This window comes from Lonchura striata, chromosome Z (genome assembly GCF_046129695.1).
Source record: "Lonchura striata isolate bLonStr1 chromosome Z, bLonStr1.mat, whole genome shotgun sequence".
In the NCBI taxonomy this organism is placed as follows: domain Eukaryota; kingdom Metazoa; phylum Chordata; class Aves; order Passeriformes; family Estrildidae; genus Lonchura; species Lonchura striata.
This window is the reverse complement of record NC_134642.1, coordinates 81792502-81864590: the sequence shown is the minus strand read 5'-3', so window position 1 is coordinate 81864590 and position 72089 is coordinate 81792502. Positions and strand designations below refer to the sequence as shown.

General features: G+C 41.5%; 1 protein-coding gene across 1 annotated transcript; it reads right to left on the bottom strand.

Moving 5' to 3' along the window:
- Positions 1 to 25229: 25229 nt before the first annotated feature.
- Positions 25230 to 60875, bottom strand: RAD23B (RAD23 nucleotide excision repair protein B). Its single transcript, XM_021533994.2, has 10 exons — positions 60697 to 60875; positions 48261 to 48342; positions 45693 to 45772; positions 43230 to 43477; positions 40079 to 40134; positions 36146 to 36273; positions 31703 to 31826; positions 30644 to 30774; positions 30069 to 30245; positions 25230 to 28220 (listed from the first exon to the last, which is right to left on the bottom strand). Exons 1-10 carry the CDS (start codon positions 60760 to 60762, stop codon positions 28107 to 28109), a joined length of 1206 nt encoding a protein of 401 aa, XP_021389669.1. The 5' UTR covers positions 60763 to 60875; the 3' UTR covers positions 25230 to 28106.
- Positions 60876 to 72089: the final 11214 nt, after the last annotated feature.

The window sequence follows — 72089 nt, the reverse complement described above, 5'->3', positions numbered from 1 at the left end:
AGGCCCACCTTCAGCTGTGAAAGTGAGCACCTTCCTTTTTACTGAGTGTTTCAGCATGTTTCATCATGTTGTTTTGCATATGGGGAAGACACAACAAAACAAAACAGACCCACTGTTTTATCAGAGGTGTCTGAAATTTGTATCCAGGCTCTATGAACAAAAAAAAAAAAAAGAAAAAGAAAAAGCTGAGTGCTCCACAGCAAAATACAGCAGCTTTGGCTGCTGGTGCTGCCCTTATGGAAGGACTGGCAGGTGGGTGTTAGACCAGCACGAGCAGCAGAGCTGATGTGCTCTGAGGCTCAGCAATGCACAGTGTGTGAGTATGGATAAAAACACAAATAAAAACCTAGTGGTGAGGCAAAGAGCCCTGCTGGCTTGCTGTTCTTTGTCACTGTCCTGTTGTTATTCATATGCTGAATTTATGAATTTATTATATTATGAAATGCATCAAAATTATGCTCGCTGCTGTTAGTCTTCATAGTGGTGGCACGCCACACTTTGCTTCTGATGTTTCTTCTAAAATGTGTGTGGAAAGGGAGAAGGACCTGTTTCTTATTTGGTTTCTTTTTAAACTACCATTTATATTTATTTAGGATTAACTCCTGAGATTCTAAGGCCTGGAACACCCACCCCTCCAGCCTGTGGGCTGTAGAGGGAGCTCAGAGCACGCTCTGCACCAGGGTCATCCCCTCCATCCTCCTGGATGTCAGGACCATGCTGCCACAAGCCCTGAGGAAGGATGCTCAGCCAGCAGGGCTGAATATTTTCCTATTCCTCTCCTGGCCCAGCAGAGATTCATCACAGGGCCTGTAGTTTGTTTTTCCTCAAACTCACCTCTGCCAGGCATTTGGAGAACAACTGTGACCTAAAGCAGAGCTACTGTAAAGCCACTGGAAGACACAATTTCACACAGGAGCTTCATACAGAAACTGGACCCATCCAATAATTGGAAAGGGTGGAAAGTCTTCAAGAGGAAACAACCACCAAAATACTCTGTAGAGATGAGGAAAACCACGGGGAAAAAAAAAAAAAGAAACCAAAAAACAAAAAACAGCAAACCACAAAGAGACAGCAGGGCATGGACAAATAAATGCAACAGCCAGACAAGCCTAAGCTTTCCAAGGAGAAGTCCAGGCTGGGTTTTTTGCAGTGCAGGACACAAAGATGGAGAGACACTCTCATGGACAGCTCTCTCCTGGAAGGACAGACAGAAACCAGGCTCGTTCTCCAGGTGTCCAACACGAGCTCCGTGGTGCTGATGGAGCCACAGCAGCTCACATGAGGTGGCAGGCAGGGCCACACAAATCTGAGGAAAGCCAAGCCAGGTATTTCACGCTGTACAATGACCATTCAAAAAGAAGACAACAAAGCCCTTTAGGGTTCCTGCTGCTGGTATGGCAATCCATAGCGTTTTATGTTACATGTTTGGGAATATGGAGAAAAAGGGATGAAGGGTGACATCCTTCACTTGACACTCAAGGATGTCACTGAAAGGTCCCAGCAGTCCTGTGTTCTGAGACAAAACCACTGAGTCCAGTTCTACAGCCAGGATGCCAAGACAGAGAAAAGTACTAATTAATTGTGTTGTAAGACAGTGATTGGGAAAAAAACAGCCCAGCACACAAGAATAAATCAGCCCAAAAGCGCATGTCATTCCTCGTGTGCTTTCTTCCTCTGTGACCAACACCATCTGCTTCAAAACAAAAAGGCATATGCTGCTATATTGAGGCTTCTCTGAAACCCAAACTTGCTCATTTAGAATCTTTGGGTATCTGCACTAGAACACAATGCAGAAAGAATCCATTTTAAAGAGAAGGGTGTGCTGCAGTATCTAACATCTAGCAGAGCAGGGCTTAGGAGGAGCTAAGAGGAGCTGAAAACTGGAAGGGGACAGTTCCAAACTGGGACTGAGGGCTGCCTTTTAAAGGGATGGGCAGTGACCCCACCAACCTCAGAGGAAAGTACAGTCACCATCCCTGGAAAGAACAAGAGCACATTTTAACACTGGTTACTGACCCCAGCACAGCAGTAGCTGCAAAATAGGTGGTTGTGAAGATCAGAGCCAAAAGAGCTGCTGGTCCTTGCTCCAAATTCGGTGGAAGGGTGATCTGTATTCAAAGCACATGCTCTCTCTCCCGCCTTATTTTTTAAGTTTACCTTCCAGCTGGACCTCCACACACGCCGTGTAATGTGTTTTGTGTTGCAGATGTGCTCCAGGAGAGGGAGGCTGGCGTGCTTTTAGAGTGTCACACAGCCCTGGCTGGAGCTAGACATTGTCCCTTGAAGGAAGGCTCCCGAGGAGCTCTGCCCTCAGGATTGCTGCGTTCCTTTTCTACCAGGATTCTCACCCCAGACTTTTTATTTCCCATGTGTGCCAAGCATGAAGGGTGCTGAAAGGAACAGGCAGCCCAAGGTGATTCCCATGCCCGCCCCAGAGCTTCAGAGGCTGCACGTGGCAGCTCAGGCTGGCACACAGGGGAAAGCTGGAAGGTCCCAAGATGCTGATGGTGCTGTCACCTCACTGGTGAAGCAGTGAGAATTGCTCTCTGGTTTTGTGGCTCATCCTTTGATGGCACAGCTGAGCAAAGCACCACAGAGTCCAGCAGAGTGGAAAAAGCCTCTGAGGTCATCAAGCCCACAGCCTGTGACTGTCACCACCTTGTCACCAGGGCACTGAGTGCCACATCCAGGCAGCCCTTGGAGCCTCCAGGGCTGGGGGCTCCACCACCTCCCTGGCCAGCCCCTTCCAAGGTTTAGCAACCCTTTCTATGAAGAAATTCCTGCTGATGTCCGACCTGACCCTCCCTTGGCCCAGCCTGAGGCCGTTCCTCTGCTCCTGTCCCTGTTCCTGGAGCAGAGCCCGACCTCCCGGCTGTCCCCTCCTGTCAGGAGCTGTGCAGAGCTCAAGGTCCCCCCGAGCCTCCTTTGCTCCAGGTTCTCCACAGTGCCCACACCCTTTACAACCAGGTGTCCCCCTGAGCAGTCTGAGTCTGGGCATGCATACTTCAAATGATCCAAAATATGAAGTTTATCCAAAGTAGAATTGTTTTGGGGTTTTTTTTGGCATTGAAAAAAACAGAATGATTTCACCATTCTTTCTCTGGGAGGACTTCTGCCTGTCACACAGGCATGAAGGAAAGGGATTCAGGTCCCTCACAGCACAGTTGCCATCAGCACAAAGCTCCTGGGTTATGCTCCAGATGTTACAACCATGCAAGCACACAGCCTGCTGCCGTGTCATGAAATGACATTTTCATTTATTCACGTCTCACACAGGATATCAGTCCTTTGGATGAGGAGACCACTTGCAATGTTTGGGATTTCATCAAGGACACCTAGAAAGGCAGCCTCGCTGTTACCATTTATCACACATTCCACAGCCAAGGAAAAACATCATTTACAGGGTGCTCAAGCTGGCATGGGTGTGGAGGGACAGGATTTGTGAGAGCAGGTAGAAATGCAAGGTTGAGAAATGCTCTTTTAAGACACAATATGTCAGACAATGTTAATTTTATTGTATTTATTACAGCAAGACCCTCTGTGGGGATTACCACACACTTTACCAGCAAGCACATCAGAAGCCACATGAGTACCAGAACTCTTCAGGTCTCTTCTTCAGTTTCATCTTTTGGATATTCCAAGGGGAGGGAGGAAAGAAAAGTTAAATTTGTATTTTTACAGCTTTGGCCAAATTCTCACTTTCTATAACAAAGATATGGGATCAAGTGTATTCAGCTTAAAATATATCCTCTAACCACACATGTACTCAGTGAAACTTGAGAGCAGGAATTCACTGAAGGCAGCAGGACCTGGGAGAAGTCTGACCCATGCCATGCAGTCTCTCATGCTCCTCCCAGTGCAGACCATGCTCCAGTGTCACAGCATAAGTATCTACATCTGCTGTCACAATAAAAACTGATTTTGGCAACAAATTTTTTAAAGAGACCACTGACGTACAACCAAAACTTAAACTCACATAAAACACAAATACTCTTCTATGGGTCCCTCAGTGGACCCTCAAAAAAACCCAAAAATAACAATAGAACCACCTACAACAAACATGAAAATTAATCAAAAACTATTAAATGTAAATATAGATATATTTAATATATTTATACTAATTTTGCATATTTATATTTATTTTTATTTTATATTATTTATATATTTAGATTATGCTTATATTATATTTATATTATATATTATAACATATAAAAAATATAATTCCTTCTACTAACCTATAAAGCACCACAGTAAGTATCAATACAATAATGACCCTAATGAATGCACAACAACCCAAAATTCCTAATCCAACAATGATCCCTAAAAAGTGAAATTGTTAATTATTAACTTAAAATATTGGGGTTTTACAATTATATTACACCCTGATGATATAACTAATTTTACTTTTTTATGAGTGTCCACATCTGATTTTGTAGGAGAAGATGTAAAGGTCCCACAGACATCCCTTTATCCTTTTGGGCTGCTGTTTTATTTAGAATCTCCTCCCCACCGAGGGTGTTAAAGCCCCCACCAGCCTTGGACCACAGATTAGACCAGGCTGTGGGCTGTGCTGACCTTTATGATTCCTTCCCTGCCTCCTGCTCCCTTTTGCTGTGATGATGCCTTAGGATTTTAGCTTTTATATTTTTCATATGTATTTGTAATCCTGCAATTCTTTAGTGTATAGCTCTAAATTCCATACAGAGCGTTGGATTTGCTTTCCCATTTTGGTCAGACACAATTCCTCTCCAGGCCTGGGAATCAAGGACACCCCACTGCCTCAGACCCTGAGAGATGGAAACAAAAGTGATTTGGTGGGGGCCAAACTTGGGGTGAATGACTTAATGACCCTGGTGCCTTGTGAAGGCTGACCTAGAACAAAGGTGGAATAGAGTTAAAGAATAAAGTAGGGATTTATTAAAAGGCCTCAATGGATCCACCTTGGGCAGCACAAGAGCCCAGCCAGGGCCACACCCAAAATTAACCCAAAATGGTCCCAAAATGCATGAGTGCTCCCAGGGGCTCTCACTTTGATCAGTTCTGCTCTATTTATATATTGTAGTTCATTGTCCAATTCCAGCTTTAGCCCATGAATTCCCATCCTGCTTGTTTTTCTCTCTTCATTCCACAGTTGTTAATGCTTTTGGCCCTGAGATTTGGCTCATTTGTCCTTGGTCCCCAGCTGGAGAAAGAATTGTTTTGTCTCCCTACTTTGTGAAAAGAGCTCACCATCCCCTGATATGAAGCCCAGACCCACACATTAAAGCAGCTCAGAATCTGAAAAACATGAAAGCTAAAACCTGGGGCATTGTCCTGAAGCTGTAATTGGAAGATTAACACCCAATATGCAAATGGACCAAACTTATACAAGTATAAAAACCCGTGACTCATCATCCATTTTGGTTGCAGCCCCTGGGTAGGGGGGGAGGCTTTGTCAGCCCTAAATGTACCTGAAGTCCCTTTAATTCATATAACAAATTTTTATTCCCTTAACTTTGTCCGGCCTCTGTTTTTCGGTGGCACAAAAAGGCATCAGTGATACCACCCCCTTCTTCACACTCCCCCACCCCTGGGCTTGAGCAAACAGAAGCTGATTCGCACCAGGAGTGTTGATTCCCTTCCCAGTGGTTAAGGGACTGTTTCACCAGCCCTTCCACCTGGCTGTGTGAAAAGCCAGCTGCCCTGCAGAGCTCACAGGCTGCGGGGCTGTTTGCTGCTGGGTCACACGTGGGGAGCAAATGGATTCAGGAGTTATGCAGGGATGAGCCCTCAAGGACAGAGACGTGCAAAGAGGGACTGCCTGCTCCCTGATTTCCTTTGGGAACCAGTTTCAAAGCAGCTTAGCACCTAAATCAGGGCTTTGGTTTTCCAAGGAGCTGAGATCTTGGGAGAATCTGGCCCCAGGTGCTGCCAGATGCTGATCACAAAGAAGATTCTGAAGTCCTTGGGTATCACCACCTACCTTTGGCCTTAATTATGTGTTTTACATCACCTGCTCCTTGATGCAGGGTCATTATCAGTTAAAGGAAGTCTGCAAAAAGTGCTCATTTACGTTATGCAGACTTCTTTCTCTGTAGTTTGGCTAATTGATGTGTGTCAGGTGTAGATATCTCACAGGACTGCAAAAGAGGTTCACTTTAGCTATGAATCCCATTTCAGCTTTTTTTTTTTCCCTACAGTGGAACTGGAAAGAGAGAATTACACTTGCAGAAAACTGGAAAACAAAGCAGAACAAAAAAAGAAGCACAAGGCCTGCAGCAGAGGAGCCAAGAGTCTGTTAGCACTGTGAGTTTCCGGTGTGGCAGCACTGATGGAATTAAGCAGAGTTTAGCACCTCCTTTGACCCTGCACACACACACACCACACTGGGGAATGCCTCCAGAAGCCTGCCACTGGCAATCCCTCACATTCCACAGGGACAATTTGGGACTGGCAAGGCCCTTCTCACACAGGGACACTGCTGGCATGAGTGACTGCCATCCTAGGAGAGTGCTGGACACCCTGGCACGTCCTCCCCCAGTCATCTGTAGCTGATCCAGGGGCATTTGCAGCAGAAGGGAAGTGCCTGGTGTCAGGATATTTGTGCTTGAAAGGAGTTACAAATGTTGTCTAATTCTGCAAGAATCTGTAAAACTCCTTCCTGACATGCTTCAAAGTGGCGCCTCTTTCAGTGAGTGAAGTGTGTGGTGTCTGGGACACACTGGCAGGGCCTAAATTGATAAAATTAAAACCAGTCAGTACACCTTAATGAAACAAGCACTTTATTTCAATAAGGCTGCCGCTGTGCCTGGATGCACTCGAATTTTCCAGAGTGTTTTTACCCCAGTGCCTGTCGTAAGACCTCGCATGATGTAATTTTCAGAGGGGGAAGACATGAGGTGAGTAAACACTCTCCCCCGGGGGTGGCAGGTCTTCCAGGTTCTGCAGCTGTTAATGAGATCATGAGAAACGTGTGGGTCTGTTTTTGCCACCCTTGCTGCAATGTTGTTTGGTTTGACTGCCCGTTATCTAGACAAGGACATCAGAGCTCCACAGGCAAACTCAGGGCATGACTCACAGGCTGCAAGGGCAGGAGAACCTCAGGAGGATGGGTCATCTTTAGGGGATGAGCTGGAGAAACCAGTTAATGGTAACAGAAATGTGTCCTTGTAGAGCTGAAAAATGGGTACAATCCCTGGGCAGAGAGTGCAAGTCAGTGTGAGATGCTACTTTACAGCTAATCCACACCCCAATGAGCTCAAGAGATGAACAACTATGAGAAAAGAAGGCTTGGGAGTTATAGGAAAGCTGTGGGAAAAGGAGGCAGAGGGAGAACAGGAGCCAGCATGGCTGAGACAGCTCAGGACAGACACTGGCACATGAAGGAGGCATCAGATGCCATAAAACATCTCGTGCCTGCCAGCAGGGACAGCTGCAGAAGTGGCTAGCAAGCAAAACTGGGCACTCTGTATGATTTGCATGTTGTCATCTACAGGTAGAGGCCTATTTTACCCCTGAATTCTGAATAAACAACACAAATTCCTTCCCATTTATGCCTTCAAATTCTTTAACAAGCATTCAGTGTTTGGGTTCAGATAAGCACAGGTGAAATTAACACCAGCCAAGGACTTGGTGCTGCAAAGAAATATGCTGTCATTATGCTTTGAGAAGTCAAAAAACTCTAGAGACTACTTATACATATGAAGAGGAAGAAATTGCTCCCTGCAGCAGGTAAGTAAATGGGATGTTTGACTCCTGCAATAAATTACATGGATTGACTGCAAGGATGCCATGTCTCAAAAATCAAGTATCTGGGTCTTCATATATGGCATGTGCCATAACTTATCTTCTTGATAAGGGTGGTAACCTTTACTCAGCCTAAAATTCTTGGCAGGAGAGCAGAAAGTCTCTTGTAATGCTGATCAGTTTCTCTGATTTCCACTTCTGTGTGTTGCAGGACTTCTGTGTGGACATGGGGATTCTGAACAGCCCAGAAGCCCTAATCCTACATTTTCAAAAGTGATACATGACTTTCAGGAAGCTACATGCATGTGGCTTAAGATTTTTCCAGAAATATGTATCTGGTACCTCCTGGTAAAGGCCATCCAAACAATTTTTAAAATTTCTGCTCCATAGTGAAAATACTAAATTTCTAAATTTAATTAATTTAAATTCTTACTTACAGACTTCACCCTGTCATGCAAAATGCTGTCCACTTTCCCTTCATGTAACCCCAGCTACAAACTGCAAATTAATGCACTTAGGATGTCTCTTCTCTGGATTTTTTTTTTTTTTAAAGGCTTTCAGTCTTTTTTAAACTCAATTTTCCCAAAAAACCTCTCCCCAGCAAACAGGACACAGAAGTTTGGGGTCTGTAGAGAAATTTCATGATGCCATAAAGCCCAACCCCCTGTGCTGCACAAGGAATGCACAGGGAAAAAAAAAAAATCTAATATTTTACTGGCTCAGCTCTGGAAACACCTCACAGATTTCATTTTTTATTCAGCACCACCTGGCTTTGTAATTAATTGGAGACCTTAATGACCATTGGGCAGTAAGCACAGGACTGTTCATTCTTCTGAGGATTGTATCTCACCCACACAACAAAATTAAAACAGCACAGCTTTCCACTTAAAAGGATTTCACCCCGGGCTCAGAAACACAACAACATCAGTCCTTGTTATAGAAAGGCAAAAGGCTGACCCCAAAATACACAGGAAACGGGTGGTGAAGTTATGCACTGATATAATCCAGCTTCTGTGCCTGCAGTATTTGTGACTCATGGGATGGTTTGGGTTGGAAGAGACCTTGAAGATGATCCCATTCCACCCCTGCCATGGGCAGGGACACCTTCCACTGCCCCAGGCTGCTCCAAATCCCAGTGTCCAGCCTGGCCTTGGGCACTGCCAGGGATCCAGGGGCAGCCCCAGCTGCTCTGGGCACTGCCAGGGCTGCCCACCCTCACAGGGAAGAATTATCTCCTAATATCTGATCTAACCCTGCCCTCTCTCAGTTTAAAGACCCTTTTGTCTTGTCTCTCCAGGCCCTTGTAAAAAAATTCCATCTCTCCTGGAGCCTGTTTAAGCACTGGAAGGGGCTTAAAGGTCCTCCTGGTGCCCTCTTTTCTCCAGCTGAACAGCCCCACCTCTCTCAGCCTGTGTCCATAGCAGAGCTGCTCCAGCCTGGTGCATCTGTGGGGTGCTGCAGAAGCCACAGGAGACAGCAGCCAAGACCATGTTCATGTACATGCTTTGTTCCCTCTGCTTCCGAGTTCTCACAGGGGAAAACTGAAAAAGAACCTTTCTGGAGCAAAACCCTTTTGCCCTGAAAAGAGTGGATCCTCTAGCATTAAGACCCTGCTCTTCTTTCCCACTCCTCTGTTCCCCTGTCCATCAAAGTCAACAAACAAGGAGCACGTGGAAAGGAGATCACACCACAGCTGCTTGCCACAGGTCATTAAGCATCATTAATCATAAGCTCTGTATAACAACCTCATTGTCCCCATCTTGGAGGACTGACAAAGCAGTGAATTTGCCAGCTAGCAGAACTTGTAGGTGTCTTCCCAAAAGAAACACTTCCCAAAAGTTTTTCTTTTGGGAAGACTCAAAACTCCACTTTCTTTCCTGTGTCTGTGCCACACCAGTATCATTTGACAAAGGGCATAACACCTTCTGCAGATGGCTTTGTTAAAGGCTCAGCAATAATTAATTGTCTACTGTCAGCTGGAGAAGATCTTCGGGATAGCAGTGTTCCTATTTATATAAATATATATATTTATATATATAAATTATATATATATATATATATATATATATATATACACTGTGTTTGTTTCAAATGTCCTCTGGTTTATGAGCCACAAACTCTCGTTGAACAATGGCAGCTCCTGCATTGTTCTTTTAAATTTCAGCCTCTTCCCTAACACAGCAGTGTGTGGAGCCAAGCCTGATCATTGCCATACTGCAGAGATTATTTTAATGATCTCTTCCTACCTGTCAGCCAAGGTGGTAAGGATATAATTTTGTCAGCCTTTCAAGCAGTCATTCACAACACTTTAATACAAAGGGTATAATTAAATGACCAGCCCAGGGAGCACCAGTCCTGCTCTGTAATCTGAGTGACTCAGTCACTCTACCAAGTGCCATGAATGTGCACCAGAGTAACTAGGGAGGAAAAACAATAAAATCAGTCAAAGGGACACAATTTCTATCAAAATAATGATGTTTGTTACAAACCTGTGCAGTCAGAATCTTCAAACTTTTGTCCTGCTGCTTCTTGCACTCTCACCAACATGCTTCAGTCTGCCCTTCATGTGGTTGTGACATCCTAGGGAAGCATTTATGTGTTTACATATTATTACTGCTAGTCTTTCAACATTCAAAGACTTCAAAGATTCCAGGTGAACTGCTGGGTTCTGACATCTTAGGCCAGGTCTTAATGAAGGACTCCATTTTTTTGGAGGCAGAAGTAACTGCTGGCACAGCTAATTGCTGTAGTGTGCATATCTGAGCACCCCAGAGCAGCCAAAAAAGCAGAAAATTTTCTAGTTGAAATGGAGCTGTGTTGTGTCAACAAGGCAGTAGCTTGCAGATGTGTTGTGGTTTGGTTTGTTCTGTTTTGTTTGCCTCTGTCACATCCCTGTATCAAAGGAACAAGTCCCTGGGTTGCTCTTTGCCTCTGAAACCTTAAGTCAGAGTCACACAGTGGCCACCCTGTGATGTTTTGGGCCTTGGAAATATTACCCTGTTTATATCTCCTTATGGACCCTTAAATCGTGAACAATGGTAACTAAGAAAAGGCAGGGAAACCTTTGAAGGCTGAAATCAACCCACACCCACTGGCAGGTGCTTCAGGAGAGCAGCTTTTCCAGGTGGGAGCCTTCTCTGATGGCATTCTGCTTGTACAGCCACTACAGTGTGGTGAAGCCCAAGGGCTGGGAGGTGTCCAGGTTTTAGAGGAGAGAACATTCAGAGGCAGATTTGGAACTGGGGCTTCTCCAGGCCCCCTCTGCAGCAGATCTCCCCCTCTGTGACCTCTTCCAACCTATTTAATTCTGTCTTCTCAGGACAGTTATGGGGTTTAAAGGAACAGGAACAAAGTGGTGTTTTTTGAAGCTTCTAAATATCTTTGAAAAACCACAGCAGACTCTCATGCACATCTTGAAAACCTGTCCTTTCATCTTTGCCACTTAGCCTTGGTTAAAATGGGGACATGCAGAACACTCTAGACACTATTATTCCCCAAAAGAGAATAAGAGTACTAGAACAAGACAGAGCAATCCACTGCTGACTGAAGTGCTCAGAGATGATGGGGACAAAGGCCAGCACAAGAAGAACAAAAAGGGACCTCGACCAACCAGTCTCTGAGAAGGAAAGATGAAAGACTCTCTCCAGCTGCCATTGAAGTGAAAGACTCTCATTAACCTAAATGGGAGTCAGATGAAGGACTTATTTGCTGTGTACCTCTGCAAAGCAGGAGGCACGGATGCAAACCTGCAGGGAGGCCCGGGGAGCATCAGAACCAAACAGAAAGAGCAGCCCACTGCAGATGGAAGGGGCAAGAACAGCATTTCTAATCTGTTTTAGAAAGCAAAATGATGCTCAGCACACAAAGGCACACACAAAACTTCAGTGGGAAGCACTGGAAGGGACTCCCCTCTCACAACAGCTTCACTGGAATCTGCTGCTTTTGACATTCAGCGCTAATTGGGCTGGATCAGCCAAGCTGTAATGTGCATGGCTGGGTCACATGAACCTACCCTCAGAGCCGTGTTGGTCCTTCTGAATACAAAACACAAAACACAGCAGTGGCTAGAGCTGCACAAACAGCCCCAGCTCGGACAGGTTTGGTCAGCTGCCAGCCCAGGGCACAATTCCACGGATCCCTCCTCCCTCCAGACCCCAGCCCAGCCCCACAGAGCTGGGCTGGAGCATCAGTGAGAGGAGCCCAGCAGAGAGAGATGAGGTCCCTGCCCAGCCCTGCTGCAGGGAGACAGACTCTCCTGATGCCTCAGGTTTTGGCTTTTACATTTTTCAGATGTAAGTTTTACATTTTCAGATGCTGTGCTGCTTTAGTGTGTGATCTTCATATTTGGGAATTCCTTCTCCAGCTGCTTACAAGGACAAACAATCCAAATCTCAGTCCCAAGAGCAGAAACTGTGGGCTGAAGAGAGAAAAACAAGCAGGGTGGGAATTCATGGGCTGAAGCTGGAATTGGACAATGAACTCCAAGGTGCAAATGGAGCAGAATTTATAAAATGAGAGACCCCATGAGCACTCCTGCATTCTGTGACCATTTTGATTCATCTTGGGTGCAGCCCTGGCTGGGCTCTTGTGCTGCCCAAGGTGGATCCATTGAGGCTTTTTAATAAATCCCTACTTTATTCTTTAACTCTATTCAGCTTCTGTTCTAGGTCAGCCTTCACAGGGAGGGCATCAATCCCTTTCAACCTTTGATGTTTCCTGCCCAGGACCAGGAATGCCCCCTGCACCTGTTTGGGAATGACAATGCTTCCCTAATTAATTTTTTTCTCATTAACAGTTTAAATTAGTTTTTAATTAATTGTTGTTGCACTTAATCATAAGAAGTGTGTTTTATCCACAAGAGTTAAGCAGTGTAATTTTCCACTTTAGGCAGAAAGTAGCTTTTTTCTCAGATTGTTATTTTTAGAGTGAGGTTATGAGATCACCAAATCTCTTTAAGTTTTGTTAAACCCTGATAAGCTTCGGTGAAGAAAGCCTGGGAGAGCTAAACCCTGGACACCTGGAATGCAGAATTTATAGCCCTCCAAAGAGATGGTGGAGTGACCAGAAGATAAAGAAAAGACTATCAAAGGCAATTCAGTATATGCTGGAAACTCCCTGCCTGTGAAAGATAATGAAAAGACACAGAAAAATGTGGATAAGTTAGCATGAAAATGAGAAAACAATAACCAGCAGAAGAGAGAACACAAACTAACGAAGGGAATATGTAAATAAGAGGAAATGGATGGTAAATCTGTTTGCCTGAAGTGCATAAATAAGTGGGAAGTTTTGAAAACCATGTGCATCTAGGTGGAGCTATTCCCTCATGCTCCCCAGCCTGGGAAAAAGGAATGCTAGATCCCCAAAAAAATAGCGTTAGGGAGTTTCACTTACCCCCACGTTTTCGGTGACACACCTGTCACCTCTGTGACCTGATGCCCGACCAGGCTGTCTGCCACCTGGCCAGAAGTTAATTTCAGCCTTGCAGAACCACTCAGGGGGAAAAAAAATTAAAAAAAACAAAAACAAAAACAAAAACAAAAACAAAAACAAAAACAAACCAAAACAATAAAAAAAAATCAACAAAAAAACAAACAAACAAACAAACAAAAAAAAACCACAAAGAAATCTACTTTGTGGATGGAAGGAGGGAGGGGAATGGGAAGGTGGGGGGGGAAAAAAAAAAAAAAAAAACCAAGCTGTTTATTAGCAGGTAATTAGATGTAGTTAGATTACCCTAGGAATTTCCAGATGTCCTTGGTCTGGTTTTCAAAACGAAGCACCCCAAGTTGCACCAGGAGGAAACAACTCGGGAAAACAGAATTAGAACACATAAATTCTGCATTTCACATTGCTCATGTAAGGACCTTAGAACCCTTTGAACTCTGAGGTCCTGCTTATAAGAACACTTGAGCATTTGCAGGAGCAGGGCACTAGTTCGTGCTATTTTTAACTTTATTTCATCTGTAAAGCCAGTAATTACAAACAAAAAGCCTCAGATTTAAAAAGGCTACCTGACCATAAAAATCACACCACTAGAAACCCATTTCCAAACTAGCAACAAAGTAAAATCTTCTTCTATTTTTTTTTTTTTTTAATGTAGGCCTTTAATGCCCCAAGTATTGACCTAAGCATATTGCTTTTTTAATGTTGCTTTTTCATCTGCCTCCATGTTGATGGTGTAAATCATTAAACTATCTCCCAGGGACACATTCCCAGCTGGGTTAATGGGATATGAACTCCATGAGCAGTTAAAACTCTGGTAATTTACATCAGCAGATCCTCTGGCCCAGGCAATATCCTTTGTTTTTCTTCTGCAGAAGGAAAATTAGTGGCTCCTTTTGTCAGCCCTCAGCACACTGAACAGTGATTGAATCTTATTTACTCTCAGCCTTCCTCACAGCGCTCTGGCTTTGCAAAGAGGTGTCCAAGAGAAGTGGAATTTCCAAGGCTCACTGTCTTTGTTTCAGTGCCTCCTGAACCTGCTTTCCTTCTCCTTAACACCATTCCTTCCTCTGTCCCACCATGCCCTTGAGTAAAGTCGCTTTCCAGCCCTTTCTTTAAGGGAAACCTGGAAATTTTTTTTTTTTTTCATTACAAATCTTAAAAATTTGAAATGTAAATAGTCAAGTGGAAATCATTCCCTGCTTTGGCATGAAGGTCTGTATCTTTGAAACTTAAAAAATTATTAAGGCCTCTTAGGACAGGCCTACTTGGAAAGACACTTGGGAGAACTACAGCAGCTGAGATATCCATCAGCAAATAAAAGAATAGTTATGGCTATGAATCTGAATATTGGATGGGCTCAGGCATTCAGTGTGGAGGAAGATGTCCCAAATAACACACAGGAAACAGGAGCCACTGAGGACTTAGAGCTTAGTCCCAAGGGTTTGAGGTTTTCCATCAAGTTTTTGAAGAGAACCTCATTGCTTAAGTTGTATCAATGGCATTGATAAGTTGAGGTATGTTGTGGTCCCATAGATCTCTTCAGCCACCTTCACTCCCTCCCCAAACCTGTTCAAGAGATTGAACTGGGACAGAGGTGTAGCACCCCTACGAGGTTAAGCAGACAAAGACAGATTGGTCTTGGTGAAGAGAAGCAAACTGCCCTGCAAACTTCTCCATAAGCAGTTAGAAATCCAAAAAACTCACATGAGGCAGGGAGAAAAATCTTTTATGAGCATCTCAGCACAGGGAAAAGTTGTATGAGGGCTCAGTGTACACTAAGAGCCACAAACCCACATATAAACCAGGCTTTTATTATTTTTGTCACTCAAGGGACTACCTGGCAGATATTCAGTCAAGACTCCCATAAAGCCAATTCCTACATTTTTTTCTATATTTTGCCTTGCCATTAGCAACTAAAGCCACCGGTGCCGACCCAGTGACAAATCACCCAGCTGCCAAAAATTCTGTCTGAGCATCCCACTATCAAAAAACGTTTTCCAGAGAACTGAAAGCTTTCTGAAGAATCCAAACCCTCACCAAGATCCCCACAAAGACTCTGCTGCCATTTGGGCACAGAAAGCCCTCCAGCTTTGTATGAAACTTAATGCATTTAAGCTGAGGAGTCTCACAAAAAGCCCCACTTTGGCTGTGTCATGCAGGTGATGGTTCCTCTTTCAGGTGGAAGAACAGATTGTTCATCATGTGGACAAGATTTCCTTTATGATCACAGGAAACTTGCAGGGATGAGAGGAAGCCTAACGTTACAATGCCCTTTACACTGTCTTGGGCCAGCTGACGTGAATCATTCCCCCATTTTTACTTTCTCTTTCACAAGGCTAGACTGTGATGAAACAGAGAGGTGATCTGGGGGGCATCTGGGTTATTTTCAGCAGGGAGTTTGAGAAAAACATCCTTCTTGCCTCATTACATCACTTACACCTGCAAGTCACCATGGAGACTCCATTTATTATCAGAGTGACTGCTTCAAAAGTGATTTTCAACACTGGGTCTGGGACGGAAGAGAAGAAAGGAGATCCAAGGTTTTTAATTTGCTAATACAAATCAGAGAGCCGTGCAGAAAACAGGCACCATGGAAACAAGCCACTGCATTATAGTGTACAAGTCTAAAAAGCAGGCAAGTTAATTTTCGGCCTCTCAAGTTATTTTCAAGCATCGAAAGGATTGTTTTCAGTCTGCTCAGGCTCAGATTTGGACAGAGTGGGCAAGCAGGCACTCAAAATGCAAGCCTCCCTTGAGAAGCACAGCAAAGTGCCCTCTTGGCCAGAATATTCCTTTCCACACCCACTGCAGGATGCACCGTTCACTTTGGGTTTGTCAAGACCCTTTTAGCACTTTGAAATGAGCTCTGGGATGTGCAGGCTTGAGACAGCCCAGCCTGTGCCATTAGAAGGGAGGCAGGATTGGGAAGCACCTGCTCCTTTCTAGCCCTCAGTTTTCTCTCAGCTCAGAAGGGGCATTGGTAACTTCAGGGCTGATGGTGAGGGAGTCCTTTGAAGTGAAACAGAGTTTTGGGTACCTCACTTGGTGCTGTGGCCTGCCCTGTCACTCCAGAATGGGAATTCCTCCTCCCACCCCCAACCTGCTCTTAATAGCTCAGACATTACAAGGTGACAAATCCTCAGGGAAGCTTCCACGTGGACGATCCTTTTCGCCTTGTCATTTATCAGTGAACAAAGTGCTTCAGTGGCATGGAGACCAAAGCAGCTCTGCCTTGAAGGATCAGGGGGATGTAATTTTAGCAAGCATGTCCCAAGAAGCTAAATGCATTATTTTCATGGATGAAAGGCAGCTTTGACCTTCTGTCTCCTAAAAGTCTTGATAAACATGACTGCTTTACACCTTGTGGTGTGACTGACTGGCTCAGGATAACAAGATCCTCATTCTTCCTTTCAGACAGCTGGAATAAGGAAGTTATATAGCATAAAGTCCCAAGAAGATGCAACAGAAAGAGCCACTGCATATTTATTAGTGGTGAAAGACTAATTTTGTTGCAAAATTTTCAGTGCCAGCTGTTGAAAGTGGTGGGAGAGATTTCCACCTCTTGCTAACTTCCAGACAAAGACATAACAAAGAAAATGAGCTCTGTTTAGGAATGCCCTTAATCACCAATGTTAATAGCTGAACTTAAGTACCCCAACAGAGTAAGCAAAACCATCCTACAGATCCATCACAGCTGTCCCAGAGCGAAAGGAAATAGCAGAAAACCAACCCCAAGCAGAAGGCAGGAAGAGAAAGCAGTGCCTTATGCATCTGCTTTGTTCCACGCTCACCAGAATGGCTGGAAAGCCCAACACACTGTGGAAAAAAGAGATCTCCTTGCTTCTCCCAGCAGGATGAGTTCAGCACTTGATTTTTAGGTGCTCCCCTGTCACAGTCTGCAGGGAGTTCACTGTGGCATTTCTCTAGCACCTCACCCAAGGGACTCAACTGGTTTCCTCTTCAAGGTAAGCCTGGGAGTCCAGGCCACGGAAATCTGTTTGGTATTTATGATTTACTCTACTCACTTCTTCACAACCCTGGAAGGTTGAACAGGATCCCTGCGCTGTCTGGTTGACATGAAAAAATTAAACGCTTTCCAGTCACGTTTTCTATTCAGTCTGCACTTAAAAAAACTGGGAAATGTTTAAAAGAATAATAATAAAAAAAAAGCCGTGCAATTACAGGTTTTTTTGAGTGGGACTTTTGCCTCTTTAAGAATTTTCACAAGCACTAATAGATGCTTTTAGCTGGAGGGGTTGAGGTGGAGAAGTAAGCCCACTGTGGAAGCAATGGTTTTGAAACAAATAAATGGGCAGCTGCTTCCACAACAATAAAGGGCATGAGAAAATTTCACAGCAAATAATCCTTGGCATCTATTTTATATGCCAGCTCAGAAAATCCTTCTTCCCAATACATCATTTGATAGTCACCTAACTCTTTCTGATTCTGCAAATTCTTGTTTTTGTTTTTTTTTTGCCTATCAGATCCTAATAAATAAACTTAGGCCTAATTTAATTTGTCATGACACCACTGATGGATTTTTAAAGAACTAACAATGTCAGACAAGCTTGCTTTTTAAATTTCTATAGATCTGCTTAAAAATGAAGAGAAGGTGGCAGAATTCAGTATTAAAAGGTTGTTTAGGCAGCTTCAAAAAAAGAAAAAAAAATTAAAGAAAAGGCAGGATATGGAAATTGAGGCTAAGCTCTCATAGAAGATAAATCCCCACTGGAATGGTAAGGCTGCATGACAAAAATAATTAATTTTGAGGAGCTGAATCAGCCTGGGACCTCTGGACATCTTCAGTCATCCTGGGTGATCTACAGGATTATATCAGAGCACTCAGGCCTTCCACCAGGCTGGATTTGGAAACCTCCAAAGGTGGAAACAGCACAACCTGCTCCAATATGTGACTCAAATCTTATTTAATTCTGTTAATAACAATATCCTCTATTACTCAGGAAAGCTTAGACACCACTGAAATGTGAAAAAAATTCTGTGTGAACTGTGTATCCCCCTGCCAAGCTGCCCATATGAAAAACCTAATCAGATTCCACCCCTTTGTGGTTCACAGGTGATGGTGAAAGCCACACAGCCTTTCCACTCCATGTAAAGCAGCAGCTAATAACTATGAGAGGACATTGTCCTTCAAGCAGAAGAGAGACAAGATGACACAAACCCCATCAGGAGCCTTCACAGGCACTTGCTGACAGCAGAGGACACAATGCTCCAGATTCTGAGGATCTGTTTCCAGAGTTCAATGTGCCACAGCTTGGTGATTCATCCTCTGTGATCTGCACAGGCAGGACCACGAGATGGGACAAACAGTATTAGGGCATCTTAAAAAAAAAAAAAAATCAGCAAAAAGTGAGGAAAAAATGCAATTATTAACAATGGCGCCAATGGAGAGCTCGAGTTTTACAAACTTGCAAATGGAAGTTATTGAAGGAGCACAACAGAGTTTCAGCTGCCTTTGGTTTGACTCCAAGTGGCTCGAAAACTGCCTTTATAACCAAAGTCTGATTCAATGTGCTCTCTTCCTTTCCAGTGGTCCAAACTCCAAGCCTACAGACTCCACATGCTCTAAGCTGTCACAGGAGACAAGAACCACCAGTTTTTCATGTCTACAACAAACAGGTGTCCCATGTATGAACAGCAACACCTGGATATCCAGAACAGGTCAGATGAATGTTTGTGCACAAGACCAGAAGTATTAACTTGCTCCATGGAAGCTTTCAGATTTGCTGCCATGGGCACAGGGGATACAGCCAAGACTTTCAGACTTTCAGCATCACAGAAACTCTGCCTAGGCACTTAGCACTGGAAACCAAAGAGAAAAAACAAAATATCAACCCTCAGAATTTTTCATCTTCCTGGTCCCATGCATGAATATTGGGAAACATAGGAACCACATTCAATAGCATCTAGATACCTAGTGCCTCTGCTCAGTGAAAGAAAATCAAATTTGAAAAAGTAATGTATTCTCTTTGCCCCCAGTTCTATTTTCCAAAACAGTAAAATCAGTTATTATCTGAAACATTTAAAACAAAAAAATAATCAAACCCCCACTAAAAAAAACAAACAAACAAACAAAAAAACCTAACAAAACAAAACAACAAAAAAAACCACAACCAAAAAATAACCCCAAATACCCCCAAACCAAAACAAAGTCACAGGCAGACACCAAGCATGGAGAGCTTCCTTCCAATTCATTTAAAGCTGCAAACTTAGAAAGAACAGGTCAGGATGGAATACAGGATGTAAATAAGGTTGTGTTTAGTTCAACAAAATACCAGAATGGGGAATTTTTCCAAAACCTTCATCCTTCACAATCATGACATTTTCCAAGTGAAATTACTAGTCCTTGACACTGTTTAAACTGTTCCTATCTGATGAGCAGGTTAGTGATCAAGCACAGGACCAAACTCACATGACTGCCTTTCCCACCCCTACACCAGCTCTTGGAGGTGTCTCTTACCCTCAGATTTACGTATTCAGATTTGAGATGGCAGTCTCCATCGAGATTCTGGCACACTCAAAGTCTGCATAACTTAAGGAACACAGGTTTGAGTTTAAATTACTTAAGCCCAACCCTAGTATTGCCAGCTACACGTATTTTTGTATATCTATAAACCCCTCAGGGTTTCTTCAGGCATCCCCCTTCTCCAGACACCTCATGGGTGTGTTGCTAAGAGTCTCAAACCTGGGATTCATCACTACAGCCCCCACAGAACTCCCCAGACTGGCAAATATTTCCCCTTCTCTTTCCTCAAATGCAGAATTAAAAACTTTTCCCCCTTTTTTCCCCACCTTTTTTTTCCCAGTTACCTGGCCAGCCAACCATGCAAGATGCCTGGTCAGCTCTGTGTGACCTCTGCCTACGCTTCTTTAAATGCTAATTTAATTTGACAACTGAGCTGCTCATTCTCCATCAACCCAGCATGGATCAATTCCTGATTACAAAATCTGAGTGTTAAACAGGAGGACAACCAACACTGTGGCTGGGGTCAGAGGTGAAGGGAGAGTAGTGTTAAAACTTTCCAGAACACAGGGCTGTCCAAAAACACAGAGCTGGGTATTAACAGAATCCAGGAAAAGGTAAGTATCCAGAAAACTTAAATTTCTCTGAGTGTTCTAATTGGCTTGTCTTCTCCTCACTTCCAGAGTTCAGCTCCAGTCAGCAACTTGTCCTCACACAGCCCCTGGCTCACCCCCCTGAGCAGGGGAACGGGGGACAGAACCTGAAGGGTAAAAAGCTGCAAAATTCATGGGTTGGGATAAAGACAGGCCCATAGGGCCAGCAAATACTAGTCAAGGAATTCTTTCATCACCTCCCATGGGCAGGCAGTTGTTCAGCCATCCCCAGGAAAGCCAGGCTCCATCACTTGGGAAGACAAAAGCCTTGAATGTGTGTGTCCTTTGCCCTTCCTTTGTGTCCTCACCACTTCCTAAGCTGGCCATGACATCACACAGTCTGGAGTGCCCCTTGGGTCAGTTGGGATCAGCTCTCCTGGCCGTGTCCCTTCCCAAATCCTTGAGCACTCTCAGCCCCTCGCTGCCAGGGTGGTGAGAGGAGCAGAGAAAGGCCTCATTGTACAAACACTGCTCACCAATAAATAAAACATGCCTGTATTACTAACACAAATGATAATACAGCACAATCCAAACTGCAGCACAAAGCCAAACTCCATCCTCCTACTGTCATCTCTGTCCCAGACAAAACCAGCACACTCACCATAAAGCAAAACAGGGAGTAAAAAAGGGACAAAAATCCAGTCCCTTGCAAAATAACACTAATTGTTCCATGCAAGCTATGATGATGACGATGTGACAGCCACACAGAGCAGATTTTTCTCATCTGGAACAAGTAATTTGATGACAGGCTTGCAGCTTCTCCACCTACAAACCACAATCATGCAAATAACATCTTACCACTGAGACACCTATTTATGTAAGCACATGCTTAATCACTCACATCCAAGGCATTCAGAAGATATTATTAGGGCATGATAAGGCTTATTAGGGAACAACACAGCATTCTAAAGACACCACAACCTTCAGCTGTGTGGCAAGGAAACAAAACTGCACAATCAGTGGCCTCACTTTCAAAATCCAAATATAAAAACGGCAGAATTCTGCACCATAAGCAGCTCCATTAGGCAAACATATTTTAATTGCCACCCTAGCTTCCAGCAGGGTGTTTTGTCTCCTCTAAAAACACCAATTTGTATCTGCCACCTTCGAGCATGAGCACCATGTCAATCAATGCATGGCTTCAACTCCCTGCCTCATTTTGCATCAGAATAGTTAAATAACGATACTCTTCCCAAAAACTGTCTTACCCCTTTGTCAGGGATCCTCTCTGTTCTCCTCACCTCCTCTCAGCTCAAGCTACCCTCACCTTTAAGCAGGGCTGAACTCTCAAGTGACAAAGACCATCCAAACAGCCCTGGAGCAAAGGGAAATCTGAACTGGGATCACAAGGCTCCCTCTTGCCAAGAGCAGTGGATGAATTCACAAGCCTCTCCCACAGCAAGGGGTTAATTTCAGCAGTAACAGCTCTCCATCCCTGCTGTCCCTGCCTGGGAGCAAAATCACCCTTGTTCATGGCAAACTGGGGTTCAGTGCTCCAGGAATGACCATTTGCCACAGGCTTTGAAGGCAACATAGGCACCCTTCAACTGGATTTACAAAGTGGCTTTTTGTGTATTCTGCCTCCTTTGTGTACCAGAGAGCCACTTACTGCAAATTGTGTGAAATGTGAAAAATACGGCTATGTACACATTTAGCAACAATTTCTTACTGCAGCTGGAGAAAAATTACAGCTTTCTTGACTTACAGTTGTATTTAATATACTCCAGTAGCTTCTCATCTTAACCCTGTTGCTCTTCCAAGATTGAGTGTTCCCAGGTTTTCTCAGTTTTCCACAGGTCACAGCTCAGATTTTAGGACACTCATGGATCACGAATTACATTCATGCTCCAAAGGCACAATCCCATCAGGATGAATTGTCCAAAAGGACTCTGCAGCATTGCTCCGTGTCCTGCACAGTCCTGCCCTTTGCCAAGGGAAATTTGATATTTTAACACAGGAGACAGGAAAAGCAAGCTGCATGTTTGTTAATATTAAATGCATGCTTTTAGGCAGATCATTTCTCTTACTTCAAGCAACACAGAGACTTTCATAAATAAAATTTATATTACTTTATTTTCCTCTCCACCTTTAAGCAGGAGGACCTCAGTACAGTCAGACTACCCAAGAGTACTGTATCGCATCTGTGAGGTAAATGCCAAAGTACAAACTGGTTTGTTTCATTTTACTGCCCTCATTGTTTTGTAACTTCTTTATAATCTTCCCTCAGAACTGGTTTTAGAAAAAAAGCACTATACAAAAAGCTACTAGATAGGCTAAAATAATCAATTTCTTTGTCTTTAAAGTGTCCTTGTAGATAACTATTAGTTCTGTTCCCAAATATTCCATCTATCTCTCATTTATACATCCAGAGTCCCACCAATGGTTTGCTCATTCTGCTTCCCTATTTGTCTGTCACACCACTCCATTCCTTCCTCACACTTGTAACTCTCCCAGGCATTTCCTTTTACACACATTGTCAATTCCACGTCCAGAGTCCTCACCTCAACCTCCCTATGCAGGTCTGTATCCCAGATGTTCAGCACTTTTATTGTCCTGTTTCATATCCCACCCTGAAGACCATTTCCTACCCCTTTTCCTATTCTGAAATCCTGTTCTTCCATCCTCCAACAGAAGCTGGTAGTGCTCCCTTTGCAGCTGGCATGCTTTCTTCAATAATAAAAAGAAAGGGGAAAAGAAAGAAAGGGAAAAGAAAGGAAAGGAAAGGAAAGGAAAGGAAAGGAAAGGAAAGGAAAGGAAAGGAAAGGAAAGGAAAGGAAAGGAAAGGAAAGGAAAGGAAAGGAAAGGAAAGGAAAGGAAAGGAAAGGAAAGGAAAGGAAAGGAAAGGAAAGGAAAGGAAAGGAAAGGAAAGGAAAGGAAAGGAAAGGAAAGGAAAGGAAAGGAAAGGAAAGGAAAGGAAAGGAAAGGAAAGGAAAGGAAAGGAAAGGAAAGGAAAGGAAAGGAAAGGAAAGGAAAGGAAAGGAAAGGAAAGAAAAGAAAAGAAAAGAAAAGAAAAGAAAAGAAAAGAAAAGAAAAGAAAAGAAAAGAAAAGAAAAGAAAAGAAAAGAAAAGAAAAGAAAAGAAAAGAAAAGAAAAGAAAAGAAAAGAAAAGAAAAAAAGGAAAAGGGAAAAGGGAAAAGGGAAAAGGGAAAGGAAAGGAAAGGAAAGGAAAGGAAAGGAAAGGAAAGGAAAGGAAAGGAAAGGAAAGGAAAGGAAAGGAAAGGAAAGGAAAGGAAAGGAAAGGAAAGGAAAGGAAAGGAAAGGAAAGGAAAGGAAAGGAAAGGAAAGGAAAGGAAAGGAAAGGAAAGGAAAGGAAAGGAAAGGAAAGGAAAGGAAAGGAAAGGAAAGGAAAGGATTCAGAGTAAGGACAAGAGAGTGGGGGTGGGAAGAAACAAACTTAATTCAAAGATATAATTAAAAATACATGTCTGACTTTGACAAGACTTTGAACAATTCTACAGATACAGCCACACAGACCTGTGGGAGACATAGCCTTATTTTTTATCTTTGGCTGCTGCACTTTTAAAGTCAAATGCTTCACATTACAAGGACAGCAACCAACCCTTCCCCTTGGATGGCAAACAGCTGCCTGCTGGTGTATCTGGTTACTCCTGGTCTATCACATCTAAAATCTCTTATCTCAGGCAACAAGAATTTCAAGGATGTTGCTCCTTGCCCTCAGCACCACAGAGTAGCCACATTTATGTGTGGAGCTGTATAAAAATAGAGAGACACCTATTTTGAAAAACACTTTGCACTTCAGGTTTGTGAGACATAACTTCATGAAGCACCAAGGAAAATGCCAAAGCAAAGGGATGACGTGGAGAGGTCTTCAGACTCTACCACTATTAGTTAGTCCAGACTACTACCATTATTGAAGAGTACATATTTGTCTTTACTAGTTTCACTGCAGTTTGGACAGGAAATTCCAGAGATGCTGATGTCTTCATGAACATGTGCTTTGATTAGAACTGGAGTTAAATTGTGTGTGTTTAACATTTATTTCTCTTGCACAGAAGTAAAGAAGTTGAGAAACAGAAACCAAAACAGAAATTCTTTCTGTCAAGAAGTTTCTTGACAGAAACCAAGAAGTTTCACAAACTTTTTTTCTCCTCACAGGTTATATTCTGTGAAGAAATATATCAATACAGAACTGGTAGTTCACAATTAGAAGTCAACATCAGCTGCAGTCTGTAGATACAGGCATCTGCAACACTTATCAGTCATGTCTTCAGTGGTAACTGAATACTTAAATTTTTCCCACACATCACTTAATCACAGATGAAATAAACCTGCTTTTCTGGATGGTTTAATGAAGACACAAGATTTTGTAAATTTTGGCTTCATAACCACATAGTGGTGGATGTTGCCGTGCCAAAACAATGTTTTCAAATGATGTGTTGAACACTGTTGGCATCCCAAACAAGGCACAGAAGAATTAGAAAGGTTACTGACAAAGCTGTTCTCCCCAGTTCCACCTTATTGTTTCCATTGAACTACAGAGTATTTTCAAATGCAGAAATTGTAGGTCAGTTCTGTGCACAGAGCTGGATTTAAGAGAAATCGGAAAATAAGAAAGATGTGGCTGCCTCCAAAACTCAGAATAAATATCCAATGAAACCATGGATGACAATATGCATACATTATTTGAGGACTTGGCTTTGTGTCTCTGTTTGATTCATTCACGTACATTCTTGAAGTGAAGCTCAACACAGCACTCCAGAATCGGTCACAATCTGGCTTCAAGAGTGATTATCTCACATTCCTAAAAAGTTCTTTCAGTGTGGGGTAAGAACAGGACATTTAACCAGTAAAATTGCTTGGGTTTTAGCTGGATTAAACAGGCAGCTCTGGAGGAGGTAAATGAACCAAAGCATTAAAATGCAGCTGTAGAGAGGACTTAAAAACAGACAACTACAGAATTAATATGACTTCAGAGTAACTTTTTAATCCCAATTAAAAGTGCATCATAAATAGCTTTTGTCTAAGCAGATATTCAGAAGTTTTACAACAAAGGTAAAGACTACAGTACCAAAACTTAGGAAGAAATACTTTATTTTCTCAGCTACTGTTCAGAAAGCCCTGAGGAAACTGATCCCCAAATCCCTAAGAGATCTGCAGCAGAGAAGCTGAGAAGCACTCTGTGCAGACAACTCCCGGTAGTACTTGGTAGAAAACGAGGCACAACATACCTAGGCAGCTTGCTCAGGTCACACCTCCTCAACACCACATGAATTCCATGTATTCTTCCCTTTTGGCAGCTACTACAAAGAGAGACATGATTCTCCCTGGCAAGTATCCCGCTATTGGACAGGTAACAGTTTTTGCTAGCATGTAAGGTCAGACACCTGTTGTTCATCAGAAGTCACAAAAACACTGTTTCACTGCTGGAAAAAACGGGAACAGCATGACTAGTAAGGCTTCAAACACAGCAGCCATAAATCCCTCAGTCACTCAGCATACAAAGTTACAAATGAACAAAGCTACTAGTTTTTTTTCCTCTTTTTCTCCTTTTTTTTTTTTTTCCTTTTTTTACAAAGAACAAGCTCAACAGACTTTAATTCAAATACATTTATAATAAGTAAACATTTCAAAATCAAAAATGGAGGGAGTGGACTGAAACACTCAGACATTCTTGCTTTACTCTCCACCCTCCTAGAGAAGGAATGGTTATTTCTCATAGCAGTTTGATCAGTACAGAAGACTCCCACAAACTAAAAGCTTTTGTCTTGGTTAGGTATTAGCTATGTAGTAAAAGTACATTCAAGAAGTCCTTGTATCAATTTGGTGTTTTTCAAGTACCTGACAGCTGGTCCTTTTACAGATAACAAACAGCCCCTTTTGGCATGCAGTGCTAAATCAAAATCCATCTCTCTCAGTTCACAGATAAACTGAGAATCCTATTTAGATGAAGTTTACTAGCTGACTCAGGTATTAATGTCTCTAAAATGAAAACATTATTAAAGACTTTTTTCCTATTTAGCAGTATCACATCTCCTATTGATAGATTTGGGTTGTGCTACTGATCACTTAGATGACATTCATCTAAGAAATTTTAAAAGAATAAAATCTGAATAATTAAAATACACATTATCTGAAAAAATATCACAGATGTATAAGAATAGAAAAAAAAGTAAAAGGCTTTAATACATTTCATTGTTTTGAGCAGATATTTTTACAGACTATGGCCAATCAATGAAGAAATGAAATACAAATGTTTCAGTCTTTTTAGTTCGTTTTTCAAGACACTTGACTTGTACTCTGAGCTTAAGTAGTAGCTAAGTAGTTAATCCACTGATAAACTCAGCAAAAAATAATTTTTTAGTTGTACCACTAAATCACTAAAATCATTAACATCATTAGTAGTACAGGAATTCAGTGCTGTACCACTAATAATACTTTTTCCTGGTTACTGTAGAGATAAATTTGTAATCCAGGTAATTGGACTACAACAGTAGAAAAATCAAACTATCCCCATGTTGTGTTCAGGTAACGTTGCACAGAACAGCTTTAGATTAAATTTACATTTGTTTTTATTCATAGTATTGCAATGATGGGCAAAATTACCTCTAAAAGTAAACATGTATTAAAAAAAAAAAAGATTGTTAACATTTTATGATGACTAAACAAAATAAATGATAAGTAGGTATGAACAAGTAAGATTCAAAACTCTGTAACCAGAGTTTATTTTCAATAGAAAGTTTCGAGTGTCAATTTTTTTTACATTGGAATAAATTGACAGTTTGCTTGATATCTCAAGTTTTGAACTTCTCATCCTTATAAAGTGAATAAATCCCCAAAAATCCTTACTTAACAGAAATATCTTGAACACTACAATCTACTCAAGAGCAACAGAACACTTACAGCTCTACTATAAAAGCTGGTTCAATGAAGTTGGGAAGGTGAAATTTGATTTGATAAAGTCTCATTGCAGCGGACAAAAATTAAGCTTGCAGTTTGTTTGCTGGCAGAAAAAGAATACTCAACTCACTAGAGTGCATATAACAAAACCAAACATGCAATCTATTGCTTTTGAAACTTTTACTGCAAGATAACATTAGAAGAACAGTAATTACTTATCTATTTTTTTTTCCCAAAGAGAAAATATGTAAACAGGATAATAATTTTTCTTCTGTATGTATACAATTTCTCAGATAATTTCAGGGGACAAAGGAGGGGGTGGTGTTTCTCAATAATCAGGACAATTTTAACTGTAATAGGTTTTCGTTGGAAAAAAGAAAAAAGCCAACACTGTTCTAATTCTGTGGTTTTTTCACTACTTTAACACAGCTGAAGAAAAAAACCCAAATACGCCTATTTGGGCATTCAGGATTGCATTTGCTCAGATCTTTTAGATTTCACAAAGCTGCTATCCAGTGTTGCCATGAAATACAGACTGCAAAATCTACGTAGTACGGGCTACTTCCAATGTCAATACTAAGTGGAAAAGAACATGAAGCAGTGCATTACACTACATTTCTGGAACTAGTACAGTAAGAGTGAAAACCTAGAAAAAGTTAACCTACAGTTTACAGAAGGAACTAATTATCTGCAGAAGCTGATTTTTTGGTTGTATATATATATTTTTTTCTTTACACTGTGCGATTTTCTGCATCTGCTGATTTAAAACAGACATTTGAAACTTGTTGCTTCCTTTGCTTTGTTGCCTATGTTCTCCCTTCCACCCACCCCCTATATTCCATACACCAAGCGTTATGAATATAAGCCCAAATATCCTAGACAATCCAGTGAACAGAGTTAGTGTAATGCACTGGTGTGAGGTGTGAAATAGAAAAAAAATTCTCTCAATCTTCATCGAAGTTCTGCTGTAGAAGAAAGTTGGCAGCCAGGTTCTCGTTCTTCTCGCAAGCGAAATATGCCTGTATCACAAGTCCTTCAGGAAATCCTAATGCCTTTAACTGAAGAAAAGAGACATATTTAGCAAGTGCATTTTGCATGTTAGGCTTCTTTCTATGTCTAGTGCCTTGAGATGTCACTTAAGCAATTACTGCCTTCTTGAAAATAATGCTGCTGCCTAGCTCAATGCAGACTTTAGTGAGTTAAAAATAAGGTGCTGCCTCTGCCTGTAGTAAAGAGGATCCTCACTTGAAAAAGTGACTGGATTAAGTCTAATGAAGCACCATAAAAACTTGCCACTTCTTTAGTGACATAGTAAGTCTAAAACAGACCTGGGTCACAGTACTGCCATGAAGTAATGGCACATTGCACTGGTGCAGGGAAAAAAACCCAACTTCAAACAATGCTTATTTTAAACAATTACACAAAGCTTCAAAGCACTTTTAAGAAAAAATTGGCTGGAAGAAAACCTCTCAGCCTGTGATCTTTAGTAGGCTGTCCAGCACATCACATTAAGACATATTTTTAACTGTTTATCTTAAAAAATTAACTACACATTGCAGCCAAGACAAGTAAGCTGAGAGCAATCTGATTTTCAGAAGTCAAGGAATTAATTAATGTCTGGAACACAGTGGCAACTGGGCATGAGAACATCAGAGAAGAACTTACTAATTTGCCAATGGTTCAGCCAGCACTTTGGGCACTCAGCAAATGAATTCTTGTTTTACCAAAGGCAAGTACAGTCTACTATTTGGAGATTTTCTTAAAATCCTCACAGTACCTGCAAGGCATTTCATGTATGGGACAGACCAAAGAACTATGAGAAAAACTGTGTCCTATTATCTCACACCAGCCATTCTTAGATTTTATTTTGAGACCACAGACAGCATGAAGGCATCAGCTGCAATACTAAGACACTTAAATTTTGAGGTTTGTCTTTCATGGAAAGAAAAAGAAGCATATGTATCTCTGCTGGGTTTCCAAACAGGCAGTAGAGGTGTAAGAGCTCTACTGCATAAAATAGCTTAAAAAGGAAATGCAACAGACTAGAGAAGATGAGAACTTGTGAAGAAGCACATGGACAAATAATTTTATTAGACTAATTTTATTAATTTTATTAAACTAATTTTATCAATTGCTAATTTCCTCAAGATCTAGAGAACTGACACCTGTATTCAAATTCATATCTTCTAATAATCCTTACTTGAACTTTGGTTTTGCCAGATGAAGAAACACTGTCTTTCGGGTACCAAACCACTACCACAGTGTGCCAAAGTCTTGCAATTTGTCCTGAGAAAAATCTCAGGGGCACTGCCATCTATGCAAAACCATATTTAGTCAGTCACACAGAATTTATGTATGCAATATACCACCTCAGAGTATATTTTCATGCTTACCAATACTTTTAGAAAACTGTAATTAACAAATTGGCATGAACAGATAAATAACTGAGTAAAGTTTTGACTTCAGTTAATGTACTTAACTATGAGTGCTCTTACTTTCCAAGTACTTTGCAAACAGTACTCAAGCAGCCAGATCTTTGTACCTGGAGACCTGTCATGGCACAATCTAGAGCAGTACTGGCTGAGGCTTCTGCAAGAGGAATTACTTCCTAAATAATTCCTGAGGGAAACCCATTCCATCATCAATTATCACAGGATGATGTCTGATCACTTAAAATGCTCTGCCTCTTCTCAGTAAGACAGATTTAAGGTGTTTTAGACTCAACTGCTATAAAGCAAGAAGATACATGATTTGAAACAAGGCTACAACAGCTATGAAATGCCAAGTATGAAAATACCAAATATGATGCAAGAACTACTGACCTAAACAAAGTTTAAGTTAGGTATATCTTAAGCATGCACCAGAGTCAACACCCCACAGCAACAAGAATTTCAAAAAAGGCTCACCCTTTCTATAGCTTCTTTTTCCTGAGGTGTTACTTGAATGTAGTTCATATGAGCATTCCCAGCATCTCCTATTCCTCCAGTGCTCGCACCATCATCACTGCCACTTAAACCTTGGCGGGACTCAAGAACTGGCTCATTCAACATATGAATAAAGTGTTCCTGGTGCTGGCTTATTTGCTATGATGCACAGAACAGGAAAAGAAAAACATATATTTAAGAAACTGAAGTTTAAGAATGCCAACAGACAAGTAAAAATATTTATTTTCAGAGAATTAACAAGCCAAAGGGACATGCAAAAAGTGCACAGAGAAAAATCATTATATCTAACTAGAACAAATGCAATTTTTATGCTTCAATCCTTCCCACTTCCTCACCCCCTCTGCACCCCTTATGAAGCCTCAAATTTGTGTCCAATGTCACAGAAAATACATTCTGTACAGCAGCAACTGCTGAAAAGCAAGCAATAGAATGTTATAATTCTTAGTAATATGTTATCCCAGACAACATCAACATATGACTCTCTTGCAAAGCTAGGTCAGAATTAGTAAGCATTATTTTCTTCTTTTAAGACCCACCTGCAGTAGTTGGGGGTTTTCCCGTCCAATTTGCTGTAGCAATGCCGGCAACAGAGAAGGATTTTGCTGTATAATTTGTCTCATCTGCTGGAATTGAGGCTGATTTCGTAAAAACTCAAGTGGATGATGTCCTGAAAAAAAGATCAGTGAAATAACATGTTTTTTAAGAAGTTACTTAGAATCTTAATAAAATGCATAAGTACACTGCAATTTTAGATAGAAACAGGATATTAAAGTGGAGGATACACCACTCACTGAAGGATAAAAGAATTTGCTTCCTCACTCTAGCTTTAAGCAAAATTTCTTTATTCTAAAATTAAACAATACATTTTCCTTTTCACTCAGTCTTCTCTTAAGATCCGAGAGCCTTGTCCTCATCTCCAACACTTCCCTCTGGGTGTCTCAGCTCTGGTTAATCTCAATCAGACACATCTACCCAATCCACTGTCTTGTCTCTTGTATCTTGAGCACCATTTCTAGACAGACCTTTCCTACCCCTTAATTAGGCTCCTTTCATGTATTCATCTATCCCCCTTTAAGAGGGAGATAAATACATGATAAATACCCTTCTCTTCAGCAGGCACCAGCCACAGTCAAAGTGCTGCACTGCTGAGTGAGGAGTCCTAGGTCATTTATAGGTCCCTCCAGTGCTATACTTCATGGCTTAATTTCAGGTTTCTCCCTTGATATCCTAGCTTCTGTGTGGTAAATATATTAATATAGTCACACTGGACAGTGCCCAGTCAGTCAGAGTAGAAAAACAGAGTTTAAGTGAGAAAAAACACAACCCACCCCACATCCATGGTTTTACACTTAAGAATCCAGAACACTGAATTAAAGTAATTGTGCAAGTTCACTGCATTTTTTGAAAACTTTGCACATGATATACAATTAAGCACTTGTCCCTGGAAAGTACCACACTGGGAATTTCCACGTTAACAACTCTTACCCAATTCCCTCTGAATGGCTCACAAGCACCTGGAACGTAAAACTGACTGAAAAATAGACTGATTAAGGGCACATTGTTTATCATATTTTCTCCAACCCAGCCTTTCTTACCTCCTAGTGAACTAGTAGTCGTGGGTATAGTTGCTACTGCTGCTGCCACTGCTGAAGACTGAGATGCACCAGTGCTTGGTGGTTGAGGCGGGTCAGCCACAGCCTGATTATCTCCAGGTATACCCTAAAGCCACAGTTCACATCATTACCCACAGGTTGCTAAAAGACATGTTTCAACTGCATGCAGTGTTTGGATTTCAGAAAAAAGGGGAAAAATTAAAAAAAAAATCATGATTTCTCTGCAAATACAAGGCAAGATCCTGTAAGTTATTAATTTATAACTGACAGAGAACACCATGAAAAGATTAATTTTATTTTTTGGCAGGAAAAATGTGTGGTTTGTATAAAAAGGCGGTAAAGCATGCCCTGCATCAACTTTGCCCAGTAAAATAAAAAGTGCTTTGAATCCTGTTTAAAGATATTTGATATGAATGAAAAAGTTAACCTAGATATACTGTTACACTGTTATACTGTTGTGCAAAAGTGATATTACAGCAACAAACTGCAGTATAAAATGCTAGCTAAGATTAACAGCTCCATACAACTCGCAAGGAACTGAGAAGAGATACCAGAACATAGCTCTTGGGACATTTTTCCTCCATGAAAAGCTGTCATTCATTATATCTTTAAAGTGAAAAGGTCTGTATGTCACCCAGCTTTAGGAAGTTTAAAAAAAAATAGTTAACTTTTGCTTTTTGTTTATTTTTTATGTGCAAGCAACTTTATATATGAACTGACTGCTCAGAGGGCTGAAGTAGACCAAGCTAAAACATAATATTATGATAAACTAGAATGCTGGATCTAGAACAATGATACTTCACTCTATTGCTTTTCTCCTGCATGGAAATCCTTCAGGCTTCCTACCCTAAACCTCACTGCTTTCCTCACTGTCACTGAATTCCTGCACCAAGTCTGTCCTTTTAATCTACTTTTCTGAAGCCCGGAGACTTACTCATGCGAGAGAGACAAAGAATATTACCACAAACCCTGTTGGAACAGCCCAGAGAAGTTACCCAAACAAGGGCCACCCTTGTTTTGGGGAACCACAAAATGTAAGGAACTGGGGGGAGGAAAGGGGGGGGTGTGAAAATATTACAGAACTACAGGGTAACCAGACAATTAAGAGGTTTGCCAAGCCTACCACAAAAATCACTGATTGGTAATGCAGATTAAAAGTCCTGCTGTAACATGATCTTCACATGGTATGTTCATCATTACACCTGAACAAAAAGGACGAATATACAGCTAATATAGAGGACACATCTAGAAAGGGAGAACTGGACAGTGCTCCAAGCAATATTCTTTGCCTTACTTGTTGACTAAGAAGCACATCAAGGTATAAATAACCTGATCATCAAGTGCACATTTAAGCCACCCAGGGGAATAAATGCAAGATTTTCCTGTCACATACTTCATTACCTTCACATGGCTCAGTAAGCTTGCTACACATCCCTCCCTCCACTGAGGGGGAGGAGGATTCCATTCATGGTATAATTCTGATGTAACTCTCCCTTATCAGTGGCTTACAGAGCACTGATTAAATACCTTTTCCATCAAATCAGTAATTTCTGGCAGTCCAAGCATAATGTAACAATTTGGGTTAGTCTTATGAAATTACTAGTTGATTTCACCTATTCACAGGCATACGTCATCACTGCAATCTGTGTCCAAATCAAACACCTTGTGCTTGTTTAAGCTTCTAAGTTTGCTCTTGAATGGAAGGACTGTGCAAACTAGTTCAAACAAATTTACTTAGAAATTATTTGTCATCTTGAACATCATCTTAACTCTTGAATACAAGCTTAAAGTATCACTCTCCAAATAACAGAGACCGTGTAGAGCTGTAATCAGACAATGCCAGTGAGGCGTATGGACCTTGCTCGCACAGGCACACAACAGAATAAAGCATGGTATTAAACCACACACAAGCCACTCTGAATGCAAACGCTGCTGGGACAGCAAAAAAGGCCACTGTTGCCTTATGGTGGATGAAACAATTGTTTACTGTTTTACAGAGCAGTACAGTGGTTTTTAGCTGACATTGCTCTCTGCAGGGCAATAATCACATCAGGTCCAGCTTCTGCACACAACAGAGAACAAAACAGCTCCAACTCAGGGGTACTTAGAATGGTCATCTAGTTCCACTGACTGACCAGTTCATGTTTGACCAAAAGTTAAAGCCTGTAAAGGGCATTGTCCAAATGCCTCTGAAACACTGACAGGCACAGGACTTTGACCACATCTCTAGAAATTATGTTCAGTATTTGACTACAGTCACACTAAAGAAATGTTCCCTAAAAATATCCAAACTAAGAGGTTGGTTGCTGAACAGACAACAAAACTCCTCCTTAACTACAGGTTAGGAAATCCTTGGCTGAAAGAGAGATCTGAATGTAAATGCCTCCGAAGATGAGTGTGGGGCATAGAAAAATAAAGATCATCTTTTGCAACTCCTTCTACAGCCACAGGGCACAGAGACAGGATTACACCTATAATCCTCAATGCTCATGCCATGAAAACTGAAGAACTTGCCATCTGAAACATGGACAACAAGTAGAATCTTCAGGGCTCATCTGAGGAGCAGCTGTGCTTTAATTACAGTTTAAGTCCTTTGCAACACCTTTAGCTTGCTGTACCCAGGTTCTTTAAACCTGGCCAGTGTTGTTATAGTTACAGATCTCAATGTCTTAATCCTAATCTGCTGATTATATAAAAGATAGTGCTGATGATAATTTTGACGTGAGTAATGTAGAGAGAGGGTCAAAGAACAGTATCATCAACAGATCAGATCAACAGGAACTAAAAATAACCTTTCTGTGATGCAGCAGGAGAGGAAGGAACATCTTCAGACCCCAGCAGATCCAGAAGAGTTATAAAGACCATCTAGAGCAAAAGGATTCTTCTAGAAGGACAGCAAAAAGTCTTCCATCTAATATGGTCTCCAAGAACAAGACCATTCCTCCCTACTCCCTTTTCCAGGAGGAAGAAGAGGAAGAAAAAAGAAAAGGTATTTTCCAGTGAAGGATAACACAAAATATAAAGGGACATCTTATATAACAGAAGGACCAACTGAAGGACTAGAAATAAACTGTTCATTGCAGTCAATGCATTTGGCAGATGTGTCATGCAGCTCCATCACAGAGATACTCTATCTCTGATCTGGAGTTCCTGACCTGAAATAAGCTAGAGGAGAGAAATGACAGAAACTGACTGCATAAGAAATGCACACTGTATAGGACTGCCACACACACAGCAGGCCAAACACTCAGGGGAAGCACTGAATTCATGGTGTATTTACAGACTAGATGAACAGTAAACCAAACATTTTTACAACATGAAAAACAAATGTTTGAACTTGTGGACTTATGACAGAGAATTGGGACCTACTGCATTCACCCTTGCTTGGCTTAATGCTAGTTGGGAGTTAAAACTCTTCATATTCTTGTACTCAAAACATTTGTTGTCAGTTTAAAATCTGAAGATCACAGTCTTGGGAACATCAATGTAACTAAGAAGCATGCCAGGGTCTTGAAGTTTTAACTACTGAAGGAAAACTTCATTAACAAAATTGAAGTTTTATAACTGGAGGGTAAAGATGCCAGATTTCTTATCAATCAATCAGAAATTCAATCCACATGTCTTTTGCAAGGATTAGGTCAAGATATCTGGTTGCCAGATTCTAATAAAGTTCAGATATGCTAGGAGGAAAAACCTCATTGGGGAAAAATGGTATGCCAGAGCAAAAATTAAATGTACTGGAAATACTGATTAAGCAACAAAATCAGACAGCTTCTACATGGCTACCGTTCACCTGTCAGATTAAGGTATACAACAAGAAACAATCCAAAAAGCCCAGGGTTTCCAATGAAGTGAAACTACTCTTCTATTTCTTCTCATGCCAATGAAGTTCATTTAACCCTTCAAGCTTTACTTATCACATGAAAATTGTTTATTTTCTAAAACACTGCTGAAATGAAAACACCAGTTAAATGAAGCACAATTTAAAAAAAAATAACTTCTCAAACCTTTCCGTTTGTGAAGCATATTAAGAACACCAAATTATTAGCAAAAACAGTGAACTGGAACTTAAGGAATGGTGATGACATAGACACAAAAGTACAACTAATTAACTAATGCTGTCACTAAAAGGTGACACAAAACCATTGAGCCAACCATTGGCAGTTAAAGTTATCACTGTAACTGGACATACTTTACAGACATATCCATATCAATCAACAAAAAAATGAAAGCAAAGAAGTGGTGGAGGTGGTTAGAGATTCCTTCAGTGTTTTCTATAACACACCATGTCTGTCAAAATTTCGATCTCATCTTTCCAGATGGCAAATGTCACTGTCAGTGACTGAGTAATGTTGAGAATAACACCAAATCAAAGTGAAAGGTATCAACTGGAAAACAAAGGTGCAGGTAAGGTTAAGTGCTCACCATCAGAAGGTATTCCACTGCTCTGTCAGGATTGTTGAAGCTGGCCCTCAGTGCGGCAATCACCTGCTCCCGCTCGTAGCCCATGGACATGATCTCAGTCACCATGTTCTCATAGGACTGACCGGTCACTAGACATCACAGGACCACCATTTTAAGGGAATAAGATGAAAATAATCACACACACAAAGAAAAAGTTTGAATGGATAAGTGTAATTTCTACCTGAATTTCAGTCATTCATTGAAAAGAGTACTTCATATTAAACATGGCATGGTTCTGTGGCTTTAATTCCAAATATATTCAGTGGTCTCATTATGAATTTGATTGGAAATAGTGAAGGGTAATGAAAAAAATGTAAACTTCTACTGACAAAAGCAGTACTTGTGATGCTTCTGTACTTGTAATTGAAATAATGTTCTCTCTTCAAGTTTTCATTTAAGGTCAAGGGCATCCTCACAGCTAATATTCAATTCCTGATATAATCAAGAGAAGTCTCCTGCAGCTTACATTTGGAAATGTATTAATTTGAAATCTGCCTGTCAATTTATTAGCCATTGAGGATTTTCCAAATAAAGACTTTCTGCTGTGCTGTTGTTAGATAGATGACAATTAGTGATTAGATATTGCTATATATTGCTACATGCTGGTGATGATGATCAAAGTAATTTAATCAACTTAATATGAACCAACTCAAATCATGCAGAAGACTTAAAAGTTGTATCTAGGAAAGTCACTCAAGTCTTCAGTGGTGGTTCAGGAAAGCAAGTTATTTCATTTAATTTTTAATTTTTATCTCACTCAATTTAGCATTTGACTAGATCAAATCCTCCACCTCTTACAGCAAAAATAGATGAAAACTACAGCAATCAAGACAAAAGGTACACACACTATACATGGAACTATTTAAGGGCAACTGTTCACTACACTAATGTCGTTGTAAGGACAATTATTATCACTTTTCATAATCAATTTATAATTTTCCTGCCTTAAATGCAGACAGTAAGTATTACAATTGCAAAACTATTCTATTATACATTGTAATTGGGCAAATCTTCAAGGCTATCTTCCTTGGGGGGAAAAAGCCACAAAAAAGCCCAGGCTACCATCTCCTCCCTTGGATACAGGTATTCCTGATCTCAGTGAAATCCTACTACGGACTGACTCTGCAACTAGCAAGTTAGTGACAGGAAAGTTGAACAATTAACATTCGTAATAAAAAACAACTTATTAATAATAATATTAAAAAAAAAAAAAACAACAGAGGAAACAAATACAAGAGCTACTCTGCTAAGGCAAGTAAGTCATAATTTAAAAACCAAAGGAAACATGATGTTTTATTCCCTTAGGGAGAAGGTGTTTAACTCAAGCCAACATTAATACAACACCACTGCCTGCTTCTTAACGTGTGCTTCTAAACCATCAGTGGGTGTATGACTTAGGGCAGTATACTCAAGAACAAACAATGAAACAGCCCTAGCCCAAGGGTACTTGTGCATTATCCATAACTAAAGGATTTTAAAGCCTTGACTAATTTAAGTATTCATTATTTGGGCTTCAAAGTAATAGTGTCAACCTGAGTTTAAGGAATGGTAAGTTCTTCATGTCTTCATACAGAACTACAAAATCATTCATTTCACATCTACCTGCATTTTTTCAAATGTGAAATAAAAAAAAATCACCTAAACTTTGCTCCAAAGATACATACTTCTATACATATCTTCAGGGAAGCAAAAAAGCCAAGCCAATAATTGTCCCAACACAATGATTTTGCTACTTCTGCTCACCTTCTTCCTTACACAGCACTAGTTTACCCTTACTACTCCTAAGAAACTAACCAAGCAGGTAGAACACCTGTTGATGTAATTAGTTACTACTTGAACATTTCTGTACTGTTTTTTCAATATAAGTAAGGTACATACTGGAACAGTATGAGAGATTTGACACAGGAAAATGATGCAAAAAGTCTGGCTTGCTCCACACAGGCTGCTACATAAGGCATAATTAAAAACCAAAGGAAGAAAACAGAACTACTGAAAATGTAGGTGCATGTACTCCATACAAGTTGTGCAAGAGTGAGATCAAGAATAATAATTCAGAAGTTGCACACCAGCAATGTCATGATCCAGAGTCAGGCCTATCTGTTCCTAGTGCTAATGGAAATGTTTGAGGTCAATGCTGAATTGATTCTGCTCTTTGCTTTTATCTTTCAAGTAACATTTTAAAGCTGGATTAACTCTCAAATCCAGTTCATTACATTCCCAACAAAAATTCTCGTTCTATGCCCTAAAGAAATCTTAGACTGCTCCTGTGAAAGATGTGGTTGCACAAGGACTGCAAGACGTGCAGATTTTCACGTAGCACACAAAGCCACATCACTTTTCAGCATTTAACTGAAAACAAGAGCAAATCATGTAAAACAATCCGTGTTTTTAAAGTGAAGTCAATTAATTTCAGACAATGTAATTGAGAAGCCACAGTTAGAATATGTGTCTGAACCAACCTAGGATGTGAAAACATACCCCATTAATTTGTGCAAGCAAATTCCCTTCAGGACAATTTTTAAAGAAAAGGAACCATGGAGTTCATATCTATTGCCATTGAAAATTCATTGGCTGGCAACACTTGCAGTATGCTTACCCAGAAAATCACACTCAATACCTCTTATTTCCAAACATGTTAGGGACACATGGGTTTACTCCATCAGACACCAACCAAAGAACTCCCACATAAAATGGATGGTGAGGGGGTGCTCTTGAAGTATTTTGGGTTTTTCTTCCCCACTTTTGAAGAGATTTGGATCAAGACTATCAGCTTCATTTAACTTGCTGATCAACACTGTTAACACAAGTGTTGGTGATGACCTCATTTTGGCCACTAAGATATTAAGAATGGTTAAGGAAGCTCTTTTGGTAACAGCTATCACTTCAGCAAGTTTAGTTTTAGTGTTTCATTTTTGTCTCCTGCTGTTAGTCTCTATCAGCTATTTTGGATCATACAATTTAAAATAGTATGTCACAGCTAAGATCTAAGCTGCAGCTGGACAGACTAAATCTGGTAGCAACCACTAACTCGTGCAAAATATTACTTCTGCTTCTAAATCACCCTGAGCTGCTTAATCATAGCACCTGCCTCCAATATATACACATGAAAATGTAAGTGAAACCATTTACTTGGTTTCACTCTTTGTACCAAATTACCACTTAATATTTAAATACAAAAGACACAATAAAAACCCCACCTCCTCCTTATTTCTGTACCTGAATTTGTTACACTCCAAAACAACCTAAAAATTTCAGTAGAAGTAAGGAGTTGTGGGTTTGCCTAATAATTTCTTAGCTACCCAAATCAACATAAATGATGGGCACAGCTTCCTGTTGTCTTTATTCTGTCTATTCCACTGAGAAACAAAGATTATTTAAACTGTCAAAATAAAAGTAAGTTGACTGTAAATGCACAGAGGAATTAATTTCTCAGCCCAGACAGCAGCAGATCTGGTGAATTTATCTAGTCTCAATGTGTCAAATAGCAAAGTACTTTTAAAGCTGGAACAAGTGAATAACAAAGGCAGCCATTTTACCAGCTCTGCACTCTGGGGTGCAAAAGTGAAAAGCTCACACATATTTACATCTAGTCTTCTATTCAAGCTACTATTCTATTCAATGTGAATAGTCAGAAGAGAAATTAAAGCAAACTGGGGAAAAAATCAGCAGTGCAAGGATCTTCTTTTTACACAATAAAAATATATAAAGGAAAATATCCTTCAACAAGGTAGTTCTTGAAGCTGGTTCCAAGATATCAACTTCAGGACTTAGAGAAGAACAATTTGATTATAACTTTAGCAATGACAGATACAGAAGAAAATGTCAACATCTGCTAATCCATCATGTTTCTGCTGCAGCAAAATAATGCCTACATGAATAAAACTCTCCACTTACCAAGTGCACTTATAGCATCCTCAAAAAGATTTGATCGAGATGTATCACCTGTTGTACTGTAAGATGAAGACAAGTGCAATGGTAATTACAAAATTTTGGAAAACTTCCTATTTAAAAAAAAAAAAAAAGGAAAAAAAAAAGACAAAAAAAAGCAGCAGCAGCAGCTGTAACTCTAATAGCCCCTTTTGTTTCTAAAAAACCAACAAAGCTTTCCAAAGACCTCTCTTTTGGTCCTATAGTGAGAATAGATTTTACAAACTTACAATGCTAGCATTTTTAAAACAAGGCCAACCTTCCCCCGCTACCCCCCAGAAGTTTGGCTCTTGCCCATCTGCTCAGGGATTAGCCATCTGCTTGCTTGAATGCCTTAAAGGGTGGGAGAACAAGGTGGATTTTCAAAAGCACACAGCAGTCTCACTAACTGCTTCCCCACAGTCACCAGTTTGACCTCAATGAGGACTCAAGGAAGTCGGTGGCAAGCACTTATTAAAATCTCAGTATACTACTTTCCCAGGAATATAAACTGCTAACATTTGCAATTACTCTATCTCAAGTTATCAAAGTTGTTAAATTACAGGATTAAAGGCTCACCTCCATGAACACAGAGGCACAACACTAGGCAGAGGAACACCGGTTTTAATAATCAGCCACAGCCAAGGGCGGCCCAGTTCCCAGGGCTGCAAAATTAGAGCATCAGCCCCCTGGTCTCAGGGTGACACCCAGGGTGGGTCAACAGGACTCCTTCAAGGGCATTACAGCCTACAGGGTGGTGCAACTCACTGTGGGGTGCCAGAAAAAGTGTTGGGGTGAAGTCTAGAGGAAGAACCAAAAGCAGGGAAAGGAAAGCTGAAGGCAACATGCATGAAGAAAAGCACAGGTCAAGAGAGCAAAAAGAGGAGAAAAAGGGCCAGTCATACATAAGAAACACTTGCCTGGCTGTGCTCTGCACCTCACCACCCATCTATCCTGTCTTTTTATTAAATTCTACATCAAAACATTTTTCATAATGCAGGGCATGTGTGTCTCTATTCTACACACATGTGTGTTTGTGGAATTCCAAGTGTTGACAGGGAATTGTGAGTTAGGGGGATCCAGACACCTGTGGAGCCAGCAAATGCTGAGACTAGACACTGTGGAAGTCTGAAGGCCAAGGACTGCAACCAGCTCCTGGGTGAGCCCTCTGTGTGTGTGTGTGTGTGTGTGTGTGTGTGTGTGTGTGTGTGTGTGTGTGTGTGTGCGTGTGCGTGTGCAGGCAATGGGAATCTGAGCAACAGGGCCTGGAGCAGGGTGGCAGGGCTCAGGCAGTCCCCATGCCCTGGTACCAAAAACTTGGCCAATTCTAAGGAGCATGCTGTCAAAACAGAAACTCCTACTTTTCACTTGTGTTTTGTACATATTAATTTTGCAGGAGTGGGCTTTGCCCTAAACAGCCAGAGGGGAAGCAGATGTGGCTGATGTATCTTGCATGACTGAGCTGACCTAAGCTGCCAGACACACATTTATAGGTATATCCATATTGTGTGTATATTTTGGGAATACAGAGTCTTGATAACATGATAGACTTGAGGATATGGAGCTGCAGAAACCTCACATTTATCAGGCTACCAGAGTTGGCAACTTCTACCAGCAAGTGAAAGATCATCAGATTGATCGGAATGTTTTCAGAAGATGCCACTAAAAATCCAACAAGGCACTTAAAAGATCTCTGTAAGATCTGTGCAAGAAATAATTTGTTCAAACAAGAATGCTTCACTAGAATCTGCCAGTAGTTAAGATTTACAATCAAAAAAAGATCAAAGACAAAGCAGGACGCCAGCTGGCCTGGCCTTGGGTCAAGAAATCTTGCCTTAGTAATTTAGCTTCTAAAGCAAATCAGAAGCAAACAGTATTCACTGAAATCTGGCAGGTGATAATTCTGATGTATATGTTAAATTATATTGTTCTTCTCTGTCAAGTGTGTACACTGAGGGTCCCTTACTGCAGTTTTACAAAACTGCAATCCGTACATGAAAATTACTATTTCAGTATGACAGATTGATCTTTGAACCCACTGGACAAACTGAGCAGGGGAAAAAAAAATAACCCCACTCATTAGTATTTTTTACCAACTAAGTGAATTTGACTGATAAACTTCATTTGCATTCCATTTCTAAAAGATACTCATTTCTCAGAACTGCAAGACCAAATCATCAATTTGTGTATTTAGTACAAGAACTTTGTTATGAGTTTTTCAAGACATTAGGCAATTGCAAGTTTTGCTTCATTATCATCAAATCAGTATTCTATGCTGTTTAAATACAATCATTTTAAAAATACTGTATTGTGCACCAGCATTCCCAGAAGTAACACACAAATAATTAAAACCCAGAGTATGAAAAATTAAGATTTGACACTATGCAGCACTTCAGGTGCCATTAAATTCCAGTTAACGATATTCTAATCCCATGCAGGACTTAAGCAATTTAAGCAAAAAAAAAGGCAACAGCACACATCAGGGATGAACCTCTAACTTCCATTTGATCTTCTCAATTGCAGAAAATTGAGATGAGAAGTTTTCCCAGGTCTCAAAAAAAAAAAAAAAAAAAAAAAAAAAAAAAAAAAAAAAAAAAAACCAAACATCGTAGATTTAAAGAATTACATGATTAAGAGCAATATGACATCCTACATTTTGGAAGAAAATGCTCTTTCCAGAAATTAAGAGACTCATACAGCATAAAGGAATTTATGGTTTGAATGTGTCCAACATTATCAAAAGCACAATCAGAGGGTTATGAGCAGGACACGATACATTCTTCAGACTTCAAGAGCTTTGTGAACAGGAGATCCCCACTGCAGGTGAATATCCCCAGTCTGAACAGAAACTTGAAGGATAACTCTGAAATGCCTAACAGGAGCTCAAGTCTATTGTCATTTAACTCTCCCCTCCACAAGGTCTCCTCCCAAGACCACACTTCCCAAAGGAGAAGGCATAAGCAAGGAGAGGTGCTTCTTACAATCAGTACTATCATACTTGAGTGAGACATTGAAATTACAGTTAAGAAAGAAGAAAAATTACATAGCATGGAGAGACTGATTTGCCTAACACTGTGATATAAACTTAAAACTAGAAGCAACAGAAAACAGGAACCCATTTTTGTTAACTTATTCATACCTGTCAATTGATGATGGACTGACAGCAGCTGGTGCCTCAGGTGGTTTTTCTTCTGGCTTCTCTTCTTTCGGAGTACTCACAGGTGCTGGCTCACATGCCACTGCATCTGGTGCTGGTGGTGGAGGGACAGGAGCTGGCACAGGGGCAGGAACAGGGATTGGTGCAGCAACTGCTGTGGGAGCTGCAGTTGTTGAGCCAACAGTGGAAGTGGCATTTGATGGCTGAGTCACTCCAGCTGCTGCTTTGGGCTACAGGAGGACAAAAGAGTTCAGGCACAAAATATAGATCATAAATCCACAGCTCTCTTAAGTTCTGTTAAGACCATTTGTGTTTGCTATTGCTGCCTCAACATCAAGCACAACATTAAAAGGTTGCAAGACATTAACTCTCTAATGTCCTTCACTGTGTTTAAACAGGCAACTGAGAGCGTCACTGAAGTACTTGCACACCGGAGCGCTCACACGCTGAGGATTAAGTGAAATGCAAAGATCTAAATATTTGCAGATCACAATATTAAATTTGTGAATATGAAAACAATCCTGTGTTTTACAAAAGCACATTTTCCAGAAGAAACCAAGAGAGTTACCAAAAAACATCTGGAGAACAAGGTTTTCTCACCACTCAGATCTGGAAAAAAGTGATTAAGACAGAAATCACATTTCATTATAAATGCTGTTTGCTGGAACACAAGATGCAAAAAAAAAATAAACTTCACCTGCACATGTTTTGGTTATGCAATCTTTGCATTCAGGACACTACAATAACATCTCAAATACTTCAGTTCATGAAGTAAGCACCAAGGACACAGCAGAATGAAGGACTACCAAATTTACAGCAGAATATTTAGCATGACTAATACTTGTATGCAATTGTGAAATAATCTTCACACCTCTAATGGAAACTTGATTTTTTTCTTGGATGCAGTATTTACCCTGTTATATAGAAATAGTCCCAAGGGCTGACAAAGCTGACCCCAATATTTGGCTTTCCAAGAGAAAGAGCTGAACTTTAACAAAACTACTTATTCAAGGTGCACCACTTTCAGACATTGCCTGCTTGAAGAAGAAAACGTTTACTTCCTCCTTTTGTCTGCAAGGAGAGGTAAAGCTAAGAATGAATAGCTTCCAACATGATGGGCACAGCAAATAACATTTTAATAAGCACTCAAAGAAAAACACTAACACAGTTGGAATGCAAGGGGGGTTATTTTCTGTTGGATTCCTAAACCCTTAATGCAACAATGTCTGAGCATCAGACAAGTTAGCAGTGCCTACGTGATTGGGCATGTCTTATCCACAATAGAATCAGGAAAAGGGCAATTGAGCTCCAAGACTAGCAAAAAGATTGTAAGATTGAAGAAATGCCCTAAGTACCTTTATTATCAGAATATACTGAATTTAGCAGTTTTTCATGGAGATCTGCCTTTAGAATCAAAGAATTGTTGAGGAGACCTCTAAAATGATTGACTCTAACCCAGCACTGCCACACATACCACTAAACCGTGTCCCTAAATGCCACAGCCACACATTTCTTGAACACTTCCAGGAGTGGCAATTGCACAACTTCTCTGGAGTCTTCTGCTAGCAACAAAATGAAAAATTGGACTCTGACATCTCGTCTACACCTGTTTTCTTGTACTGATAAATGCCCTTGTGGCAAGCCACAGACTAGGAAGCTGTTCATTCAGGAACACAGCAACAACAGTTATCTTTAACAAGCCCACATGTTTAACTATGTTTACTATTACCAGATGGAAATAAAGGGCATATCTGGGAATAAAGGGAATACTGTTTTCTTTGTCAGGAGGAGGAACTTTAGCTTCAAAATTAATTTCCTATTCCAAAAGACAGATGAAGCCAGTTTTATTCAGATTGCAATAGTCTGGAATGCCTGGAAAATCAGTGGCTTGATTCCTGGAAGCAGCCTGACAAGTGGTTCAGAGAAGAAATACTTCAAACACATGTCATTCCCTATAAATTGCACTTGCAGTCTTTCAAAACCCACAGGTTTGTTTACTGCCAGATGTATCCTGTCTCTACTGGTTTATGCTGTTGAGTTTGATAGAAGAAAAAGCCATGAACTATGAAAACCAACATGGCAAGGCTGGAAGAGCTCCATACAGAGAATTTAACAAACTACCTAGGTTGTCTTATTCCTTTTAATAATAAAAGGGGAAAAAAAACCCAGAGAGACTAGAAAGAATAAACAGTAAAATCAGCCATTAGCAGTTTTTTTCTTTGATACAAACATTCAACAGAGAGCAAAAGCAAAAATCAGCCTAGGCAAACCAAGACTGTGAAGCATTATTTTTTATCTATTCACATAAGCTTTTTACTGTTAACCTGAACTTGCATATGATGAAATTCCACTGGTTTTAAGGATGGGCATATACAATCATTCATCATAAGAAAAAAACAGAATTAAATTAATGAAGCTTCCTACTCAAAAGAAATGATTACTCACTTTTGTCACCATAACCACCACAAAGTTCTTCTCATCTATCTTGTATTCTTTAAGAGCAGTTTCATCATTAAGGATTTTACCTGGGAAATTAAACAGGCAGAAATTACGAAGTTGTTTAACTAATCAACAAACGATCTTGGGATTTCCTCATGAAAATAGGTTTTATGCAGACTTATAAATAAACTTAAACAGTGCAACAAAAAGCAGTTTGGCCATTAAGCTTTGGCAGTAGAGCTAGAATTTTTCTCATATGATGTGCAGAGTAGTGAATACCTTGAGGGCTGCTGCCTTAAGCGCTGAAGATGCTTTAGAACCATTTAAAATAAAAGCATGAAATCTGGAAAGTCTCACTGGAGTCTGGAAAGATCCTTAACAAAGATACATGGAATACAGAGGAAGGCATTAACACACAAAAATCTTAACCAAGTAACTTATGTCTGCTTACATAGTAAGGAAAATTCCTTTCTACTTATCTTCCATTTGTTTTTCAGATAAGAGCATTACCTGCAATAACAAGTGTGTGACCTTGCAACTGCAACAATTTGCAAGGCTAAAACTTTAGAAAGCTAGAACTATTGCATAATTTGACACCTTGATAGAAGGATGAAAAAGCTATCAGAAAAAGCCAGAAACATCTGTTATACTATGACTTTTGATGTTTCATAAGCAGAGGAGGTACTGTGACAAAATAGATTTGCATCACTTCTACAAGAATTTAGGAACACAGTAAGCCACATACTTTTTGCCTTTCCTCAGTATAAGCTAACTTAGAGGTAGCACCACAAATCAGAAAAACAAGTCTGTATTTCAGTGAGTTTTATAGCACTGATTTCTACTACAGAATTTCAGGGAATATTTTCCAATTTAAACAGATTAATTTTCTGAAGATGTGACACAGACTGCTTCAATTTCACAACCTCTCTAGTGGACTGCAAGCAGGACACATCCTTATCCTGATGATTGCAAGGAAATCAAGCAACACATACACTTTATAGTACAAAGAACACAGAAGACTGGTTCCACCAGTCCTGCAGGTCAAACACTCAAGGAAGTATTACAAGTAGTGCAGTAATAGCAATACCTGTAGCATCTGACTCAGAACCTACATGGGTTTACTTACAATTTTTATAGGCACTTCGGGGAAGGCTTTAATGAATGTGTATGCAATATAATATATATACTTTATGAAAGTAAATATACAGACATCCTGTATTCTCAGAACCCACCGCTCTCAGGGTTTCTAGAGCTCACACTAATACAGATGTCAACACAATGGATCTGCCTCTCTAATGAAAGTCAGCTGGGGATATCACTTTGGTTTGCCAAACTATGAAAATTCTACAGCTCATTTTAATAAAAGTAAAAATGTCTTCAATATACCCTCATATCTCTTGTCCAAAGGGAAAAAAAAAGATAATACACCTTTGGATAATATTATATTCTTAATCTTATTTCCTACGTTTCTTACTGCTTGTGAGGATTATTCAATACTGCAGATACATTCTGGCTTCACAAAACACTCAAGTCATGTCACAGAATCTTACGCAATCTTTGATTTCTGCAATCACAGAAACACAATATTAAGAGCGCCAGGCAGTTACACACATTGCACAAAGCCTTCTGCCTGATTCACATTTCTTGGTTATGCATGAGACTTCCACCTTCATGTTCCTGACATGCATTCCTTCCACTGAAGTACCAGGGACATAAAACCTGCTATGAGGTGTATTTCAGAGGAGCTGTACAAACACAGAGACTCAAAACTTGTCTCCCATTAGCATCTCCCCACTGTTAACAGTGGTTTTGGCTTATTACAAGTGAAAGAGACAATACTTGTTACAAAGCAGTACATGACAAAAGTGAAAAGTCCACCAAAGTTTCTTTCAAGGTCAGTTTTATAGGAAAAAAAAAAAGCAAAAGGGAGTACTGGAATAGCACCAAAGTTCTGACATGAAGCGAGACCAAAAAAATTGATTTCTGTATTAGCGCCAGAATGCACAAGGCAAGTAAAATAAAGCTCAGATAAGGTTAATTTCATGTTTTTAACTGACATTAGCCTGCTTTTTGCTAGTACATAATGCACGTTTCTAGTGACAGAGCTTAAAAGTATTGAAAGTACCTTTGTACACCTTTGGTGGTGGATTTCTTTTGTCAATCCAAAAGAAACAATCTGGTTTTTAATTCTCTGATGTTTATATAGCAATGCTTTAGCTATACTATACACAGCATAAATTGAACAAGAAAAGAATTAAGCCAGAACAGCAGCTTTGACCTGCTTAAATCTTGAATTCTTGTAAAAAAAGCTATTTCTTCTTAACCCAGCATATCCCTAAGACATCACGTTACAGGAGAAAAGATGACAGACACACATGTATTAAAACCTCAAAGATTCTAATTCAAAATTAAGAGTTCCCTTTGACACTGAGTTAGTTTCTGTGTTTGTAGGGATTTTATCCTGTCTGTACTTCAGTTCTTAGACTTTGTAGAAGGCTTAACATTCACATCCAAATCAAACAACAACATAAAATAAAGCAGGTTCAGATAAGTTATCTTCAGAATATTCATTACCTGCATAAATTAGTTTTTGGCCAGCTACTGGAAAGGCATCTTTCCCCCTTTCTGATTCAATCTTCTCTTTCAGTGCCTTCACCTAAGCACAAAAACAGCCTTAATGAAAAAAAAGTTCACAGTACAAACTCAATTAAGTGTACTTTAAATTTTAAATACTGAAGAGTAGTTTCAATCATGCCTTGATGATGTCAAGTTTACCAGTCTTCTCATTATGTCATTGTAACCACTTTGCAGAGCAACACTGTCCCTTTCCCAGTCTCCTGTGCTGAATCAAATTAGTTAATTAATTTTTCCATGAGAATTTATTAGTATGAGTGTAAAACAGAGTGAAAAAGTAAATTAAGAAATTTGGGGAGCAAAAATGTTTTCACCTCTTGACCCACTCTTTCCTTAAATGTAGAGGGTACACCTGCTATAAACAGAACAGAAGGTTCTTATCATCATAGCCACTTTTCAGGGAATGCCTGGGTGTTTTTTTGGTAAGATCATCATGACATTCAACCTTGAAGTCTCCATATGCAAAGACTGGGCAAGATGTTCAGATGCTTATCTTATATAAATTGTTTTCAACTCCTCCCTCTCCACCACAATTTCTGGAGCTTCACACAGCAGTTCTAAGCCTTTACTTGCTTGCACTAATGCATCACCCACACTTTCACAGCACCAATAGCTCAAGTGGCACTGCTAGTTGCTGTCATGTATAAGAATGCTCTCAGTTCTCCAGGAAGATTCTGTAATGCTGCCCTGAGGAAGTAAAGCAAGCTCCTGTAAAAGCATTCCTGCACTGACACATCTGCAGTCATGCTTTGACTGCAAACACAATCATTTCTTCTTGCTTTCTTGCAGACACTCCCAGTATACAGAAAACAAAGACAACCAATCTGCTATGAGATTATTACTTCAAGCTAACACCACTTTCTAAAGGTTGTTTTTCTTTTTCCTGAATATTCAAAAAATCTTCTTCATAAAACTCTGCAAGGATACAGAATGCAACATATTGCTTCCCTCTACAGAACTAAACAAAAATAGGGAGCCAGCTCTTTTTCCCCAGCAGATGAAGAAAGGATGCTTTTGGTATTTTGTACCATACATGCCATCTCAGCACCTGCCAAATGCTTTGGAATTAGTCTCCAACCAGGCAGTTGCTTTTCCACAGCAAAACTAAGAGCAGCTCACTGCCACCCATAAGTCCAGAGGATAGTCAAATTTGACAGCAGTTTGCTGAAAGCATCATTATTCTCACACACTTACTTCACAACAATCTGTCCTATCATTGGATTTATATTTATTTTTAAAGCATATTTTCTTGAAAATTAAAAATATAAACTTGTTCATTCCTCCCTGGTTTTAAGGATGGAAGTGACTCAAGTTGCTACTGAAAAATCTCTTTACCACAGATAAGTCATCAAGGATTTTCTCCTAAACATTAATAATAATACTGTCTAATACTTTACAAAACTTCAGTTAAAGGCCTGCATGCACGAGGGCAAATCACTTTAATTGAATTATGTTAAAAGCCTGTTATGTTTGCAAATGTCTACTTTTTAACACTTTCCTTATGTATTCTTATGCACTTGTACCAATCACTGATGCTACTTTTTTGATACCCAGGTACCATGTTTGTCATAGATTTGTAACAAATATTGCATAATGTGCATAATCTAATGTGCATAATCTATTTTGAGGGAGAAAATTAAAGTTTGTTTCATGTCCACTGCATCAATCAGGGTACTGGCTTCAAATGTCTACTTAAGTCTCCATTATTCTATTGTTTTATTCCAGACAACAGTCTTTTTCCCACAAGGAACAAAACCAAGATGTGTGCTTTCAAACATAAATGTTTGAACAGCTGAAAGTCTAGGTCAGGACACACTGAACACACATGTTGATTTACTACACAATCATTGGATCCATGAAAAGGAGTTAAGATATTTACTGTAGGAGGATCCAACAATTAATTTGCCTTTGCTGACCCCCTGTTTTGTAGCATTTCCCCTTATTATTACTATGCTGTGATGTACTGCAAGCAACCTGAGGCACTGCTGTTTTCCAAAACCTTCCAAAATATTCCCCCTTCCATAAGCCTGTGACCAACAGGACTATGCTTTCATCCCTTTGGCAGGTGGCATTCATCTCCAGACATAGGCAAACTTCCATTTACACCATGTGGCCAAGGGAAGTGAGAAAAAAAATGTTTTCTGGGAATCTGTTCCAGTGTTTCACCATCCTCACTGTACAAAATGCCTTCCTTACATCTAGTCTTAACAGACCTGCAAAGAAGTCTGTCCCCATCTTTCTTCTAAGCCCCCCTTTGGCACTAGAAGTTTCTCCAAGATCTCCGCAGAGCCTTCTCTTCTGCAGCCCGAACGACCCCAGCTCTCTCAGCCTGTCTACATAGGAGAGGTGTTCCACCCTCTGAACATCTTCATGGGCTCCTCTGGACCAGCTCCAAAAGGTCCAAATCATTCACACTGTGCTGAGGACCAGCAACAGCACGCAGCCCTATGTTCTACAGGATTACACCTAGGAAAACTAACTCGGTGGTCACAGGTAGTTTCAGCCTTGTTGGACATTCAGGTGGCTGTGCTTCAGCTGTACAGGCCCTTTCCACAATCCAAAAACCCTCTCTGCATACTAATACTGGCATAATTTTTATTATTGTGGTGGCCTAGGTCAGGGACAGACTAAAGACATATACTAATTACTACGCAGTAAGTGGATCCACATGAAGGAGTTTGGTAGTTATTGTTTCAGTGAAATAATTATCAATGCAAATAACACCATGAGGTTACAGAACCATAGTGGTTCTGAACATAAAAAAAAAACTACAGGTTTTTTCCTAAAGAACAGAGACAATCTTTGGATAAAGCTTGCCAACACAGGGGCCACCATTAACTTCTTAATTCTTGAAAAGACTGGAAACCCTGAGGAGAAAAGGCCGTTACAGTTTTCAGTGCTAGTCTTTATTCCCTGCCTGTATTCTTGCCACATACATCAATCAGTTTAAGAACAGATTATATCCTAAATTGGAACACAAATTACTTCAGTTCTCTGGCTGACAGCTTACAGAAATCTAAAAGAAATTTAAGGTTAACATAACTGAGCTAATTTACAGTATTTTGCTATCTATGCCCAGGGACATTGCCATTTGCAAATGGGAAGATCATTTACATAGGTCTCTCATTTAAATGGACATTCACTCTACTGTGAATTTTTGCCATCCAAAGATACCCAATATGTTATGGTGACTGACAGTAATGCACCATAGGCTCCTAATCACAAACTTAAAATTCTGTCATGTCATTCAAATTGCTCCTTTAAAACTGAAAATACACCAAATAGTAATTTCCAGCTTACATATAAGAATATTTCAGAGCATTGCTCAACTACTTTATAAAGAATAGTGATTTAGATAAGGGAATCTGTCCTATCTTAAATGAATACAATGAACTGATTGGATCGCACCTATTCAAAAGAACAAACAAAAGGACTCAAACCAACTCTTAACTACTAGGGCCTGAACCTGCAAGAAAATGCAGTCAGCTGCAGACTTCATCATTCATGTATTAGAGACAGATGCTCAAGAAACACTCAGGCTAAAATAAAAAGCACTTGCCTATTCTTCTGGCTTTCATCACTGCCTAGCCGAGGCCAGAAACACATCATTTGCAGAGGATACAATACTAATTCTCAGAATAAAAAAAGCAATGGATAAGATCAGATACATCAATTTTAGCAGTAACATTCCAGTGGCACAGAATTTCCTCTTGTAGTTCTAGCTGAAGTGACTGAAGGCATAGAGGCATTGTGAGAAATAACTGTGCCATTAATTCTGCTAAGAGAAGAAAATGCATAATGGTGCAACAACCTGTATGTCAGACAGTAGTATGATCCACTTTCATTTAGATTTAAACCATAGATGTTCCATTTTCAAGGAGGAATTAAAAAAAAAAAAAAAACACAACAAAAAAACCACACAACAAAGAGAGAGAGAGAGAGAAACCCTCTCAATGCTTTTCAGAAAAGACAGCTGCATCTTCCAGCTGCTGGTCCAGTGAACTGCTGAAAAAAGCAACATCCTGAACTTTGCCTCTAGCAAATTAGGTTGCTAGGAACCTAACTTCAGCAGCCCCATTGGTTATTAAGTGAAAATTAATTTTGGGGAAGCACACCCAGCACATTGATCCATCAAATTGAGAAACCATTCACAGATTATGATTTATTTTACTCATAAATACAGATCCATAAACCAGACCTCCAGGCTTCCTAGCTTTATTCAGCCTGATTAGGGTTCAAAATGTATTTCAGACCTGACCAAATCCCATTTTTCCTCTGCCCTTATAAAATTTCACAGCATAATAAACAGAGCCTATACTTTATGGCAATAACTTTAAGAATGAGCATCAATTCATCTACAAACACTTTACCCTAAAGATTCAGAAACAGCACACTTGGAAGTCAAGATGACTTTTTTCTGTCTCCTATGAATTTAGACATGAAACTCCCTACTACTCAGAAACCGAATGCAGTGTCCTCAAGAATATATGACATGCAAGCTGTTTAATAAAGAGCTAGAGCTGACTAACTCCTAACTGAAACACTGAGGTCTTCCAAAGAAATACCAGTCATCAACTGCATCCCAGACAGGTATCTAAAAATGGGTTTCATGAAATCACCAGTGCCGAGTTTCGCAGTTGTTCCTTGCAGTCACTTTTTGCCAGCTAAGCAAGCAGGGCATGTTCATTTCTCCTACCTCATATAAATGCTAACACAAAAGAGGCAAGAATCGTAAGTTTATTCAGAGACTCATTTCATAAATCCTAATGAAAAAGTGAACAGTGAACTTTCATTGGGTTTAATGTATAATTACATAGGCAAGACAAATTGCTGAATTTCTTGAGATGCTGGGAGAATCTGAATACAAAGCTGGAAAAGATCTCTTCTGATATCAAGCTACAAACCCATCTTCCACACCACAATCTTCATCAGGAATCTGATGCACCCACAGACAAGATTGTTAGCTACTTCTACCATGAGGCTGCTACAAAGTTTACTTTGATATTGGAAGTCTTCTCCTGGATTCCAGACCAAGTTAATTGGCGACTATTGTTCTTATGCTGGTGTTATCATTCAAGCATGAGTAGCCTTCTCACATCCACTAGTGCTTGCCAATGTAAAACATTTACATAGTTTCACCAAAACTTGCGAGCTAAGCCAAGCAGGTGTCTTTAGTTCACTTTCATGTCAGAGTCAGTTTTCCACAGGCTCCAGGCACCTCCTTCCAAAGGTAGAAATTCATTGCCCTTGGGAACACATGGCCAGCACACTTGAAGCTGAACAGCATCACTACTCTCCCTGGATGTTTCAGGATCTGTGATCTCAGGGCTTCACCTTTTAATGAACCTGATACCAATCAATTCATGCTGTTCATTTGAGAGCCGTTTACCAAAGCCTGACCCTCAATTAGGCAGACAGGTACTAATGTTAAATTTTGTCTTTGTCAATGTTGTCATGCTTCTGTTGATTTGTACTCAAATTCTTATCACATGAATTAAAGGACTGTGAAGAGGTGGATCCCAAGACCAACTCTGAAAGACCCTCACTACCAGCCTAGCTCTGCTGAACTGCTTCCCTTTGAAAATAAATGCTGCACAGAGGGTTGGTTTTTTTTAAAATCTACATTATAATTCTCTACCACCCTTCATCTTTTTCCTGTAGTAAGCTAATGGGTTTCTCACAGACTTTGGTAAAAGTCATAGTTAGACAAGGACAAAAGCTTTTAAATTCCAAAGGGCTTTGCTCTTTTCCTCCTCCCTGAGGGAGGGCATCATAGTCTGAAAACTTGTCTAGAATTTAGACTTAATATTCCTGAGTTTTCTCCTCCCACTGCCCTTGCAAAAATATTTACCACATGTTATACTGCTACATAAATAACTGCTCAAAGTCAGGTGAGGACAATGCAGCTGTATCAGATAATAAACCCGCTAATGAAGCAACAAAATGACCAGTGCAACAGGTTTTACTACCCTTAATCAAACTCCATGATCAGCAACTGATTAATGACAAATATTGTGCCTACTACTGAAAACACACAGAGGATAAGAAACTAGCAAGCTCATAAGTCAATGCTTTACAGTACTTTCACTGGTAAGAGTTAATTTAGTTCCAGATACTTCTTTCTACAAATTATAAAAGCACCTTTTTCTGGCACAAAACTCCATTTACAGTGTTCCCTTATACTGTCTTTCTAAACAGGGCACTCATATTTAGTCAGAATGCAACAATAATGGTGGTTACATGAACAGATCAGTGCCCTACTTCAAGCCTCAAAGGCATAACAGATACATTAATTGGGAAGAACCACAGGAGAGGAAGAGCCTTGTGAATCCAGTCAGGCTTATGAGCTTACTAAAAACCTGGGGGAAAAAAAACAAAAACAAAACAGTTGTACTCAAATAAACAAGGCATCTAGAATTACTCCAGCATTTAAAAACAGACAGGATAAAGCATTCAAAATCTCCTTTATTTACTTGCTGTATTTACTGCTGCTGAAGTTTGCATACAAAGAAAGAAGCAGCATTCTCTGAAGAAAAATAATCCAGAATTGTTAAGGTAAAAATCCAAATTTAGCCCTGACATTTACCTTCTCTGCAATTACCTCTACCTTTCTAATTTCCTCTACAAAATTGAGCTCATCTACACACAAGTGAAATTTTTAAGTGTAGTAGTTGTCATGCACTGACCAGAGATCAATAGAAATAATTTCTGATCTCAAAGCTGGCCTCCAGGCCTCCACACACTTCTGCCCTGCTTTTCAAAATTAATGTATGCCCTGCCTGAAAGACGAGACACCAGGGCCAGTCTTCTAATGCAAAAAGGTGACTAAAAGCAGCTTTGCACTAACACAGGAACACAAATGTTAACCTATAGCAGAGCTTTCAGGTATCTGCAGCTTGAAGACAAGTAGCAAGATGGACAGTCCTGCCTCTGAAGCCACAAAGGCTTGTTTTAGGAAGAAAGCTTACATTAAGAGTGGTGACTCTTGCATGGTCTTATTGATTAGCACAAAAAATCCTCCTGTAGCTTTGGGCAGACAATTTTTACAGGCATAGTCCCCACAAACCAATTTACAATTACAAAAGAGACACTGTTGTTTGAGTGTGAAGAAAACTGACAAGCCATTTCGAGCAATGCTAAAAAGACACCTAAAAAACACTCTTCCAACAGTGCATGCTGACCAGCCAGTTGGAGGGTGCCTCTGACACAAAAACACAGGGAAAAACAAGGAGAGGGAGAACCAAAGTCAGTGTGTAGATAACACTCCGTGCTCACAGCCATGGTAAGCCCTTCCCACTCCTTTTCCCCGTCCCTTTGGTGCTCCCTGCAGGGCAGCACACAGAGGACAGCCATCCTTACAGGCTCTAGGTAAGACATGCTGCACATCACCATGTCCTGTGAAATAAAGAAAGATTTGTTTCACTCCACCCACAGGAACTGTGTCAAACCTTGGCGGGAGAAAACATTGCCAGCCATACCCTTCAGTGCTTTAAATTTACACCCCCCTACCTCACACCTACAGATAACCTTTTCAGTGTTTCAGGAACTCAAAGAAAATGTTTTTGAAAGGTTTGTGAGTAAATAGAGCCATTTACACAAAAAGGCAACAATGAGACTCCAAACAGCAGCAGAATCATCTGCTCATATTAAATATTTTTAATTAAAATGCAGTCTCCAGTTTTACCAACTTTCAAAGGGAACACCTTCCAGCCTGTTGTTATTCATACCAAGGACAGATACCCTTGCTTTCTAGTCATACCTGCAAAATAGACCTTAAATATATGTACAGAACCATCCTTAAGTGTGTACAAGCTCTGTATTTAACTTCTCAGTATACTGGCCACGTTGGCAATGCTGGCCCAAGAAAGTTTAATTTTAAGAAATACAGCACATAATACTGCCAAATCATTAAAAGCACAAAGCTAAGTTTTCTTTGGTGACAGCTAAACTGGGTAACAACATTCTCAATAAAGTTGAAAAATTATGGGCAGAGCCACAGCTTTTGAAAAATGGGCAACATGTAAAGATATATTCCAATATGAATACAATAATTTTAGTTGTATTAAGTAATTTATGCTATCTTTCCTTTATTTTTTTTTAATGTGTCATCCTGCCCAAAGTTCTTTGGAAATCGTATTTAGAACACTCACTGGAATTTCAGGAAAATATTCCTGAACATGTGAAAGCCTAGCCTTCTTCAGCCAAGAATCAGAACAACCTCTTTTGCTTGAAAATCCTAACTCTAATCAGGAAAAAGAAAGACTACCCACCAAAAGAAAGCAGTAGCAAAAAGCCCGTAGAGAGTTAATTAAACAAGTATAAATTGAAACAGACCAAAATTCCAAAATGTTAGGCAGTGAAGAAAATATGAAAACAATGAAAAAAGGAATGGAGCTACTCTTATTATAGTGATCTCTGAAGTTACAATTTTGCAAAGTCATGTATCAAACCACAAGCAGCAAGTACAAGCCCTTCACATTCACACCTCCTCTGCCTGTGCAAGCACATACACACAAAGTAATAAAATCCTAAAGAGAGTCAATAACAACAAAACAATCCTCCAGAAGAGGAGAAAGATACCTACTGTACAACCCAAAGAGCAATTAAAAAAGAATACCAAGACCTGGAAGAGAAAAACATCTTTAACCTAGAAAGGTACTTCTGGTTTTGAACTGAGCACTTTTCCTCTAACCATAAAATGACACACTCCAAGGGAAATACACTCAAACACATGTAGGAAGGAGATTTTTCAAGAGTAGGTTCATACCCATTCACAAGTTACAGACCCGGGAGTCAGCTTTCACCATTTCAGTCAGCAGCAGTCCCTGATTCTTCCAGAACTGTTACAAAGTTAATTCTTCTGACACAGTAAGCTTCTCATACAGAAATCGCCACAAAAAGCATACACACACTAAGGACGCACCAGAACACAGCAGAAGCTCAAACTTCCACAACTAACATGTTCTGCTGACATGGTGTTAAACAAGCTGGCTTTTCCTGGGTGTTCAAGTGCTGTGGTGGAACAGCGAAATGTGAAAGCCCATATTATGTGACACAGAGACTGCAGCCAAAAGACTGCTGACATCCTGAATATTCCTTGCACTCCTCTGCATTCTGACAATCAGGTTTTTAGGTTAACAGCGCAGAGGGAGCTGAAAACAAAACAGGACAGACTCAACTTTCGCCTGGTGTTTCACTTTCAAAGTCAAGAATGTTTGTTGAAGATTTTTAAAACCCTGCTTCGGGCCTACAAAGTGATAACTACAACAGAAGTGCCACATTTAGAAGCCTACAGTGTCACCTCGGACAAGAGATGTGGCTACACAGCTCTGCATCAGTGTCAGACCGCGCTCATTATTTGCTCCTCACACAATGTTTAACAGATTTACTTTCTCACAGAGGGCCAACAAAAAGAAGCAGTAGCTTGTGCAGATGGATACATGCTTTCATTTACCCTGGTTAAGTCTAAATGCTCAAGCCTTGAGCGGCCCCCCACTTGGAACACCAGAATGACCTCAAGAGGTAAATCCAGCCAGGTGTGGAGCTTGATGGGCGCATCACAAAACTTAAGGAAAAACAGGCTTCCAAAAATTTAATTTGATAACAGGCCTTCCCCAATAATAGGGCCTGAGGCTAAATCTTTTCATCTTTAGTCAGTCAGGGTACCTGACAGTCTTCTCCCAGTGCTTTGGCAAGCAAGATAATAGCTTCAAGTATAATTTTCACTCATCCAAAATACTCACTTGGCCAATGTTTTAAAACACAACCACACCAAAACCGGAGTCACACCACTGAAGGCAAGTTTAAAATTCAACTGTGAGATTTACTAGGAAAAAAAAAAAAACAGTTGCTTGTGCAAAAAGCCAGTTAGCAAGGATAATTTATTATTGGGAAGTATGTTGCTTCAAACTCTCACTGGAGGTTGGTTTAAATATTCCTATCAACGACAGCTCTAAGTTAAACTTATCAGAATTCTACCTTGCATAGTATCATCAAGTCTCTCCAGATTAACTGGGTACTGAGAGTACGAGGAGAAACTGATAGGAACACAAAAACAATTTTAGAGAACCAGAACACAGCTTCGGAGCAACGCGTTTCCTGCGCCTATCGCAACTACACGATTTTTGGCCTTGTCACACCATAGGGCAGAAATCCAAGTAAACAAGCCTGCCTACCTCTGAGAAACACACACATGGTCCAAAGACTAAAAGTAATCTTTCCCAAACTCCATGAAACATGTTTCAAGGTCTGAGGAAAATAATCTACGAAACCAGCACACTTAGCTAAAATTTGTGCATTCCAAAAAGTCTGACCGAGAACTTCAAAGCACACACTTGTGAGGCACCTCCTCAGCATGGCACATTTCAAAGCGTTTTCTGATTTTAAGACTCAGTTTGTAACTGAAAGCTCAAAGCTGAACTTCTCTTTACTAAGTTTTTTGATTTTTAGTATTTCCAACAGTACTTTCTTAGTAATTTTCTAAAAAGTGTACATGGAAATTTAAACATGTTTTTCATCTCTATAGTTAATAATAAGACCAAGCCTTTATCCTGCTCTTTTAAAAACAAAGTTCTCCTCAAATTCTACCAGATTTCCTCTGTTTTACCACCCATTCCTGGCCAAAACCTGAAGTTATGCTCATGAGGAGCATTTTTATTTTGAGCCACTGTAGCGGCTACATCTATAAACAGAGGGTGCAGTTTCATTTTCCCACAATCCAACTTAGTCATTGCATTCTGCTGTCTCATAAACTGGTGAAGGCTTTGACCGACAACATTCCTTCAGTCCTCTCCTTGAATTTACTTCCCAGGACCTTACTGAATGCAGAGAGCAAGAGGGAAAAAAAAGGAAAAAAAAAAAAAAAAGATAGTTTTTTCAGTAACAGCACAGACTTATGTTTTAAATATTTGAAGGTTTCTGATCCCTGCCTCTCCTAAGCATTTGTCATGCCTCTCAGTCACAATGGTAACCCAAATGAGCTCTTAGTCCAACTTTCAACTGTCATCCTTTAGTTTTCTTAAGATGGAAGAGGGCAAACCAACAGACTTTACAAAAGCAGATCCAATGTTCCATAGTTTTTTGAGCTTCACTGCTCACCTGTCACAGGAAAGGCTGCTGGAAAGAAAGGAAAGCTGCCAGCCTCCCCAGATCTTTCAAACCAAGGCCACAAGTGTGTGTGGACTTGGCTATCAAAACAACCATCTCTGCTCAGGCAAGTGACAAGGCAACTTCCAACCCTGCCAACTCACTTAGGGCCCTTCCTCTCATCTCACAACACAGCATTTCCCCGAGGATTTTCCAGCAGGCTCCTGTGTGCCAGAAGAAAACATTCACCTGGAAGCAAAACATGTCTCCTCCTCGCTCACAGCATCATCAGACACATCCAAAGGCATCGAGGAGAGGGGGAATGAGGCTGCTGTGCACCCCACCGCACACCCCAACACCGGCTCCACCGAGGTCAGCAGCGTCTCTCCCGCACTCCCTCCCGTCCGAAGTGCACACTGATTAATCGCTGCAGCTCGCCCTGTGAGGCCAAACACCAAACCCTCCCGCACTCTCCCACCTCCACAGCACACCCCTGCCCGGGCACACAGCGATGCACCCGGCAGCAAACACCAGCCCCTCTCCAGATCACGCTCCTGCCCCGGCAGTGAAGCCCCACAGCCCTCCCAGCGTTTCCCTCCTGCGAATCCATGGGAGGAGGGAAGGACCACCACGTTTTCCTTCTGCTGGACCCCCAACCTCATCCCGGGAGAGAGATGCTCTCGCAATATCCAGTGTCCCCATCCCCCTCTCCCAGGGCTCCCAGCATAAACCAGCAGCGATCTGTGCCCCACCGACTGCCAACCCACGGCACCCCGCTTCCCGACAGGGAAAACTTTCCTATAGCGCTCCTCTCCTCCCCAGGACTACGTGAGGTATTTATTCGCCCTCCCGCCTCCCGGGCTGTTTCCCCTTTCCACCTCAGAGCTATTCCCCCTTTCCACCTCCCGAGCTATTCCGCCTCCCACCTCCGGGGCGTTCTCCTCTAAAACAAGGGGGGAAAACTCCTTCCGCCGGAGATTTGGCCACGGCAGTCCCTTTCCTTCGGCGATGGGAAGTCCCTCTTACCCACCAGCATCCCGAGGAAAAGGGGTCCCTCGCACCCCCGCCTGAGCTCATCCCCTCCCTCCGGCCCCGCCAGCCGCAAAATCATCCCGGGCGGACCCCGCCTCACCCCCGCGACCCCAACCCCTCACGGAATCTCCCTTTCCAGGGGCTGAGCGCACAGATCCCGCATCCCTCTCCACGGCCGCGTCCCGGGGATGGGAAGAGGGGGGAAGAGCGTGGGGGGGGGGTGGGGGGAGCGGGGGCGGGAGCCCGGGAATGGCCGCACCGTCTCCTCGGGGTCGATGTCGATGCGGAAGGTTTGCTGCTGCAGCGTCTTCAGCGTGATCTGCATGGCGGCGGGTACGTGCCGCGCTCCGGCCGCCCTCGTCCCTTCCCCGGGAAGAGGTGGCGGGGCAGAGGCCGGGAAAGGGAGGAGGAGGAGGGAGGCGGCGCCGGGCTGGGCGGGAGCGGCGGTTGCGCATGCGCCGCCCGGGGCGCGCGCCACGGCGCAGGCGCGGGCGCGCCTGAGGGCGGGGAGAGCGGGAGGCGGGGCGCGGGCGGCGAGGCAGAAATACAGATATCAATGTGTATAAATAGATAGAGAGAGAAGGAACGGAGTGATTGTGGGGAAGAACGTCTGCGAGTCCGGCCTGTGGCCGGACAGCAGCGTGTCAGCCAGGCCGTGGCGCTGAGTGACGCGTCCAGGCGTTGCTCGAACACCTCCGGGGCAGTGACTCTGCAGTCTCCCATTCCAACGTCCAGCCAGCCTTTCTGAAGAAATTCTTCCTAATATACAACTAAACCTCCCCTGGCCCAGCCTGAGGCCATTCCCTCCTGTCCCTGTTCCTGGAGCAGAGCCTGACCCCTCTGGCTGTCCCCTCCTGTCAGGAGCTGTGCAGAGCTCAAGGTCCCACCTGAGCCTCCTTTCCTCCAGGCTGAGCCCCTTCCCAGCTCCCTCAGCCTCTCCTGGGGCTCCATTCCCTTCCCCAGCCCCGTTCCCTCCTCTGGCCATGCTCCAGCCCCTCAGTGTTCTTCTTGAAATGAGTGGCACAGGACACACCGCTTGTAAGTTGTTATACAAGCTTATTAATACACGCTTGCAGGTTTATAGCACCCTCAGTTCCGCCAGTGCTCATTTCATAGAATATAAAAGACCATCTAGTCCCAGCCCCTGTGCCATGGGCAGGGACACCTCCAACTAAGGTTGCTCAAGGTTGCTTTATCCAACCTGTCCTTGAACAACACCAGGTGTTGGAACATCCACAACCTCCCCAGGCAAGCTGTTCAAGTGTCTCACCATCACAATAAAGAATGTCTTCCCTATATCCAGCTTAAATTGGGGATAAATAGGAGAGATTCCCCTCAAAAGGAAAGATTCCCTAAACCTCCCCTCTTTCAGTTTGTACCTACCCCTCCTTGTCCTATCACTAAAGTTCCCAACATAGTGTCCCTCTCTGGCTTCCCTGTATGCTCCTTCAGATACTGGAAACTTCTCCAGGGCGAACAGCCCCAGCTTTCTCAAGCTGACTTCACAGGGCAGGTGCTCCTGATGAGCTTGGTGGCCTCCTCTGGACTTGCTCCATGAGTCCTTCTCACTTTGAGTATCCCAGAGCTGGATGCAGCACTGCAGGTGAGGGTCTCACAAGAGGAGAAGAGAGGCAGAATTTCCTCCTTTGACCTGCTGCCCACGCTGCTTTGGAAGCAGCCCAGCAGTCATTTGGCTTTCTGGGCTGTGAGTGCACACTGCTGGCTCATGGTGAGTTTAGTAGCTTGCAGTTTAGTGTTTGGGTAGTTGATGCATACCTTTGATGGGTTATTAACCTGTGTTTGCCCTGTTGCTCTTTAGATAATGTAGGAGGAAAGTTGCTACAAGTAAACTTTAAAGTTGAGCCAGCTGTGTTGGTAAAAGAGACCTTTTCTCCTGCTCCTTGTAACCTCTTCCATCTGCAGTTGTAGGATCTCCCAGGGCATCTTCTTTGAATAAAGGCTGTCTTTCTGCAAAAGGGGATACTTATGTCAGGCTGACTTAGTTGCAGTTAAACTCCAAATTTCCTAGTATTGTGTAATGGCCAGAAAATTTCTAGCCTGCCACTAAGATTGTCAGCTTAATCATTGTAATGAGAACCATCTCCTAACTCATTTTTTACAGTAGGCTTAGCTTCCTCAGCATTTCCTCCCAGGCCAGCAGACAGCATTGCCAGGCAGCAGGGAAGAGGAAGACCCCTTTCCCTGCAGGAGTGAGGGAATGGGGACGTGCTACACGTACACACAGGGCTGGAGGTGCTGATTCTGCCAGCGTCCTGCTCATGCTCTGTCATACAGCTGCCAGAGAGCCAGAGCCTCCTGCAGCTTTCACAACGAAAAAGAAACCGCTGACTGTTGCTAGTAGGAATCCAGCATTCCTGACAGTACAGAATAACTTGCTTGCTCTGCGTGGAGAGCCATTAAAAAAAAAAAAAAAAAAAAAGAGAGAGAGAGAAAATATCACTTGCTAGTTTTTGCTTGGGTGGTTACAACCTAAAATATGCTGCTTGTTCACTTTCACTCTTGCCTGATACCTAAGTCTATACTTTGAAGATAAAAGGGATTTTTTTTTAAACTTTTCTTTCAGCAGTCCAGATATGCGAGTGCTGAGCTTCATGAGCTTCACATGCAAACTAAAATACCTCATGCTGAGGGGTTGTGTCAGTTTCACTACCCTTTTCTGCTCAGCTTGTGCTAAACTACTCATTCTGACTTCTGTGTTTGCTGGTTAGTGTGTGAAGCAGTTCTGCCCAGGGCTAGGGGCTCATTTCAACAGTGGCTGTTTGGCTCTGCTTGTAAAAGCCCCAGAATAACTGGGAAACAATTCCAGAGGCTATGAACGGCTAAGGATGAAGGTCTTTTTCTGACAATTTATTTGAATTTTGAAATAGAATGAGAGAAAAAAAAGAAGCTGTGATTTTTTTTTTTTTTCCCTCTGAGTGGTTCAAGAATTTATGACAACTCACTGTATTGGGAATATAATAAATAAATAGAATCTTGATATTTCCTCTAGCTCAGCCCATTCAGCTCCATAAAATCTGTCAGGGCTTGGCTCTCCAGTTCTTTCTTGCAGTTGCAGAATCTAGAGTTGGAATTTCTCCCCCAGAGCAGCCTCATAATTTAGTTTCATAGTGCTTCTCATTGACAGCCAGTGCTTTGTGGTTTTTTTTTTCTTTCTGTATCTGAAGTATTTTGCGCAATCGCCCTGTGTACAGACTGAAGCATCACAGTTAGCTAACTTTATTTACAACAGTTTATATGCTGACTCAATCAGCATACAAACATCCCCTATCCAAGAGAAAAAAAAATTGGATTGATTTGAGAAAAATGTGAAATGAAGCCAAAGACTTAGAAAGATGTTTTGGTGGCAAATGCATAAGATGATTACTTTTGGATTCTTGCTTCCAAGTAACTTGATTTCCCTGGTGCACTTAACTCCAGCTGTGTGAGCTGTGTGCTGCCATAGCTTTGTCCCTCTCGGCTCCTTTTGGTTGTCCATGATTCCCCAGGACCTGCTCTTTACCCAAGCCTGTTCACAGCTGTGAGCACCCTCCTAGGTTCAAGGACCCTGATTGTTACAGAACCCGTTGTAACAGTATCAGTGTGTACACGTCTGCCTGTTGTCACCTCAGGTTACCTGCGTGTCACCTCTCCAGCCACAAAAAATGTCCCCGTTGCATGATACTCGAGTTTGTCTGCTTATCTTGGGAAGAGTTTCTGTGGTTTTCAGTGGCAAAGACTGAGGCAAAGTCTCGAGTCAGTGCTCTTGGGAAGTCAATTCTGCCTCTGCACTAACCTACAGTAAATACACACACCCCCTTTGTTACCTGGGTCATCCCATTGTCTTAGATGTGTGTGTGCTATTAAGGCAGCCTTATCATTGCCATAATTTTTACAGGTCCTGCCCAGATTCTGGGAGTGATGGCAGACAAAGGCTTTGAAGGTGACTCACCCCAAAGAACTGTTTAGGGAAGCAAGGGGTGAAATGGTGCTTGTAAGAAAGCAGCACATTCTGTTTCAGGCCTTTTGAGGTGGGTGCAGGCTTTTCAAAAGAAGACAGCACTGACAGAAATGGCCTGAACAAGGCCCTGAGGGTGTAGAAAGCAACTTTTTTTGTCTGTGTTGAGCTAGGAGGAGGCATGCAGAGGGCAGTACTCCAGGCAGATGCTTGTCAGTCTGGATAACAGAGGTAATGAAAGGGAGAAGCAAGCTTTTGAGCTGCTGCTGGTGGTTAGGAAGAGTTGTTACAAAAGTAGATGTAGAAGAGATCCAGAAGGGCAGCACAGCCTGGAGGGGCTTGGGATCAAATAGAGCACATGTTGATAATGGAGAGGTGAGGGAAGTTAGCACCATCATTGACAGGCAGTAACATGACCTTACCCTTAATGAAAGGCAGCATTTCACATTTATTTCACAATAAGTGACCTATCCCTGGAAAATGCTTCAAAAGCAGTCTTTTCCCACTGGTTGTGAATGTGAAATAAAAATGAATGAATGCGAGGTGTCCTAGGCTGTAGTGTTTATTTGCTATTGAGTTGACTGGTTCTCTGCTGTTCCATGCTTCCCAATGCAGATCTCCCGCTGGCTTTCCCTGTATCACAAATTAGTTGACCTTTTGTGAAGGCTGAACCAACTGCAGACACATCTCTGGAGCAGGTGAACCTCTGCTTAGATTCCAGTTTGCAGTAACTCATTATTTCACCCTTCATCTTATTCTGCAGGCACTCCGGAGCTTTATCTGCCTCCTGTTGCCAGCATTGTTTCCTTTGGTACAGAAGTAATTTGGGGGTTTACTTGTGCTGTGAAACTGCTACCATGCTTCTCAATCATCCTCATTTATTGTGCAGGATTAACACAGAAGCAGCTTCACGCTGTTTGTCACGATAGTAAAGAGCAGCTGTGCAGGTTAATCAGCTAATTAGACAGTGAGGTATTATGCAATAATGGAGGCAGTGGTTACCTGCAGCAAGGTGGTTGTAACCACTTCAGCCACTACCAACTGCAGGAAAAGAGGGTCTGGATCTTGCTTTTCTTTGGATTTACCTGTAATCTCTCATGTCTGCATGCCTCATGGTCTGAAAAAAAAAAAAAAATCAACAAAAGGGGCTGGGTCCTTCAGATTTGGAGACATCTCACTTTGAAGCAGTGGTACTGCCTTGGATGAGGGAAATAATTTGGTGCATTTTCAGAACCAGACTCAGAAGCATAGAAAATCCCATTAGAGTTCCTGCCAGCCCTTGGACACCATGGATGTTAGCACTGGAGTCTGCAGACAAGAACCTACAGTTCAGTTTTATTGCACACACTGATGGAAAGTTAGTATGAGATCAAAATGAAACCCAGTCTTTACTGATAAAAGGGACTAAAATTTCTTTTATGCAGGGTTCACACTTGAGGTCTTTTATTTTGAGAGCAATTGCTTTTCTGTTGTTAGTGTTTTAGCCTGATTGACACTCAAAATACCTGCCAAGAATACTTGGAATTCACTATACAATAACAGCATGGCAAGTGCATTAGACTATCATCTTGACAGGCTTATATATTTATTATGCTAAATATGTGGGTGTAGTAATTTTATTAGGAATATGTAGATACTTTCCATCAGTAAAATCAGTATCAAATATGGGGAAACCCGCAAAAGATTTGTCAGCTGACTCTAATATGTAAATTTTCCTTAAACATGTAATAAAAGTTCTCACTCAGCTGTAAAGCCTTTTATTTTATTTTTCTATTCCGAAATTTAGGGGCAATAGCTATAGTAAGTATATTAACTTCTTAATTTGAAATAACTTTGTTTTATACCATTTATTAAGGAAGTGAGGGATAAGGGGTGAGGAGGGGAATCTCAGTTCAGGGCATGTCTGCAAGGCACCTCCAGGAGATATTCCTAGAGCATAGTCCAGCTTCACAACTGGGCTTGCAGTTGGAATCTAACCCCTTTATGTATCAGTTTGTTTGTTTGTTTGTTTATGTGCTCCCTTGCCACCTGGTAAGTGTCATTTTGCAACTGCAGGAAATGATGTTTGCCAAGAAAGGCCAAATTGGACTTGAAGTTGAGTACCAGGCTGCATAGTGCTTCTTTCCCCAAGCATTTCAGGGAAGAGGTCCTCTTGTAACAGCCTTGGCTAGTGACTCTGGAAGCTTATCCCAGCCATGTTAGTGCCCTGAACATACTGGCATTGGAATCAAACTCTTTAAATCTCTGTGTGCAGAAATGACCTAGGAGAGGGAGGTATTGAATTCTGTATGCTTCAAGACAGTTTACCTGAGGGTGAAAAAATATTTTTACTCATGTAAAGTTTCCTTATTTTGTCACTGATTTCTTTGGAGTGCCAGACAGCTAAAAGGGAAGGAATAAAAAATTATTTGGATTTGACAAATGCCTCTGAAGACAGTTATCTGATGTCTGTGTCTGTTACCAGGAAGGGCTGCTGTGGCTCTAGGGGGAGTTTAGAGTGTTTCAGAGTGCAGACTCTTTGCCAGCTATTCTAATATTTAGGCTTTGTTTGAGCTTCTGTCCTGTCTGTGTTCCTGCCTGTCCTGTAATAACAAGGACAAACGGGAGCCGGAAGCTGTACATTGTCCTCCCGTGGTTCTGCAGAGCTGCTGTGGAAAGGCCAGACATCTGAATATTCCAAAGCAAGGCCAAAAATTGCATGAGCCATTAGAATCGTAAATACTGCAGCCAGTCGGGCAGCCCATTAGTATTGACAGTTGTCACAGGGTGAGTCTTCCGAGCTTCAGGACAGGACTGAGCAGTTCCAGAGTGGATTGATGAGTGCTCTATAAAAAGCTGGGAAAATGACGTCAGGAATCGTCAGCAATTAGTCTGGAACATCGATTCCAAGAATAATATTTATGTGAAAAATAGTGAATCAAATCCTACAGGTCTAACTGGGCCTACTATGAGTAAATTAGATCAGTTCATTTTTGTATGAGTCATTAATCATATTGCAGTCATCACTGTGGTTATCTGAAAGTATTTTAATTTAATCAAAATGCGGCTAAAACTCATATAAACAAATTTGGCCTAAGCTGGACAGCCACACACACAGAACAATCTTTTCCAGTGTGGTGTGAGGAGTTAAACACCAAAACAGGTCTTTCTACAGTAACCTGACTATAGATTTTTACATTACTTGATTTTGAGCATGCACTTTCCAACATGTTGCTTTCTGTGCTGACTACTGTATAAAAGAGAACAATATGCTATGCTCTGAAGCTTTTGTCACAGTGTTCATAGCTTCTACAGGCCATCTGCTGTGAAGTAATGTTGCTGCTACAGTACACTTATTTCCTAGCATATGTGTAACCTGACAGCTGGGGAGTGTGAGCCCTCTGGATTCAACAGGAATTCACTTGGATGTGTAGTTATTCTGTCTACATAAAACCTTGTGTAAAACAATACCAACTCCTAGGTCACAAACCACAAAAGCCTTGTAGTTGGCACAGTTATAAGTAGCTTCTACCCCAAACTTTTACTTGGAGGAGAATTAATTAATTCAGACCCTGAACTAATTCAGACCTTGAATCTCAGTGCTTTGTCCAGCCAGACTTTGAAAACCTCCAAAGATCCCTCCTCTGGCTCCTGCTATAGTGCATAATTAATCTCATTTTTTCCCCTTCTAACTGTATGCTGAACTTCTCTAGGTTCTGCTGATGTCACTGTCTTTTGCCCTCCTGCCAGGGAGTGTTCTTCACTGGGAAGATCCTGGCCCCATCCACTTGATCTCATCCCCACAGGCACAAGGGTGTGCTGTGAACTGCTCCAAATCATTCTCTGTTCCATGTTGAACCAGCCCCAGCCCCACAGACCCTCCTCTCAGGGTGATTATTTCAGCCCCACAGTTCTAGTGGCTTCCCCTGAGCCCTTCTGGTTTGTCAGTTCTGCCTGGGGTCCCAAACAGGACACAGTGCCCCGATGGAGCTGGGCAGGTGGGATCACCCTGGCCCACCTGCCTGCACCCTGGATAGGAGAGAAAATACACTCAGGTCTGTGGGGCCCAATGAGATAGATCCCAGAGTCCTGAGGGAATTGGCTGATGTTGCCAAGCCATTCTCCATCACATTTAAAAAATTCAGGGCAGTCACGGGTATTCCCTGGTGCCTGGAATAAAGGAAGCATCACTCCTATTTTTAAAACCAGGAGAAAGGAAGACACAGGGAGCTACAGACCAGTGACCCTCACCTCTGTGCCTGGGAAGATCATGGACCAGATCCTTTTGAAGTAATGTTAGGGCACATGGAAGACAAAGAGGTGTTCTAAGATAGCCAGCATGGCTTCACTAAGGGAAAATTGTCCCTGCCCATCTTGTGGCCCTCTGTAATGGAATGACTGCAATGGTCAGCAAGGGAAGACTGACCAATGTCATCCACCTGGATATCTGCAAAGCCTTTGGAGAGACCCAGGTTTGAAGGGTGTAGGCTTGAGTGGAGGAGGAGTTGGCTGGATGGACACAGACAGGGAGTTGTGGTCAATGGTTCCATGTCCAGCTGGAGGCTGGTGATGAGTGGTGTCCCTCAGGGCTGTGTCCTGGGACTGGTGGTCTTCAATACCTTCATAAGTGACATAGACAGGGAGAGCAGCTCCTCAACAGGTTTGCAGCTGACACCAAGCTGAGGGTGCTGGTGACACATCTGAAGGATGGGGCTAGCCATGGGTACCTGTACAAGCTCGAGAATGGGGCCTAAAAAACACAGTGAGGTTCAACAAGTCCAAGTGCCAGGTGCTGCACCTGGGGCAATCCCAGACATGAGCACAGACTGGGAGAAGAATTCATTGAGAGAAGCCCTGTGGAGAAGGACTTTGGAGTTTCTTCTGGTGGAATATAAAGGTGGACATGAGCCAGTGATGTGGGCTGGCAGCCCAGAAGGCCAACTACCCCCTGGGCCACACCAAAAGCAATGGAGGAAACGTGTCAAAGGAAGTGATTATTCCCCTCTACTCTGCCTTCTTGAGACTCCACCTGGACAGCTGCATCCAGCTCTGGATTCCCCAGCACAAGAAAGCTGTAGACATCTTAGAGCTGGTCCAGAGGAGGCCACAAAGATACTCAGAAGGCTGGAGAACCTGTGCTAAGGAGAGACATGCTGAGAGTTGAGGTTGTTCGGCCTGGAGAAGTGAAAGGAAACCTTAGAGCATTTTCCAGTACCTAAAGGGGCTACAAGTGACCTGGAGAGAGATTTTTTGCAAGGGCATGTAGTGATAAAACAAAGGAGAATAGCTTTAAGCTGAAAGAGGCCAGATATGTGGAGGAAAATCTTAGTTCAGGTGATAGTGAGGCCCTGACACATACTTGACCAAAGAAGCTGTGAGTGCTCGGTATAAAAGGGTTCAAGGCCAGGCTGTGTGGGGCCTAGAGCTACCTGATCTAGTGGATGGCATCCCTGCTCTTAGGGGTAGAGGAGAGAGATGGAATTAGGTTATCTTAGGGGTCTCTTCTAACCCAAATCTTTCCAAGATCCTATGAAAAGCTCCTTGGGGGAGGAATCAGGGCAGCTCAGAGGGCTGGCAAGAAGTGCTGAGATGTGGGAAAAGCCTGTGGAACTTTGCACTGCAGCCTCCCAGGGTGACATGGGGAACTACACAATGAACCTTCTTACCTCACATGTCTGGAGTCCCCTGCCCCAGACAGAGTGACCTGATGGAGCACTGGGAATTACAGGATCAGTAAGTGCCTTCTAGATGGACATAAAATCATCAGGGACCTCCCCAGGCTCCACAACCTTTCAAAAATGGCAGAGAGTGGCTTCACACTGTCATTAGCCACCTCACTCAACCCCCTTCAGACAAATCCCACTTAGGTCAATGGAATTGTGTAAGATAAGATTTTCTAGGAAACCTCTGAGCTGAATGTACTCTATTCATCTTCATCCCTGCCTTTGGGCTAAAACACCTGTGAACAGTGTCAGTGGAAACTGAGAGGAAGAAGGTACCAAGTACCTCTTTTTTGCCTGCATTTGCTGTCAATGTACTGCTCAACCCATTTGTCATAATTTCTTTACATGATTTACTTCTTACATAGCAGCAGAAGCACTTCTTGAACCCCGGCTTAGCTTTGATTTTCCTGATTACACCTCTGGACTCTCCATCAGAAATAATAATATAATCTCTGTTATAACCTCTCCTAATTCCTACTGTGCTTATAATTTTTTTTTTTTTTTGCATTGCTCTGCCATTAATTCTCTTTATAGCCAAGCCAGCCTCCTAAAATATCTGTTTTTATCCTTGAGCATCAACAAGGACTTTTTTTTTGAGCTCCTTTGCCCTTCAAACCCCACAAGAGCTGGCTCCTATAAGAGCTGCCTCACACCTACCTCTTCCCTGAGTAAGCCACGGCTTTCTGAAGTGAGGTTCAGGGCTATTGGCCTTCCTACTCCCTACCCTGGCCCAGGATCTTGAACTTCCCTGTGTCTGGATCACTACAGTTACGCCCTGACCAGTTCTTCCTTATTTTTAAGGAAGCACATCCTGACCAGCATAATCCCAGTTGGTATATCTAACATCTGTGTCATCCCTGACATCCTCTAGAAATCTCCCTAATGGTGTTTTCCATGCTGCAGGTGCCAGGGATAATGAATCTCTCCAGGAGAACCAATTCTAGGGACCAGCAACTCGACCACGGCAGGAGCACTGTAGTTCTGTCCCCCACACTGTGATCTATCTCAAATGCAGAATGCAGGAATATGAGACAGGGCCAGCATATCAAATATGATTCCCTGTTTCCTAGAAATATCTTAAAACATAATAAAATTGGGAGTTTTGTTTTTGGTATTGTGTTGTTGTTTTTTTCAGGGTATTTTACTCCATATGATTCTCCCAATTAATTATGATGAGTCAGAAACTGCTTCTCCTGTAACTGTCTCTTGTGTAATGTGTTTGTGATCAGTTTAAACCTGTTTAGTCTTGAGCCAGCATGACCACTCAGGTTTTCAGCATTCGTTTGTATTCACATACAGTAATTGTACTACTCTCTGCTTGCATTTTGTGAGACTAAATATGCCAAACTTCTGTAGTTTTGCCGTATTTCTCACTAACATTTTAGCTGTCATTCTCTGCAGGTCTTCTGAGTTGATTCAATCTTTCTTGAACTTGAGCTAGAGCCTATGCAGTGTCTCACTGGTGTGGTTTGTGCTTCTGGATCTTGCCTTGCACCTGCCCTGTGGAACCACTTGAGCTTCTCACAGCTTTGTCTTTTTAGTGACATGTTGATACATTTAGGACATAGTAACACACACTTTCCTGTCTCTTTCAGCAGTTTTCAACCACTGATCTCACAGAAATTCTTACTATTGTCTTACTATTGTTGAGCTAATACACCTAAGTTTCTTCAAGCTGTTTCCACATTTTGCAACACTATCATTAAAGGAAATTCACAGTGAATCCCCAGAGATTTTCTCAAAGATCTTGCTCCTGAAATAAGGTACTGTCTCTGCACCTGCTTTCCCTATTCTTCCTAGTCAGCTCCTTACCTGCTGTACCTTGATGGCACTGATCACCATCCATGCCAGTAATGCTAATTATTTCTCAGATGACCTTGAGTTATGTGGATAATGTTTTGTCTGTGCAAAGGGCATCAGCAGAATATCCAGGATTGTTTGATGGCTCTTGGTACTCAAGACTGTGTTTATTGGATTGCTTCAGATGATTTGGGC

What these genes read in the sequence shown, in the direction of transcription:
- RAD23B (XM_021533994.2), bottom strand. Translation starts at nt 60,762, where the DNA reads ATGCAGATCACGCTGAAGACGCTGCAGCAGCAAACCTTCCGCATCGAC. An exon ending in CCAAAAACTAATTTATGCAG is followed by an intron (nt 45,773 to 48,260) that starts GTAATGAATATT and finishes TTAATTTCCCAG; the next exon opens with GTAAAATCCTTAATGATGAA. An exon ending in GGATGCTATAAGTGCACTTG is followed by an intron (nt 36,274 to 40,078) that starts GTAAGTGGAGAG and finishes TGTGATGTCTAG; the next exon opens with TGACCGGTCAGTCCTATGAG.